At 44.5% G+C, this 72,089-nt stretch overlaps 1 protein-coding gene across 1 annotated transcript; it reads right to left on the bottom strand.

The window, feature by feature from the left end:
• Positions 1–28,899: 28,899 nt before the first annotated feature.
• On the bottom strand, positions 28,900–58,990 carry LOC125514516 (serine/threonine-protein kinase TOR). The gene is made up of 59 exons (XM_048679858.1): positions 58,641–58,990; positions 58,106–58,208; positions 57,920–57,975; positions 56,953–57,291; positions 56,808–56,882; positions 56,436–56,608; positions 55,212–55,310; positions 54,795–54,954; positions 54,489–54,632; positions 54,240–54,412; positions 53,968–54,163; positions 53,701–53,898; positions 51,272–51,424; positions 50,777–50,898; positions 50,571–50,670; positions 50,406–50,501; positions 50,133–50,263; positions 48,407–48,509; positions 48,126–48,326; positions 47,954–48,046; positions 47,820–47,855; positions 45,618–45,719; positions 45,401–45,511; positions 44,199–44,361; positions 43,996–44,117; positions 43,837–43,889; positions 43,497–43,620; positions 43,240–43,422; positions 42,563–42,715; positions 42,344–42,496; positions 42,183–42,254; positions 41,953–42,087; positions 41,817–41,878; positions 41,499–41,605; positions 41,095–41,204; positions 40,836–41,009; positions 40,688–40,753; positions 39,927–39,995; positions 39,746–39,856; positions 39,521–39,661; positions 39,304–39,432; positions 39,051–39,216; positions 38,763–38,977; positions 37,231–37,437; positions 36,244–36,357; positions 35,977–36,168; positions 35,653–35,733; positions 35,500–35,574; positions 35,356–35,422; positions 34,765–34,925; positions 34,020–34,193; positions 33,793–33,921; positions 33,610–33,693; positions 33,469–33,530; positions 33,310–33,382; positions 33,018–33,152; positions 29,726–29,899; positions 29,376–29,641; positions 28,900–29,088 (listed from the first exon to the last, which is right to left on the bottom strand). The coding sequence occupies exons 2-59, from the start codon at positions 58,149–58,151 to the stop codon at positions 29,070–29,072; spliced, it is 7,428 nt and encodes a 2,475-aa protein (XP_048535815.1). The 5' UTR covers positions 58,152–58,208; positions 58,641–58,990; the 3' UTR covers positions 28,900–29,069.
• Between the last annotated feature and the right edge of the window lie 13,099 nt (positions 58,991–72,089).

Here is a 72,089-nt window from a genome sequence, read left to right as displayed (position 1 = left end):
AGGGCTAGTCGCGGATGCGGGGGCCAAAGCAAGGCGGGCCGACATCGTCTTCTTCTTCCAATGCCAGGGATCGCGCCAGGCGGTCGATTCGATGGCGGGCGTCGTTCTCGCCGATTCCTTCGCGGCAGCCCAGCCGGCCGCTGAGAGTCGGGTGCGCCACTGGCGGTGAGGCGGGATATCTCTCTCCACGGGGCGGAGGCGGAGACGGGTCGCCCCGCCACTCCATGGCTCGGGGATGACCGTCCGCGTCCTGCTCGATGGAGATCCGGGTCCGGCTGCGGCTGGTAGCCGGCTCCTTCTCGCGTCGCGTGCGGGTATTGCTCGTAGTCAGCGTCCGGGACGTCGCGCCGTGCTCTCGGCGCGGGGGAAGGCTTTCCGCGCGAGCGTCGGCTTCGTGCCGCTGCGCGGCGGCGTCAATCAACTGCTGGATGCGCCGGGTCATGTGGGGGAGGTCTTCGGCCTCCAGGCCGTCCAGCTCGTCTACGGCCGCCTGGGCGGCATGCAAGTTCTCGAGAGGAGTGGCATAGACCGGGCGGTCGACTCCCAGCGTGTCGGCGATGACGGCGCCGCGTTGCTTGACAAGGCCGGCCCGGCTTGGCCCGCCCGAGGCCGGCGTGCCGAAGGCGGCGCGGTCAGCCTCGCGCCGGTAGGCCTCAGTGAGGCGTCTTACGGAGGCCAGCCTCCGGCCCTCTGCGAGGAGAGCGAGACGGCGTGCTTCCAGTGCTTCATCGTCGGCGTCAGCCGGGAGAGGAGCGGACAAGTCGTGGGCCGCCGCGCGCGGGGCGTCGCGGGCGCTCTCGTCGGCCAGGCCGCCGTGGCCGACAACCATCACTTCGGCGGTGACAGCATCGTGGCCGTCGGCTCGAGGAAGCGGGTCGTTGTAGATCGCGACGTTGGTGGGGAAGGCGTCGTAGGAGGCCGTGTCGGAGTCGACAGGCATCGGGTCGGTGGAGCCAACCGACTCCAGGTCCGTAGCGGGCTCGCTGGAGACGTGGAGCTGGCCGAGAAGGTTGGCGAGGCGGTCAGTGCCCGCATCGAAGGCGAGCTCGTCGGAGGTGAAGGTCTCGTCGGGGAGATCGGCGAGGTCGCTTGCCGCGCAGACGCTGGTGACACCTTGCAGCGCGTCGTGGCAAGCGCCATCGGGCGTGCCGGGCTGGCTACGCTCGCTGGGGAGGAAGAGGGTTCCCGTCCAGAACAGGTCTCCGGACGACGGTGCGCCTGGCCCCACAGTGGGCGCCAAATATCGGGTGGTGGGTGCGACATATGCCAACGGGTGGCTTATCTTTGTGGGAACCAGTAAGACATCGCCGGTGCCTGGAAGCGGGATGAGGCGAAGACATGCGCGCCGGCGGATCTTACCCAGCTTCGGGGCTCTCCGAGGAGATAACACCCCTACTGCTGCTCTGCGGGGTCTCCGCATGCTCTCTAGATGAATCGAGTAGCTACACAACGCTCCTTGAGCTGTTTTGGGGGGAGGAGGAAGAAAGAGCACGGCTAGCCTGCTTCTTCTCCTTGTGTGGAGTCTAAAACTAGCAAGGGGTCCAACCCTTTGCATGGGTGCTCCGGGGGGTTTATATAGGCCTACCCCCCGGGGGTACAATGGTAATCCGGCTAGGCGCGGGGCCCAGCCGCCTGTGACTGCGCTCGCCGGCTTCTGCGCCGGCTGCTGGGGCCCGCCGACTGGTGGGTCCCGCCGGCTGCCAACTCCTTGGTCGACAGGCAGGCCCCACTGTCCGGGGCCAGGTCAGTGGCTGGTCACTGTGGCTTCATCTTGCTGACGTGAGCTTCATCGTGGTAAGCGCGGCTACAGTACCGCCGCCTGTCGGACGATCGCTGTAGCCTTACCGCGTCTTGTCTCCTTAATGGGGCGTCTTCTTCGAGGGAGGTGGCGAGCCGGCTGCGGGGAGCCGGCTCCGTCTCGGGCCGACTGGCTGGAAACGGGGCCGCCTTCGGCCGTCTCTCTGCTCTAAGGGGCCCGCCGCCTGTGGGCCACGCTGGCGGCCCGTCGTGGGTGAGGCCAGGGTCAACATGGCTACAGTGCTGCGCCGGACGGGTCATGCCTACCTCGTACGGCGCACTGTGCCAGGCGTGCCCCGAGATTCGGGGGTGGCAGGCGCTTCTGTAGCCACGCCCCGTCGCACCGCCGTTAGGTGGGTGCAAACTTCGTGGGTACGGTCTTGACTGCTTTACGGGGAGCCGGTTCGAAGGAGTCGGCCTTCTCACAGCCGGCTTCTTGGAGTCGGCCCTCTCATGAGGGTTAAAGTCGGACCGCCTTCCGAAAGCCGGCCTTGATCGCAGCCGGTTAGGGGAAGGCGGCCCCTATTTCTTGGATTCTTGAGAGCCGGGCGGGCTCGTAACTTTTTCAGAAGTGCCAGGGGAAGCCGGCTAGGCTACCCATGGCTACTTACTCCGACAAGATTCAAATATTATTCATAGATAGACTTGATCATAAACCCACAATTCATCGGTCTCAACAAACACACCGCAAAAAGAAGATTACATCGAATAGATCTCCACAAGAGAGGGGGGAACTTTGTATTGAGATTCAAAGAGAGAGAGAGAAGAAGCCATCTAGCTACTAACTATGGACCCGAAGGTCTGAGGTAAACTACTCACACTTCATCAGAGAGGCTATGATGATGTAGAAGCCCTCCGTGATGACGGCCCTCTTCCGGCGGAGCTCCAGAACAGGCCCCAAGATGGGATCTCGTGGATACAGAAAGTTGCGGCGATGGAATTAGGTTTTTGGCTCCTGTTCTAATCGTTTGGGGGTACGTAGGTATATATAGGAGGAAGGAGTACGTCAGAGGAGCACCGAGGGGCCCACGAGGCAGGGGGCGCGCCCTAGGGGGGCACCCTCATGACCACCTCTTTGACTCCTTGGAGTAGGGTCCAAATCTCCTGGATCACGTTCAGTGAGAAAATCACGTTCCCGAAGATTTTATTCCGTTTGGACTCCGTTTGATATTCCGTTTCTTCGAAACACTAAAATAGGCAAAAAACAGCAATTCTAGGCTGGGCCTCCGGTTAATAGGTTAGTCTCAAAAATAATATAAAAGTGGAAAATAAAGCCCAATATAGTCCAAAACAGTAGATAATATAGCATGGAGCAATCAAAAATTATAGATACGTTGGAGACGTATCAGGTATCCCCAAGCTTAATTCCTGCTCGTCCTCGAGTAGGTAAATGATAAAAAGAGAATTTTTGATGCGGAGTGCTACTTGGCATAATTTCAATGCAAATCTTCTTAATTGTGATATGAATATTCAGATTCGAAAGATTCAAGACAAAATTTTATATTGACATAAAAATAATAATACTTCAAGTATACTAACAAAGCAATTATGTCTTCTCAAAATAACATGGCCAAAGAAAGTTATCCCTACAAAATTATATAGTCTGGCTATGCTCTATCTTCACCACACAAAGTATTTAAATCATGCACAACCCTGATGACAAGCCAAGCAATTGTTTCATACTCTAACTTTTTCAAAACTTTTTCAATCTTCACGCAATACATGAGCGTGAGCCATGGATATAGCACTATAGGTGGAATAGAATGGTGGTTGTGAAGAAGACAAAAAGAAGGGGAAGATAGTCTCACATCAACTAGGCGTATCAACGGGCTATGGAGATGCCCATCAATAGATATCAATGTGAGTGAGTAGGGATTGCCATGCAACGGATGCACTAGAGCTATAAATGTATGAAAGCTCAACAAAAGAAACTAGTGGGTGTGCATCCAACTTGCTTGCTCATGAAGACCTAGGGCAATTTGAGGAAGCCCATCATTGGAATATACAAGCCAAGTTCTATAATGTAAAATTCCCACTAGTATATGAAAGTGATAACATGAGAGACTCTCTACTATGAAGATCATGGTGCTACTTTGAAGCACAAGTGTGGTAAAAGGATAGTAGCATTGCCCCTTTTTATTTATTTTCTCCCTCTTTTTTTGGGCCCTTTTTTTTCTTTGGCCTTTCTCTTTTTTTTGGGACAATGCTCTATTAAATGATGATCATCACACTTTTATTTATTTACAACTCAATGATTACAACTCGATTCTAAGACAAAGTATGACTCTATATGGATGCCTCCAGTAGTGTACCGGGATATGCAATGAATCAAGAGTGACAAGTATGAAAAAAAATATGAACGGTGGCTTTGCCACAAATACTATGTCAACTACATGATCATGCTAAGCAATATGACAATGATGAATGTGTCATGATGAACTAGATGGTGGAAAGTTGCATGGCAATATATCTCGGAATGGCTATGGAAATGCCATAATAGGTAGGTATGGTGGCTGTTTTGAGGAAGGTATATGGTAGGTGTATGATACCGGCGAAAGGTGCGCGGTATTAGAGAGGCTAGCAAAGGTGGAAGGGTGAGAGTGCGTATGATCCATGGACTCAACATTAGTCATAAAGAACTCATAAACTTATTGCAAAAATCTAGAAGTTATCAAAGCAAAGTATTACGCGCATGCTCCTAGGGGGATAGATTGGTAGGAAAAGACCAACGCTCATCCCCGACCGCCACTCATAAGGAAGACAATCAATAAATAAATCATGCTCCGACTTCATCACATAACGGTTCACCATACGTGCATGCTACGGGAATCACAAACTTTAACACAAGTATTCTTTAAATTCACAACTACTCAACTAGCATGACTTTAATATTATCACCTCCATATCTCAAAACAATTATCATGCTTCAATTTTTTTCTTAGTATTCAACACACTCAAAAGAAAGTTTCACAAATCTTGAATACCAAGCATATTATTATTAAGCAAATTACCATGCTATTAAGAGACTCTCAAAATAGTTTAAGTGAAGCATGAGAGATCAATAGTTTCTTTAAAACAAATCCACCACCGTGCTCTAAAAGATCTAAGTGAAGCACATAGAGCAAAATTATAACGCTCAAAAGATATAAGTGAAGCACATAGAGCAAAACTACTTAGCTCAAAAGATATAAGTGAAGCACATAGAGCAAAACTACTTAGCTCAAAAGATATAAGTGAAGCACATAGAGTATTCTATCAAATTTTAATTCATGTATAGATCTCTCAAAAGGTGTGTACATCAAGGATTATTGTGGCATACTAAGACACAAAGACACAAATAATACAAGATGCTCCAAGCAAAACACATATCATGTTGGTGAATAAAAATATAGCTCCAAGTAAATTACCGATGGAAGTGGACGAAAGAGGGGATTCCTTCCGGGGCATCCCCAAGCTTTGACTTTTTGGTGTCCTTGGATTATCTTGGGGGTGCCATGGGCATCCCCAAGCTTAGGCTCTTGCCACTCCTTGTTCCATAATCCATCAAAAGAATTCACCCAAAACTTGAAAACTTCACAACACAAAACTCAAAATAGAAAACTCGTGAGCTCCGTTAGTGAAAGAAAACAAAAGACCACTTCAAGGTACTGTAATGAACTCATTATTTATTTATATTGGTGTTAAACCTACTGTATTCCAACTTCTCTATGGATTATAAACTATTTTACTAGCCATAGATTCATCAAAATAAGCAATCAACACACGAAAAACAGAATCTGTCAAAAACAGAACAGTCTGTAGTAATCTGTAGCTAGCGCAAGATCTGGAACCCCAAAAATTCTAAAATAAATTTCTGTAAGTGAGGAATTTATCTATTAATGATCTGCAAAAAGAATTAACTAAATATCACTCTTCAAATAAAAATGATAGCAGTTCTCGTGAGCGCTAAAGTTTCTGTTTTTACAGCAAGTTCAACAAGACTTTCCCCAAGTCTTCCCAACGGTTCTACTTGGCACAAACACTAATTAAAAAAAACACAACCAAAACAGAGGCTAAATAATTTATTTATTACTAAACAGGAGCAAAAATTAAGGAATAAAAATAAAATTGGGTTGCCTCCCAACAAGCGCTATCGTTTAACGCCCCTAGCTAGGCATAAAAGCGAGGATAGATCTAGGTATTGCCATCTTTGGTAGGCAATCCATAAGTGGCTCTCATGATAGTTTCATATGGTAATTTTATTTTCTTTCTTGGAAAGCATTACATGACTTTTTAATGGAAATTGAAATCTAATATTCCCTTCCTTCATATCAATAATCGCACCAACCGTTCTAAGGAAAGGTCTACCAAGAATAATAGGGCAAGAAGGATTGCAATCTATATCAAGAACAATGAAATCTATGGGCAAATTATTCCTATTTGCAACAATAATAACATCATTAATCCTTCCCATAGGTTTCTTAATAGTAGAATCCGCAAGATGCAAGTTTAGAGAGCAATCATCAAAATTACAGAAATCTAGCAAATCACATAAAGTCTTGGGAATAGTGGAGACACTAGCACCCAAATCACACAAAGCATAAAAGTCATGATCTTTAATTTTAATTTTAATAGTTGGTTCCACTCATCATAGAGTTTTCTAGGGATAGAAACTTTCAACTCAAGTTTTTCTTCATAAGATTGCATCAAGGCATCAACAATATGTTCGGTGAAGGCTTTATTTTGACTATAAGCATGTGGATAATTTAGCACGGATTGCAACAAGGAAATACAATCAATTAAAGAGCAACTTTCATAATTAAATTCCTTGAAATCCAATATAGTGGGTTTAGCAACATCTAGATTTTTATTTCTTTCAATCCCACTTTCATCAATTTCATCATTAGGATCTAAATACTCTGAATTTTTAGAACACCTTCTAGGTAAAGGAAGATCATATTCAGTTTCATCAAGATTCATATTGCAAAACAAAGATTTAATAGGGGACACATCAATAACTTTTAGATCTTCATCTTGATTTTCATAGGATTTGGAAGAACACGCTTTAATAAAGGCATCTTTGGAAGCACGCATCCTAGCGGTTCTTTCCTTGCACTCATCAATGGAAATTCTCATGGCTTTTAGAGACACATTGATATCATGCTTAGGAGGAATAGATCTAAGCTTTAAAGAATCAATCTCAAGAGAAATTCTATCAATGTTCCTAGGCAAATCATCAACTTTAAGCAATTTCTCTTCAAGCAAAGCATTAAAATTCTTTTGTGAATTCATAAATTCTTTAACACTATTCTCAAATTCAGAGGGCATCTTATTATAATTTCCATAAGAGTTGTTGTAGGAATTCCCATAACTATTAGAAGGATTACTAGGATATGTCCTAGGATTAAAATTCCCTCTATAAGCGTTATTACCAAAATTATTCCTACCAAAAAAATTCACATCCATAGATTCATTGTTATTCTCAATCAAAGTAGACAAAGGCATATCATTAGGATCAGAAGAAACACTCTTAGTAGCAAATAATTTCATAAGTTCATCCATCTTTCCACTCAACACATTGATTTCTTCTATCGCATGCACTTTTTTACTAGAAGATCTTTCAGTATGCCATTGAGAATAATTAACCATAATATTATCTAGGAGTTTAGTAGCATCTCCTAAAGTGATTTCCATAAAAGTGCCTCCCGCGGCCGAATCTAAAAGATTTCTAGAAGCAAAATTCAATCTGGCATAAAAATTTTGTATAATCATCCACAAATTCAAACCATGAGTAGGGCAATTACGTATCATTAATTTCACTCTCTCCCAAGCTTGTGCAACATGTTCATGATCAAGTTGTTGAAAGTTCATAATATCATTTCTAAGAGAGATGATCTTAGCGGGAGGAAAATACTTAGAGATAAAAGCATCTTTGCACTTGTTCCATGAATCAATACTATTTTTAGGCAAAGACGAAAACCAAGCTTTAGCACGATCTCTAAGCGAAAAAGGAAATAGCTTCAATTTAACGACATCATTATCGACATCTTTTTTCTTTTGCATATCACATAAATCAACGAAGCTATTCAGATGAGTAGCGGCATCTTCACTAGGAAGGCCGGCGAATTGATCTTTCATAACAAGATTCAACAAAGCAGCATTGATTTCACAAGATTCAGTATTGGTAAGAGGAGCAATCGGAGTGCTAAGGAAATCATTATTATTGGTATTGATGAAGTCACACAATTTGGTAGTATCTTGAGCCATCGCGACAAACAAGCAAACTAGCACACAAGCAAACAAGAGCAAACAGGCAAAAGAGGCAAATAGAGAGGGAGGATAGAGAGAGGGGGGACGAATAAAACGACAAGGGTGAAGTGGGGGAGAGGAAAACGAGAGGCAAATGGAAAATAATGTAATGCGAGAGATAGGGATTGTGATGGGTACTTGGTATGTTGACTTTTTGCGTAGACTCCCAACGGCGCCAGAAATCCTTCTTGCTACGTCTTGAGCTTGCATTGGTTTTCCCTGAAGAGGAATGGATGATGTAGTAGAGTAGCGTAAGTATTTCCCTCAGTTTTTGATAACCAAGGTATCAATCTAGTAGGAGGCCACGCTCAAGTCCCTCGTACCTGCACAAAACGATAGCTACTCGCAACCAACGCGATTAGGGGTTGTCAATCCCTTCACGGTCACTTACGAGAGTGAGATCTGATAGATATAATATTTTTGGTATAGAGATGCAAAGTAAAAAGTAAAGGCAAAGTAAACAAGCAAAGCAAGATTAAAGTGATGGAGATTGATATGATGAGAATAGACCCGGGGGCCATAGTGTCACGCCCTCGATGCGGCTATATCTCCCACGTGTCGAAGCATGACTTAGAGGCATAACCGCATTGAAAGCAATGTCGCAAGTGAGGTAATCTTCACACAACCCATGTAATACATAAGGGAAAGAGATACATAGTTGGCTTACACTCGCCACTTCACACAATTACATGAATAAAGCATTACATCAACCAAATACAATCAGGGCCCGACTATGGAGCCAAAATAAAAGAAGACTACCCCAAAAGCTACACAGATCCCCGATCGACCCCAACTGGGCTCCACTACTGATCAACTAGAACGAAACAACACAAAGGACAAGATCTTCATCGAGCTCCTCCTTGAGCTTGGTTGCGTCATCTGCATGGACTCATCGGCACCTGCAAGCTAGTTTTGGAAGTATCTGTGAGTCACGGGGACTCAACAATCTCACACCCTCGCGATCAAGACTATTTAAGCTTATGGGTAAGGTAAAGGTATGAGGTGGAGCTGTAGCAAGCGACTAGCATATATGGTGGCTAACATACGCAAATGAGAGCGAGAAGAGAAGGCGAAGCACGGTCGATAAAAGTATGATCAAGAAGTGATCCTAGAACAACCTACGTCAAGCATAACTCCAACACCGTGTTCACTTCCCGGACTCCGCAGGAAAGAGACCATCACGGTTACACACGCGGTTGATGCATTTTAATTAAGGTCAACTTCAGGTTTTCTACAACCGGACGTTAACAAATTCCCATCTGCCCATAACCGCGGGCATGACTTTCGAAAGTTCAAATCCCTGTAGGGGTGTCCCAACTTAGCCCATCACAAGCTCTCACGGTCAACGAAGGATATTCCTTCTAGCGGGAAGACCCGATCAGACTCGGAATCCCAGTTACAAGACATCCTCGACAATGGTAAAACAAGTCCAGCAAGACCACCCGCTGTGCCGACAAATCCCGATAGGAGCTGCACATATCTTGTTCTCAGGGCACACCGGATAAGCTAAGCATACGGGAGCCAACGTAACCCAAGTTGCCAAGGGACGGCCCGCACGGTGCTCTGGGTTGGACCAACACTTAGACAAGCACTGGCCCGGTGGTTTAAAATAAAGATGACCCTCAGGATGCGCGACTCCCTAGGGAAAAAGGCTAGGTGGCAAATGGTAAAACCAAGGTTGGGCCTTGCTGGAGGAGTTTTATTCAAGGCGAACTGTCAAGGGGTTCCCATTATAACCCAACCGCGTAAGGAACGCAAAATCCGGGAACATAACACCGATATACGGAAACTAGGGTGGCAAGAGTGGAACAAAACACCAGGCATAAGGCCGAGCATTCCACCCTTTACCAAGTATATAGATGCATTAATTAAATAAGAGATATTGTGATATCCCAACAAGTAAACATGTCCCAACAAGGAACAACATCTCCATGTTCCAACAAGGAACAAACTTCAATCTTCACCTGCAACTAACAACGCTATAAGAGGGGCTGAGCAAAGCGGTAACATAGCCAAACAATGGTTTGCTAGGACAAGGTGGGTTAGAGGCTTGGTTCAACAATATGGGAGGCATGATAAGCAAGTGGTAGGTATCGCAGCATAGGCATAGCAAAAGAGCGAGCAACTAGCAAGCAAAGATAGAAGTGATTTCGAGGGTATGGTCATCTTGCCTGAAATCCCTCAAGGAAGAAGAACGAGTCCATGAAGAAGACAAACGGATGTAGACGAACGGGTCCTCACAAATGCGACGTTACCGGAACCAACCCGAAGAAGCAAACACCGGAAAGAAGCACACAACATAGTAAACAAACCACACATGAACATGGTATGATATGCGGGATGCGGTATGCGATGCATATGCATGATTAGCAAGGGAATGAAAGAAACTGGCCTCAACTTGGAAATCCAAGAGTGCCACTGGAAAGGTGAGGTGATTTCGGTTGAAATCGATATAAAGAACACCGAAATCGGATGCACGGTTTGGAAATGGCAAGCAAAACAAATATGGCACCGGTCTGCGATATACAGCAAGTAGCCATCTAAATGCAACAAGATGAACATGCTACAGCACTCAAACATGGCAACAAAATACATGGCAGGGATCCATTCATGATTCTTGGCAAAAGATGAACACTGAGATACGGCCAATTCATCCATTAACAGGTTCAAACAATCATGGCAAAAGTGCAATTGATAAACAGGTTTCAGACTTAGTGAAATTAACACAAGCCTGGAATTTCAGATCAGGTAGCACACTTTGGAGCAAGAAAAACATATGCTACAGGAACTTAACATGGCAAAGCAAGGCATGGCATGGAGCTACTCAAAGAGATTAACAAAAGTCCCTTAGTGACCTTGAGCCAAAAGGTATCAGAAAATACAATTTCAAGCATGTGAACATGGCAAAAACATAATCAGATCTTAGACTTAGTGAAAAACTGGAGCATGCAAATCAGATATCAAGTAGGCATGTTTACGAGCTCGATGCACTCACTACAGAGCAAGGCATGACAACCTAAGCATACACCCATCAAGAATACACATTATATAAGCTATACATAGCAAGAACAACAACATAGCATGCATGGATCAACAACAACATCCTCGGCAAAATTGCTAACAAGTAGACAATCTGCCCAGATTCACGAAATAGCAAAAGTAGAGCTCGATTGACTCAAGCTAGGGTGCTCCATAATTGCAAACAAATACATGGATCGATAGAGCACTACAAAGTTAACAAAACATCCTTACTGATCATCCTCAAAAGAGGCACGGATCATTAGGAAACAACATGAACATATGCATATTGATAAAAACAGATCAAGGACTTAGAGAAATCCTAAGTCCCTGAAATCAGCATTAACGAATGCACTACTTTGCAAGCTTGTTCTAGTCACCACACATATCACAAAAAAAACATGGATAGCACCTCTATAACGATGGAAAAGCATATAACAAAACACATGTAGAGCTCAAGAGCATATCATGCACACATTAATCATGGCAAAAATGACAAATAACTATTTGGTGCAGCAGATCTGACAATTAACTCAAATAGCTCTCTTCCAACAGCATTTCGGGCATCAATATGAGCTCAAATGAAAATGATGCAATGATATGAAATGATGTACTCTCTGAGGCGAACATTTTGATATGCTACACGCAAGAATCGGAGCTATGGATGCAAAGTTACGACATGATGAACATGGGCATTTGAAACAGGAAATCTCGGGGACTTAGTAGAAATATAGACCTCTCCGAGAAAGTCAACGGGACGGAGTGGTGCGGGATGGCTCGGTGCAGATCTGAGGTGGGGTGTTTGGTTCGTGGAGTGGTGGATCTGGTCCACCCTCACCGGATCGGAACTGGCCGGTGCGGAGGAAGATGCCGGCGAGGTGGAAGCTCCGGCGAGGGACGACTCCGGTCGGCCTCCGGCGAGCGCCGGCGAGAGGCGGACGCCGCGAGGACCTCTGACGGCGGGGAACGCGGCCGGGGCGCGGCGCACAGGGTGGCGCGGGGCGGAGCTCCGGCGGGCGCGGGGCCAGCGAGGTCGGCGGTGATGGAAGGACGGCGGCGAGCGGTGGCAGAGGAGGTCCGGCGATGGCCGGCTGCGGCGAGGGCGTTGGGCGGCGGCGCGAGTCGCCGGCCGGTGGGAGGAGCAAGCGTGCGGGGCACGGGGCAGCTCGGGGCCGGAGCGGCTCGGGCGGGCCTCCCGCGGGCTTCGCGGGCCCGGCGGCGCGGTGCGGCGAAGTGGGGTGGCGCTTGCGCTGAGGTGGCGGGCGCCGATTAGCCTGGAGCGGCGGCAGGGATGACGTGTCAGCGTCTGATTCGCCGGAACGAGGTGGCCGGCTGGGGTGGACGCGTCCGGCGCGGACGGACATGTCCGGCGGCGCGGAGGGAGTTGGATCTACGGTTAGACTGCGTGAAAAATTTGGAGGGAGGCACTTATTTGTAGGTAGAGGGAGCTAGGAGAGTCCAAATGAGGTGCGGTTTTCGGCCACGCGATCATGATCGAACGACCGAGATGATGGAGAGGGTTTAGGTGGGTTTTGGGCCAGTTTGGAAGGATGTTGGGCTGCAACACACACGAGGCCTTTTCGGTCCCTCGGTTAACCGTTGGAGTATCAAACGAAGTCCAAATGGCATGAAACTTGACAGGCGGTCTACCGGTAGTAAACCAAGGCCGCTTGGTAAGTCTCGGTCCAATCCGGAAATGTTTAACCCCCACACAAGAAAAGAGGTAGAAAAAGACACCGGGTGACATAGAAGCGCCGGATTGCAAAATGAACAACGGGGAAAATGCTCGGATGCATGAGACGAACATGTATGCAAATTAAATGCACATGATGACATGATATAAGATGCAAGACACGCAAGCAATGACAGGGCAACAACAGCGAATAACTAGAGGACACCTGGCACATCGGTCTCGGGGCGTTACACATAGGTTTCACTAGTGGCTTCTCTCAAGAGCATAAGTATTCTACGGTGGGTGAACAAATTACTGTTGAGCAATGACAGAATTGAGCATAGTAATGAGAATATCTGATGAGGACATCAATACCATTGTTACACCCACAGCCCCTACTGTTACATTTACTGGACCAATTACTAGAGCTCGCGCACGCCAATTAAATTACCAGGTACTTTCGTTTCTTGGTAATGATTCTAATGTCCATGAGATTATGATGCTGCCTAAATTGGATACATTTGTTTTGCTTACAAATGAAGGGCCTAGCTTGGAGAAGGATGAACATTGGAGCAAGAACACGCATGGAGTTGATGGCATGCGCAAGGGGATCAAGAACGGAGTTACAAGTGATGATTTCAGGACTTTGAAGCCGCCATAAGAAGTGCATGAAGCCTTGGACGAAATATACAAGATGTCACTTCATAATATTCGTCCATAGGCTATTCTAGGTGCTGCGTCACCTTATTAATGGGCCAGGCCCATGTAATTTCGAAATACTTAAGTATAGGCTATTTTTAGAGTCCGTATGTGTGGGGAAACAAGAGTTAGGGTTGGTTTCGGACCCCACCCTCAAGGGCCACGAAATTCCCCCCTCTTCCTCCGTATATACAGCCCTTAGGGCGTCGTTTAGACTTTGGATTTTGTTTAGATTAAAAGTTCGCCATAGCTGCAACTTCGCGTACTTCGTTTGTGTCCAACGACCAGACCAAGACGTCACAGAACCCCACCTTGATCAATAAAGCTTTCATCTTATATTCGCAATATCCCGATTGCAATCTCAGTTTCTTGCTTGTTCTTCGTTTGCTCGCAGGAAACAGACCCTCGTGGTCAGGTTGATCGTGCTCCGGCGTGGTCAATAACCCTCGGAAGTTGGTTTAGCGATTGCTAAGGCGCGACGTCTCGCACGTTCGTAGTCGGATCGTCAAGGTTGACTCCCACAGAAAACGATAGCCACCATCTCATCGAAACATCGGGACACCTTAGCCTCTATCAAGTGGTATCAGATTTCCAGGTTGCTCGGTGAGATTTTACAGTTTTTCGTAGATTAGATCGAGTCTGTTCTTCATACCTACAGTCCACGAAAAAGCCACACAAAAAAATTAGGGTTAGTTCATCATATCCGAACCAATCTGAGCCTTTGCATAATCTTTTTAGGGTTTTTGCTTTGTTGAATTTGCGGTTGCATCGTCGTGTCAAGTTGCTGGTCTTAGAGTCTAGTCTTTTAGAGTTTCGAGTTCTTGTCATAAGTTGCCACGCCGCCGCCGCACCATCATCATCGCCCATCTACCACTTTTGCTTATCCGCCACCGCTCTGAATCCATATCCATATACCACCACCAATCCGTATCCATATACCACCACCAATCTGTATCCATATACCACCACCGCTACCATATACCACCACCGCTGCCATATACCACAACCATATATCCACCACCAATCCGAGTTCTTCTCATATTAGGTTTGTTCTTGAGATCAATCTAAATTCCGAGTCGTGTTTCCTTGCCTGCGTAGGTCTCGAAAAAAAAAGTCTGGAGACCCCCGGGCAGTTTTTAGGGCAAAATTTTCACGGCCAAATTTTTTTCCCTATCCTATTTTTAGGCTTTTCTGAGTCTTTTGAGCCACGTGCCATCATAGTGATTTTTTGTCGCACTTTTTCGTCGTCGCTGCCCTGATTTCCGAAAAAAAAGTGAAAAAAAAAATTTCGTGCCCATCCTATCAGTTTGACGAGGGAAGAGTTTTGAGACACTCGCCATTATAGTGATTTTTTTGCAAAAAAAGGGGGAGCGCAAAAAAAAGGAGCGCAAAAAAAAGAGCGAAAAAAAAGAGAGTTCCAGAGTGTGCTTTTCCCTTATTTACGTGCAGCGCCGTGATTTTGTTAGTGTTCTAGGCTCGCGTCTCTAGCACGGTCTAGCCTAGGACCAGCACAGTACCGTCGTTGAGCGTTTATTCAACTTTGCATCTCTGAATTGATTATTGCTGACCCTTTTTGCTACCATACTATAAGCCTTCCCAGCTCCACATACATCTACGTCGTGCGTTTGACTCTCCCTGGCAATCGCTCTATCCAAGCTTTTGAGAGTTTTTGACTACAACGGTTGCCGATCAGCGCCTGCTGCTGGGTAAGAACTGGTAAGAATTTGAGATTTTCTTGACGTATTTGTGACACCCGCCACCACCACCACTTGTTAGTAGTTTGTAGGATCATATTCTTGTGTGTTTCTATTGCTGCTAACCATGCCAGGATCACAAGCCGACGAGACTGACTGGGAGAACTTGACGAACAAGGAGCTTCATGATACGTTTCAGCAAATGATGAATGGACAGGTGCAAGATGTGATAAACAGATTTGAAGAGGCCATGGAGAAGATAGATGGCATGGAGAAGACGTTTGAAACAAAGCTCGATAACAAGTTTGCTGAATTGCTGTCGCGTTTTCCACCACCACCACCGGCTGCTCCTACCGCACCTCTGCAACAACAGCAACAACACCGACTACCTCCACGTCGGGAAACAGCCCTCCGCCAAGCGAGCCGTGTCCCTCTTCAGTCGGGCCAAATTGCTGGTGCTGCTGTTGATACTTCTATGGCTCCTACTGCTGATGTGGAGGAGGATGATTATGTGGGAGATTATGAGGATGAGGTTGATCAAAATCAGAACTACGTGCCACCACCAGCACAGCAACCACCAGGTCGTCCACATGCAAATAATGGCAATGGTAGGGCTCACCCTCAGGTACGAGATCATGACCATCTCCCTAAACTAAAATTGAATATTCCACCATTTGAGGGTAGATATGTTCCTGATATATATATCTTACTTGGGAGTTAGAAACTGAACAACGATTTACATGTTTACAATATCCCGAGGAGAGACGTGTTCCTGCTGCTGTTTGTGCTTTCACTAGTTTTGCATGTGTTTGGTGGTCTGAGCATTGTAGATTATATCCTATTCCGGCTACTTGGGCTGCTTTGAAAACTGCTATGCGTACTCGTTGGGTTCCACCATATTATCAACGTGAATTACTTCAAAAATTGCAGCGCTTAAGACAGGGAAAAAATTCTGTAGAAGAATATTATCAAGAATTACAAACTGGCATGATTAGATGTGGTATTGTTGAGGAGAATGAAGCTATGCTTGCACATTTTATGGGTGGATTAAATAGAGAGATTCAAACGATTCTAGAGTATAAGGAGTATACTAATATCACTCGTTTATTCCATCTTGCTTGTAAAGCTGAACGTGAAGTGCAGGATCGACAGGCATTGGCGCGGACTAACTTTTCTGCAGGTCGACCTTCATCATGGACACCACGTGCATCATCTACTTCCACACGTTCTGCTACACCGGCGCCTCCGTCGGCTGCCACCTCCAACCGTGATACAATAAAGCAGGCACAATCACCACTATCTGCCAAGAGCACACCTTCTGGGCCTGCAAAGAGCTCTTCTTCATCCATGGCATCAACAGGGCAAACACATGATATTATTTGTCGACGTTGCAAGGGTGGAGATCATTATGCGAGAGAATGCCCATCTAAGCGTGTGATGATTGTTACTGAGGATGGTGGGTATGAGTCCGCTAGTGACTATGATGAGGAGACTTTGGCTCTTATTACACGTGAAGAACACGGTGGAGACGATTCTGATCATGAGACGCAATACATGGCTCCTGAAGATGCTGACAGGTATGAATGTTTAGTTGCTCAACGTGTTTTGAGTGTGCAGGTTACACAAGCTGAGCAAAATCAGAGGCATAATTTGTTCCATACAAAGGGAGTTGTGAAGGAACGTTCTGTTCGCGTGATCATAGATGGAGGGAGCTGCAATAACTTGGCTAGCATGGAGATGGTGGAGAAGCTATCTCTCACCACAAGACCACATCCACATCCTTACTACATCCAATGGTTCAACAACAGCGGCAAGGTTAAGGTAACACGTACTGTTCGTGTGCATTTTAGTATCTCTACATATGCTGATTATGTTGATTGTGATGTGGTACCTATGCAAGCATGTTCCTTATTACTTGGTAGACCATGGCAATTTGATAAAAATTCTGTACAGCATGGTAGAAACAATCAGTATACTCTTGTTCATAACGATAAAAATATTACTTTGCTTCCTATGACTCCTGATTCCATTTTGAAAGATGATATTAATAGAGCTAATAAAGCAAAACATGAGACAAATAAGAGTGAAAATCAGATTGTGGCAAAAGAATTTGAGCACCAAATGAAGCCTAATAATAAACCATCTACTGTTGTTTCTAAAATTAAATTGAAAAGTGCATGTTTACTTGCCACCAAATCTGATATTGATGAGCTAGATTTTAGCAAATCTGTTTGCTATGCTTTTGTGTGCAAAGAGGCATTATTTTCATTCGAGGACGTGCCTTCCTCTTTGCCCCCTGCTGTCACTAACATTTTGCAGGAGTTCGCTGACGTCTTTCCACAAGACGTGCCACCGGGATTACCACCTATTCGAGGGATTGAGCATCAAATTGACTTAATTCCCGGTGCTTCGCTACCCAACCGTGCACCATACCGTACCAATCCAGAGGAGACGAAGGAGATTATGCGTCAAGTACAAGAACTGCTCGACAAAGGTTATATACGCGAATCCCTTAGTCCTTGTGCTGTTCCTATCATTTTAGTGCCGAAAAAGGATGGTACGTCGCGTATGTGCGTTGATTGTAGAGGCATTAATAATATTACTATTCGTTATCGTCATCCTATTCCTAGGCTAGATGATATGCTTGATGAATTGAGTGGCTCTACAATATTCTCCAAAGTTGATTTGCGTAGTGGATACCCATCAAATTCGTATGAAATTGGGTGATGAATGGAAAACAGCATTTAAAACTAAGTTTGGATTATATGAGTGGTTAGTCATGCCTTTTGGGTTAACTAATGCACCTAGTACTTTCATGAGGTTAATGAACGAAGTTTTACGTGCTTTCATTGGACGATTTGTGGTAGTTTACTTTGATGACATATTGATTTATAGCAAATCTTTGGAGGAACATTTGGAACATTTACGTGCTGTTTTTATTGCTCTACGTGATGCACGTTTGTTTGGAAACCTTGGAAAGTGCACCTTTTGCACTGACCGAGTATCTTTTCTTGGCTATGTTGTTACTCCACAGGGAATTGAAGTTGATAAAGCCAAGATTGAAGCTATTGAGAGTTGGCCGCAGCCCAAAACAGTCACACAAGTGAGGAGTTTCCTTGGCCTCGCTGGTTTCTATAGGCGTTTTGTGAGAGATTTCAGCACCATTGCTGCACCTCTCAACGAGCTTACAAAGAAGGATGTGCCTTTTGTTTGGGGTACCACACAGGAAGAAGCCTTCACGGTATTGAAAGATAAGTTGACACATGCTCCTTTACTCCAACTTCCTAATTTCAATAAGACTTTTGAGCTTGAATGTGATGCTAGTGGAATTGGATTAGGAGGTGTGTTATTACAAGATGGAAAACCTGTTGCATACTTTTCTGAAAAATTGAGTGGGCCTAGTCTGAACTATTCTACTTATGATAAAGAATTATATGCTCTTGTTCGGACCTTAGAAACATGGCAACATTATTTATGGCCCAAGGAATTTGTTATACATTCTGATCATGAATCTTTGAAACACATTAAAAGTCAAGCAAAACTGAACCGTAGACATGCTAAATGGGTTGAATTCATTGAGAATTTCCCTTATGTCATTAAACACAAGAAGGGTAAAGAAAATGTTATTGCTGATGCCTTGTCTCGTCGTTATACTATGCTTTCACAACTTGACTTTAAAATATTTGGTTTGGAGACCATCAAAGATCAATATGTTCATGATGCTGAATTTAAAGATGTATTGCAGAATTGTAAGGAAGGGAGAACTTGGAACAAGTTCGTTCTTAACGATGGATTTGTGTTTCGTGCTAACAAGCTATGCATTCCAGCTAGCTCCGTTCATCTTTTGTTGTTGCAGGAGGCGCATGGAGGAGGATTAATGGGACACTTTGGCGTCAAGAAGACGGAGGATATACTTCCTACACATTTCTTTTGGCCAAAGATGAGACGGGATGTTGAGCGTTTTGTTGCTCGCTGCACTACATGTCAAAGAGCTAAGTCACGACTCAATCCTCATGGTTTATATATGCCTTTGCCTGTACCTAGTGTTCCTTGGGAGGATATATCTATGGACTTTGTTTTAGGTTTACCTCGAACAAAGAAGGGGAGGGATAGCATATTTGTTGTCGTGGATAGGTTCTCGAAAATGGCACACTTTATACCATGTCATAAAAGCGATGATGCTGTTAATGTTGCTGATTTGTTCTTCCGTGAAATTATTCGCTTACATGGTGTGCCAAATACTATTGTTTCAGATCGTGATACTAAATTTCTTAGCCACTTTTGGAGATGTTTATGGGCTAAGTTGGGGACTAAGCTGCTTTTTAGTACTACTTGTCACCCCCAAACTGATGGACAAACTGAAGTAGTCAATAGAACATTGTCTACTATGCTTAGGGTTGTTTTGAAGAATAACAAGAAAATGTGGGAAGAATGCTTGCCTCATATTGAATTTGCTTATAATCGTTCATTGCATTCTACTACTAAGATGTGCCCTTTTGAAATTGTGTATGGTTTCCTACCTCGTGCACCTATTGATTTGTTGCCTCTTCCATCTTCAGAGAAGGTTAATTTGATGCTAAAGAACGTTCTGAATTGATTTTAAAAATGCATGAGTTAACTAAGGAAAATATTGAGCGTATGAATGCTAAATATAAACTTGCTGGAGATAAGGGTAGAAAACATGTTGTGTTTGCGCCTGGAGATCTTGTTTGGTTACATTTGCGTAAAGATAGATTTCCTAATCTGCGCAAATCAAAGCTAATGCCACGTGCTGATGGTCCTTTTAAGGTGTTAGAGAAAATAAATGATAATGCATATAAACTTGAGCTACCTGTAGATTTTGGGGTTAGTCCCACTTTTAACATTGCAGATTTGAAGCCTTATTTGGGTGAGGAAGATGCGCTTCCGTCGAGGACGACTTCATTTCAAGAAGGGGAGGATGATGAGGACATCAATACCATTGTTACACCCACAGCCCCTACTGTTACATTTACTGGACCAATTACTAGAGCTCGCGCACGCCAATTAAATTACCAGGTACTTTCGTTTGTTGGTAATGATTCTAATGTCCATGAGATTATGATGCTGCCTAAATTGGATACATTTGTTTTGCTTACAAATGAAGGGCCTAGCTTGGAGAAGGATGAACATTGGAGCAAGAACACGCATGGAGTTGATGGCATGCGCAAGGGGATCAAGAACGGAGTTACAAGTGATGATTTCAGGACTTTGAAGCCGCCATAAGGAGTGCATGAAGCCTTGGACGAAATATACAAGATGCCACTTCATAATATTCGTCCATAGGCTATTCTAGGTGCTGCATCATCTTATTAATGGGCCAGGCCCATGTAATTTCGAAATACTTAAGTATAGGCTATTTTTAGAGTCCGTATGTGTGGGGAAACAAGAGTTAGGGTTGGTTTCGGACCCCACCCTCAAGGGCCACGAAATTCCCCCCTCTTCCTCCATATATACAGCCCTTAGGGCGTCGTTTAGACTTTGGGTTTTGTTTAGATTAAAAGTTCGCCATAGCTGCAACTTCGCGTACTTCGTTTGTGTCCAACGACCAGACCAAGACGTCATAGAACCCCACCTTGATCAATAAAGCTTTCATCTTATATTCGCAATATCCCGATTGCAATCTCAGTTTCTTGCTTGTTCTTCGTTTGCTCGCAGGAAACAGACCCTCGTGGTCAGGTTGATCGTGCTCCGGCGTGGTCAATAACCCTCGGAAGTTGGTTTAGCGATTGCTAAGGCGCGACGTCTCGCACGTTCGTAGTCGGATCGTCAAGGTCGACTCCCATAGAAAACGATATCCACCATCTCATCGAAACATCGGGACACCTTAGCCTCTATCAATATCTAGGCATGATCATGTATATAGGCATCACGTCCGTGACAAGTAGATCGAAACGATTCTGCATCTACTACTATTACTCCATTCATCGACCGCTATCCAGCATGCATCTAGAGTATTAAGTTAAAAACAGAGTGACGCCTTAAGCAAGATGATATGATGTAGAGAGATAAATTCATGCAATATGAAATAAACCCCGTCTTATTATCCTCGATGGCAACGATGCAATACATGCCTTGTTGCCCCTTCTGTCACTGGGAAAGGACACCGCAAGATCGAACCCAAAGCTAAGCACTTCTCCCATGGCAAGAACTACCAATCTAGTTGGCCAAACCAAATGGATAATTCGAAGAGACTTGCAAAGATAACCAATCATACATAAAAGAATTCAGAGAAGATTCAAATATTATTCATAGATAGACTTGATCATAAACTCACAATTCATCGGTCTCAACAAACACACCGCAAAAAGAAGATTACATCGAATAGATCTCCACAAGAGAGGGGGAGAACTTTGTATTGGGATTCAAAGAGAGAGAAGAAGCCATCTAGCTACTAACTATGGACCCGAAGGTCTGAGGTAAACTACTCACACTTCATCGAAGAGGCTATGATGATGTAGAAGCCCTCCGTGATGACAGCCCTCTTCCGGCGGAGCTCCGGAACAGGCCCCAAGATGGGATCTCGTGGATATAGAAAGTTGCGGCGGTGGAATTAGGTTTTTGGCTCCTGTTATAATCGTTTGGGGGTACGTAGGTATATATAGGAGGAAGGAGTACGTCGGAGGAGCACCGAGGGGCCCACGAGGCAGGGGGCACGCCCTAGGGGGGACGCCCCCCACCCTCGTGACTGCCTCTTTGACTCCTTGGAGTAGGGTCCAAGTCTCCTGGATCACGTTCCGTGAGAAAATCATGTTCCCGAAGATTTTATTCCATTTGGACTCCGTTTGATATTCTGTTTTATTCGAAACACTGAAATAGGCAAAAAAACAACAATTCTAGGCTGGGCCTCCGGTTAATAGGTTAGTCCCAAAAATAATATAAAAGTGGAAAATAAAGCCCAATATAGTCCAAAATAGTAGATAATATAGCATGGAGCAATCAAAAATTATAGATACGTTGGAGACGTATCAGGCACCTACCGTCCGGCAGACCCGGGCGATTTCGCCCCAGCCCCGGGTCATGAAGACCTTGCCTGGAGCGACGACCGCGACCTCCGCTCCGGTCGCAAGGGTACTGCAGTCGGCGTGCTGCAGCCAGAGCTCCAGAGCCCCGCTCAGCGGCAACTCGAAGGCGACGGAAGGAGGAAGGCGAATCCAAGAGCTTGGAGGCATGGCGGCGTGGAGCACGAACTCGCAAGAGGAGCGCTCGGCGTGGACTCCAGGAGGAATGACACGCACCATCGTGACTCACCGGCGTCGACGGCGGCACCGTCGATGTCGCTCGACGCCTTCTCCCCCAGGACCCATACATGGGCGTATAAGGGTAGCGGAAACCCAGGCGGCGGCCGCTCGTACCAGGGCCTCGATGCCTCCTGCTGAGCACCCTCATCTTGGTGGCAGAGGACCAGCCGCTTCTTCGGCGGAAGTGGGTCAGGACCCTCTCGGGGGGCCTTTCCCTTCTCGTCTGCAGAAAACTGGTGGATTGGTGCCATTGGCATAAGGAGGAGCAAGAACGAGGAAGAAGAAGGAAAGGAGCAGCAGGAAGGGATGGACTGAAGGGGCTCGCGTAGCCCCGTACTTATAGCCGGAGGAAGCCAACCGCCGAGCACCACGATCGCAGGTAATCATGACCGGTTTCTCTGCATGAAGGGACTTGTCAAGTCGTGCGGTCGCCGAGGCGTCGTGGGGAAGCGCAGACGTCCACGACCAATCAGTCGCCACGCGGCGCCCAAGGCCGCAGGCTTTTTGGGCCCGCGACGCTTCGTGCTTGCCTCTTTGCTCCCTGCTAGGCCAAGCCCGGGCGCGCCTTGGGCCCGGGGGCTACTGTCGGCGTTCTGGGAACGGGGGTCCCCAGACTTGCCTGCCTGCGGCCTGCGGCGTGGCTCAAGTGGGGGCCCAGCGCGGCCCATCTTCATCAGCTCAAGCTCAAAGACCCTCGCGAGGGGCCAAGCCTCGCGGGGCGGACGACTGGAAGCTTCCTCAGAGGCAGCCTCATCAGGCAGGCTCGCGAGGAGGCGGAGAGATCGAGGCAGAGGTGAAGGAAATATGCCCTAGAGGCAATAATAAAGTTATTATTTATTTCCTTATAATCATGATAAATGTTTATTATTCATGCTAGAATTGTATTAACCGGAAACATAATACATGTGTGAATACATAGACAAACAAAGTGTCACTAGTATGCCTCTACTTGACTAGCTCGTTAATCAAAGATGGTTATGTTTCCTAACCATGAACAATGAGTTGTTATTTGATTAACGGGATCACATCATTAAGAGAATGATCTGATTGACATGACCCATTCCATTAGCTTAGCACCCGATCGTTTAGTATGTTGCTATTGCTTTCTTCATGACTTATACATGTTCCTATGACTATGAGATTATGCAACTCCCGTTTGCTGGAGGAACACTTTGGGTGCTACCAAACGTCACAACGTAACTGGGTGATTATAAAGGAGCATTACAGGTGTCTCCAAAGGTAGATGTTGGGTTGGCGTATTTCGAGATTAGGATTTGTCACTCCGATTGTCGGAGAGGTATCTCTGGGCCCTCTCGGTAATGCACATCAATTAAAGCCTTGCAAGCATTGCAACTAAATGAGTTAGTTGCGGGATGATGTATTACAGAACGAGTAAAGAGACTTGCCGGTAACGAGATTGAACTAGGTATTGGTATACCGACGATCGAATCTCGGGCAAGTAACATACCGATGACAAAGGGAACAACGTATGTTGTTATGCGGTCCGACCGATAAATATCTTCGTAGAATATGTAGGAGCCAATATGGGCATCCAGGTCCCGCTATTGGTTATTAACCGGAGACGTGTCTCGGTCATGTCTACATTGTTCTCGAACCCATAGGGTCCGCACGCTTAAGGTTACGATGACAGTTATATTATGAGTTTATGCATTTTGATGTACCGAAGGTTGTTCGGAGTCCCGGATGTGATCACGGACATGACGAGGAGTCTCGAAATGGTCGAGACATAAAGATTGATATATTTGAAGCCTATGTTTGGATATCGGAAGTGTTCCGGGTGAAATCGGGATTTTACCGGAGTACCGGGAGGTTACCGGAACCCCCCGGGAACCATATGGGCCTTGATGGGCCTTAGTGGAAAGGAGAAAGGGGCAGCCCAAGGTGGCCGCGCGCCTCCCCCTTCCCCTAGTCCTATTAGGACTAGGATAGGTGGCCGGCCCCCCTCTCTCTCTTTCCCCCCTCAAGGAGTCCTATTCCAACTAGGATTGGGGGGAATCCTACTCCCAGAGGGAGTAGGACTCTCCTGGCGCGCCACACCTTGGCCGGACAGCCTCCCCCCTCTAGTCCTTTATATACTGAGGCAGAGGCACCCTAGAACACACAAGTTGATCCACGTGATCTATTCCTTAGCCGTGTGCGGTGCCCCCTGCCACCATAGTCCTCGATAATACTGTAGCGGAGTTTAGGCGAAGCCCTGCTGCTGTAGTGCATCAAGATCGTCACCACGCCGTTGTGCTGACGGAACTCTTCCTTGACACTTTGCTGGATCGGAGTCCGGGGATCGTCATCGAGCTGAACGTGTGCTTGAACTCGGAGGTGTCGTAGTTTCGATGCTTGATCGGTTGGATCGTGAAGACGTACGACTACTTCCTCTACGTTGTGTCAGCGCTTCCGCAGTCGGTCTGCGTTGGGTACATAGACAACACTCTCCCCTCTCGTTGCTATGCATCACATGATCTTGCGTGTGCGTAGGAAAATTCTTGAAATTACTACGAAACCCAACAAGAGGTACCTCGCGAGGAGCCCGTGACGCAAGCCATGACGATCGAGACCAGGCGGAAGCCAAGCGGGCACCGGCCTGCGCAGTGTCCTTGTTTCCCCTTTGGTGCAAAGGGGGCAAGCACAGGCCAAGGCATCGGGCAAAGGTTACCATTCCGGTGCAACGAGACCAAGACCAGCAGAGCGGCAGGACGGAGGTCACCGTGGAGCCCAAGACGGCGTCATCACCAGTGCTTTTGGCAGCCGAAGACCACCTTTGGTCAGGATAACTTGTACTAGATGTTCCACTTCAAAATGGCCAATTGTTGGCGCCCTTCCCGCTCATTATTTGGGGGAGAGGCCCAGGGCCTTTATAAATAGAGCTAGCCACCACATAGTAGAGAGGGACATCTAGAGATCTGGTAGAGCCCCAGCAGAGAGAGAGAGGCGACTGAACTCACCCAAACAGTTCATCGCACTTGCTCAAGAACACCTCTCACAAGGCTGTTTTCCCCTTGTACTGTTCATCATCAGTCCCTGAGGCAATCCACCACACCACACACTGGAGTAGGGTATTACACCACAACGGTGGCCCGAACCAGTATAAACCTCGTGTCCCTTGTGTTGTTCGTTGTTTCCAGTTTAGATCACGCGAGGAGATTGGACGTAGATCGGTAGGGGAGAGATCTCCGCGCGCACCCCAGTATTCGAACCTCAAGGGTCTGCCGGAACCCGAAATCCGACAGTTATTGACCGGAGAGGAGTCTCGATCATGTCTACATGTTCCGAACTCGTAGGGTCACGCGCTTAATGTTCGGTAGCGCTAGGGTAGTATTGAGCTATTAATAGCGGAAAGTCCGAAGGTTGTTCGAAGTCCCAATCCGGGATATCACGAGGAGCTCCGGAGGTAAAGATTTATATATGAGAAGTCCAGTTTTGGTCGCCGGAAAAGTTCGGGGGCATGCCGACAAGTGTGCGGAGGCACAGAAGGGTTTCGGGGGTCCACGGGAGGGGGTCCACCAGCCCCGGGGACCGACAAGCGTTGTAGGGGGCGTCCTGGCATAGTTGGGTCGGGTGCACCAGCCCCCCCAAGAGGCCCATGCGCCTAGGGCTAAGGGGAAACCCTAGATGGGGGCACCCCCTTGACTTGGGGGGCAAGCCACCCCCTCCCTTGGAGGAGGGTCTAGGGTCGGCGCCCCCTCCCCGTCACCCCTATATATAGTGGGGAGCTAGGAGGGCAGCTGGACGCCTCCACCCTTGCCCTCCGTCGCTCCCAACTTCTCCCACCCTTCCTCTGGTACAGGCTTGGAATTCCGCTGCTGCCGCCACCACCATACCGTCGTGTTGGTTCTGATCTCATCTACCTCCTCTCTCTCACTTGCTGGATCAAGAAGGAGAGGACGCCATCGAGCTGAACATGTGCTAATCTCGTAGGAGTCGTTCGTTCGGCACTAGATCGGATTGGATCGTGAAGAGTATGACTACATCAACCGCGTTACGATGCTAATGCTTTCGGTCTACAAGGGTATGTATACACACTCCCCTCTTGTTGCTATACATCTCCTAGATCAGATCTTGGGTGTTCCCTAGGAAATATTTTGATTTTCATGCAATGTTCCCATAAATTTTTAGCTAACTAGCATTTCAAGCAAGGATTTCCTAGGAAAATTTTAATTCCCTGTGAAATTTTTTAACATACCAGATTTGAGAAAAATCTGGATTTGGAAAAAATCTTGGATGTGACATCCCTCAACCCCTTGCTCACACTATAGAAGGAGGAGGAGAGGAGCTCTCAAACTCACTGAAGTCTCTCCAAGTTTCTCACCACAAGGGCATGCAATGATTTGCCATTCTTTCTCTCACTCCCCGAAATAGTTTCGTACTACCGAAAGGTTGTCTAGTGTCCGGTAAGAATAAGTTCTGGACGGCGAAGCATTGTTGGATAGGTGACACCGATGCAACCCGGTAGAGAGATTGTACGCCAAATTTAGGGAAAAAAACAGAACTATTAACTATGTTATTTGTTATTATTTCAATCTTCGGTTCGAGGGGCTGTCTGGAGGACTACTCGAGGGAGAAAATATTTTTTTTGTTTCTGCTGTGTTACCCTACATCGATCTGTTGACCGATCTGGATCCCTATCAAATCTGTGCGACTCCTTAGCGGGACATGCATGTGCCACCAACAACGAAGTCAAATCCGGCAGGTCTCGGCTAGGGGGTCCCGAACTAAGTATCTTGACACAATGGTAAGAGGGGGCATGGGTTTTTTCCGAGGTTCGGGCCTACGAGATAAAACCACACGTCATGCTTGTGTTTGTATTGATTTAGGATGGAGTACAAAATACAAGCGATCTACTATGAGATCGTTGTGTGTCATCTGCGCGCCCTACCCCTCGATTTATATACACACCAGGGGCTAGAATTACACCCTAATCGGTTATGTACAAGGAGAACATGTTGTGGACGACTTCTAATATCATGGAGTATACATCAAATCTTCGGGAGCCTTCCTTTTATACGCCATGGGCCACCTCGACGTGGCCCTCTGGCGAACCCACATCCTTGGCTCGGCCCACCTGGCCAGGAGATGACGTGGTGAGAGACCCTCTATACAGGACATCGTCAAAAGATCATCATTGCTTGTGAATGCCGGACCTCTTGCCTTTGCTACCTTCTCTTTTTACGCGATATTTGCCCAACATTAAACATAGGAGAATTGGTATCACCCAAGTCGTAATGCATAGGCTCTTGACTATCATTTATCATGTTCATCATGTGTGCATCCTCAAATATGCATCACAATGAAACTACCATCCGTAAATTGATTCAATGGTATGTGCAACTAACTAAGCAAGCAATACAATAGCATATGTGGCAAGAATGTACTGTGCCTTGGTTGGCCATTTCATCAAACTACGTGTGGGCATGCCCGATGCGAGCGTTCCCGATGTTGTTTGTCGCCTTTGGAGTTGCGTGAGTCACACACCATGTCTACGGTGACGTCCTCTTGCGTCCAGCCATACGAGATGACCCATTCGGATGGCGGAGCGAAATCAGGCGCGGCCAACAACTTGTCCTTCTGTAGGCAAGGCAGACGGCACGAAGTCGATAGCTAGACCAGACGTGCGTAAGTCCATGTTGACGGCTCCCTTCTCCGCAACTTCCCAACCACGCTGTTGAGCTCACCGCTCCCTCTAGGTTATGCCCTCCGCCTTGCAAGCTCCCTCTAGGTTATGCCCTCCGCCTTGCAAGCAACGATGGTCTAGAGCCCCACGAACTCCACCAATGCGTCGTCCATGGCTGGGATGGGGTACTCAACGTCGACATCTAGGAGGCAAAATTGAACGGGGAGCAATGCTGGAGGAGGTCAATGGCTCGGACACAGAGAGCATGTCAGTTAATTTGGAGCGGATGTGAAAGCGGGCACGTTCCCAAATCCACCCCATATGTGTTGTGTTGAGGGATGCCGGATAGCAGGAACGTTTGAGTTGGCTGGCTGTGTGGCGATCTTGGCTTTTGGGGAAACTCGAGGGTTCCAGTTGTAGATGCTCTAAGGATTCACATTATCCCCTTTAAGTACAGACGAGAAATGCATTTCAGCTCAAATATTCCATTTTTACAAGGAAATTGAGAACTATAGAGAAATAAAAAGACACTTTAACCAGCTCAACAATTAGAGCCATCAAAGATTCCTTTTGTATGCAACTTCTCCCAATCTTGTGAAGAAACTCCTTTTAGTAAACTTTAGCCAGCTCAACGACTAGAGGTATCACAACATCCTTTCGTATGTATCTGCTCAGGATCTAAGCTCTGGGAGAATAAACTGAGTTTTTCTTGCGCACCAGTGCTTATTTCCCTCTATGAATAAGCACCAGTGCTTCTAAAAAATAGTTTATTTCTCTAAGCACCTCCTCTAAGCATCTTGCATTGTACAAGGCCTAACATTTGCAAAGGACGGTAATTCCATATTGTAACATAAAAAGGCGGATGATAGCTTTCATTACCAAATGTGATTACATAAAATACTGCACACGTTGGGATACAACACGTTCATTGGAAAAGAAAGGGGATACAACAAGCTACCTGCCTATCTATGTACAAGTTATTTACAGTATGTACACGAGATCTGCTTTGCCGGAGTTCACCAAAACGGGCACCACCTGTCAAACAGAATACATACACAGTGAGACGTGGCAAAACTCAAATGGTTAACTAACACAAGTTGCTAAAACTAGATAAAAAATACAAATATACTCTTAGGTTTCTTATGCACCTATTACTTTGTCTTTTTCACATATATGGTGTTACTTTTTCACTTTCTAAAATGCTATACTAGTGCAATACGAAATTTTGGTACTTAGTTTTTTTCGGAAGTGCAATGTCTCATGAATAGGTACATATTATCCCTAAGACCATAAAATCCATGTATAAGAATAACAACGCATACCCGACATAGTTCTGGCACAAATTTTCATGTGAAGTCGCTTGAAGTACAAGCTTCTGAACCTGAACCTTCACGGATAATCCAGGTTCTACCTCCCGAGCATCTACTGAGGCTAAATGTTCACTGCCATGTTGACTTGAGCCGCCGGCGCCTGACAAGGCTGATCCAGAAGAAAAGTCACGCCCTGTTAGCTTGTGACTCATCCGTGCCATGACAGCTACAGCACGCTCGTTTAAAACCTCATTAGCGTCACCGAGTTGATTGACCGCCTGCATGAACGACATAAATGGTCACCACTATAGGGATGTGGTTAGGACAGTACAATACAATCAAGCATGAGAAGAGGACGCAACCTGTAGCAGTTCCTTCTCGCGGGCTCCTCGGGGAGGTTGCATGAGCTCTTCACTAGGAGCAGCTTCTTCACTACTGACCACTGTATGAGTATGAGCATTTCCATAGTTTGAAACTTGAGGAACTTCATTGAAATTGAACAAACGCCAATTGATCAGCGGGTCATGTACAAATGCCTGAAAATAAATATTAAATTAGAATATCACCAAACATACTGGTCTAGGTACAAGAGATGAAGCATGAAGGAGCAGAACAGTTTGAGGAAAAAATGTATAAGTAGCCATGAGCGGAGCCAGCAACTCTGGGCAGCTACCATGGGTTGCCATGACCCGCTGAGCTAGACACGTGCATGTGTAGTTTGCTTTGCCCAGGCAAAGCTTCTTGGACTCATCTATGCGCAAAACATTTTGCGTGAGTTTTGTACCGGCTTTCCTCCCAAGGACCTCCGTCTGACTTCCAATTTTTCCACACCATTAATATGTTCCATTGAGGACGACACAGGAGAACTTGAGTTGTTTTTTACCAGCAGATCCAAGGTTCTCAATCCCGAGGTGGCGGTGGTGATGGTGTCAAGTTTGTTTTGGTCTGAACGGTGCGACAACAAAGCAGTGGTTCAACTGCCTATCTTGCAAGGGGTGTAGCCCTCGCCACAGTGCGTTCAATGATCTAAAAGTTTCACCTATTGTGGCTCTTTCAAACCTTTGAGCTAGTACAGCTTGTGCAAGTTCTGTCTTCTGCAATGTTTTCACCAGAGACACGGAGATGCAAAAGATGAAAAAATTGCTCAAGTCATGGGTGCTATCGGCTCTTTCTACTCCCCGCCACCAGCCTCCTGTAGTCTTGCTGTCCTGCTTCCTCCCAGGCTGCTGCCAAGGCGCGTCCCAACTTGACCTTCCCAACACTGCTGCTTAGCTAACCATGACCACCTCCGCGGAGATCAAGCTTTTTTTCGTTTATGAGATAAAGCAAGCAGCTGTGATGCCATATTCTCCTCTCATTTCTTAATCTTATTTAGTCATTTTGGTCTGTTAACTGAACTTTCGGCTCCCAATAACTCCGAGCTAATTTGGTTGTTGATTTAAATAAAAATAATAATTGTAAACACAAGAAACCAAACCAAAAAAACCGGAGAACCAAATGCTCAACCCTACTTTGAAGTACCTTATGGTCATTGTTGTTCGTGTTTAAGTAAGTGCCCTCTGGCACTTTGTTCGATTAATCAATAAAATCAGATTGTTTGCTAAAATAAATACTATCACATGGGCACCACATAGGATGAAAACCGTTTTAAGGGCATCTCCAACGGCGTACCCCAAATCAGACATGGGCACGGATACTGGAGCTGGCCATCCAACCACACCCAGAAAACATCCGCAACATTACGAACGCAAATTGACAAAACAGACGAAATTTAAGAAAGTTCAATATACTGCAGGCAAACCAGATGAAATTGGATAAGTTCAAATTAAATTTAAAGAAAACAAAACAAACTACACAAGGTACCGGACGGTGGCTGCTTCCTGGCCGCCGCCGCCATTCGTCGTCGTAGTCCTTCTAGCAGCGGAAGGGCGAGTAGGAACGGTGGAAGGGCACATGGGTGGGGGGGGGGGGGGGGGGGGGGGGGGGGGGGGGGGGGGGGGGGGGGGGGGGGGCTGATCATCCACCGGCTGCCGCTCGCGGCACAGCCTATCGCCTTCTTCCGCCGCCCGGCGTGGGGTACCGTCGGTCGCGAACGCCGCCACGGTCTGTCTGCCACTGGTCTTGCCGCCGAGGAGACGGCCGGCGCGCAGGGACCTGACCATCCCGATTATGATCAGCTGGTCACTGAGGCCGCAGCAGGCGGACGGTCAAGACCAACGCGAGGTCTGGGTCCACGAGGACCCAGTCCAACGCAATGTCAGACGTGGCGAACGCCGCCCGGCGAGCTTGCTCAGCAGCCGCCCTGTTGGCCACCAAGGTAGTAGGGGATGCGATCGCGCGTTGGCGACGGCGTTGCCGAGCTCCTCTTCCTTCACCGGGCGCTACCGGGGTGGTGCCACCACCTTGCCACGCCAGAAACGGAACGATGGGGACCCCGGTTGGAAGCTATCGAATGTGCTGCCTGGCGGCGACGATGGCTCCTCCTTCTGCTTGACGTGGCGGCGAGGGTGGCGCCCTCGAGCTGGACCTCCAGCTACGCCTGGAATTCCTCATCCTTCGAGGCGACCTCACGAGGAGAGCAGACCTCCTTCGCTGACGACGCGGTGGAGGAAGACGGCCCTGGAGTGCGCGCGCCGCCGTGATCTGGAGGGAGATCCACGGACCGACGCGGAGAACCAGCCGCTGGCGCCGGACTTGCCCATCGCACGGTCGAGGAGAGGACAAGAGAGGATCGGGGATGCGGCACTGAGTGGAGAGGAGATGAGAGCCGGTGTTGTGTGGAGAGATGGGTTTGGACGCTGCCGCCTGCCTGCTTGAATATCTAGGGCGGGCGGACCGACGTCACTTCAATGCGGCTCAGCGAGCGGCCCGAGTAGGCTTCTCGGTCGCCGTGTGTCCGCATTGAAGCGGCGCCACCTTCCCATCCGGTCATGTCGGTCTGACCAGCAGCGTGGAGTGGCATAAATGTACGGAGAATGTTCATGGGCGAGACACACGGCATGACTTCAGGTAGGACCGCGCAATCGAACGCGTACGTGGGGGATGTCTGGACATCCCCGACGCCCGCAAAGGTCCGCCTAGTTTGGTTCCTGTTTGCGAGAATTCGGACGCGAACGTTTGTAGGATGGCATTGGATGGCAAAAATCATGTGGACAGGCATGTCCGGACATTTAGTGGCGGATTGGGGTAATGCCGTTGGAGATGCCCTAAAATCAGATAAGGGGGTAAAGTGGACTGTTTAAAAGCTCCAGGTCCATTTTAGACGGTTTTGGAGTGTTAGGATGAAATGTGGACTTGAGGCAAATCTTAGGGTCTAAAAAAGCGGATTTTTTTATTTCAATATTAAATACTCACTCCACCTCAGAATATAGTGCGTGTTGGTGTCGTAGAAGTCAAGCTTCACAAACTTTGACTTATTTTATATAAAAAATATATCTATAATACCAAATAGACATCATATGAAAATATATTTCATGAATGAATCCAATGTTATTGATTTGGCATTCTAATATTGCAACATTTTTCTTTATACTTGGTCAAAGTTTACAAAGTTTGGCTTTAAAAAATCTAATAAGCACTATATTATGGTACGGATGGAGTATATAATATTGGCCAGGCAATGGTGCTACAAGCTATAGGATATGTATTACTTACCTCCATCATAGCCATGACGCTGTCCTTGTTTGTTCGAAGGACTTGCATCACATTTTCACAAGTTGTTCTGAAAGTACCCTCAATACCACTAACTTCCATAGCTTTCACAAGCATTCTAGTCAAACGGAATGGTACCTACACCATACATACAAAATGTGTGAGTGCAGTAAAAAAAAGTTAAAATGACACGCATTCAATAACAGTTACAATACAAGACAAGACTCAACAAAACTAGAGCATCAACCTATCAGGTGATTGGCAAGGAATAAATCCCAGAACACGGCCTACTTACTTTTTCAGGGAACTTTTCTCGATTCATTGACGCCTCAAAACAATCTCCAAAGTCAATGTGTAAAATTTTCCCACTGAAGCAAAAAATTATTATTAGACCTCAAGACAACAAAAACAAATTCACAACATTCATGGTTACTTCAAGCTTCGTAGAAATTACCTAAAACGATCTAACATAAGATTGCTTGGATGCCGATCTCCTAACCCAAGCAAATAGCCAGCCTGCAAAATTACATTTTCAACATCTTAAGTCGAAAGGAATATCTCATATGAAAACACATATCATAGCAGTAATTCATACCATGCTCATAACAGCCAGGCTTCTTGTATAATTTGTACGCCGCTCAAGCCATACTTCAGATGTTCGACTTTTCAGCCAGAGAACCTGTCACAATTTTGTTGAGGTAGATTAAATATCGTCAGCAGAAAGCATCAAAATCAGCGAGCTCTTTTCATAGTGCAGTGACAAGAGACAGCATAGTACCTTTGCAAGGTCATTTCCTTCGGTATTCTGCAGAGCATGCTGAAATACTTCCACCTTCGCGATGAGGGGTAAGTGGTCATAATCGGGTGCAAACGCCAACATAAGTCTGTGCTCTTGATTTAAGAAAATCTGAACAAAGAAGAAGAGGGAAATCAATTGACAAATGACATCAAGCAAAACACGTTTATCTTCTTTCAGAAGGAAACAAATTATTGAGGCAGACTAACCTTCCTTGCATCTCTGTATTCACGGATCAGAGCATGAAGCGTGTCACAATTAGGTACCCATCCAATTAATCCACTGTTAGGAGACAGGGGAATAACAGCATATCTTTGGATCGACAAATCTTTCTCTGATGTTTTCCTTGAGTTCTCCAGGAGAGTATTCACCAGACCAAAAAGCTAAGTGAAGAGGAAAGGTATTTAGATACATATTTTTTGTTGGTAACTTGTAATAACTAGAGGCTATTTCAGCTTGCGAGGACACCACCAGATTAACAGATTATGCCCAAGTGTTAATTGCATCAATGCCAGAGAGGGGCTCCAGCTTATCAACAATACATCAGTATTATCAGGACTTCAAAGAACAGTTTGTTAACTAAGCATTCATATAAGTTCAACCTGTGCATCACTATGTAAGATCAGGCTAGTTAACTAAGCATGGGCATGTGAACAGTTTTTGTTTTGGAGTAGTGGTGTTTTTCAAGCTGCCTATTTTAGATCAAGATACGGAAAGAAAAAAACTGGCCTTAGGTAAAACAAATAAAGATATAATGATGAGGAATCAGTTACTGTTCAGATGGTAAACCACAAGGGTGCGGGGAAAACAAAGAACTGGCCTCAGGTAAGGGGACAGTGGAGGACAAAACTATTCATGGGCACAACATATAAAAATATGCTTGCTACTCCATGCTCTATTGCTACTAAAACATCAGAAATCAGCGTGAAAAAGACTTGCAATCTAGATACAAACCTGCATAACGCGTTCATCTTGTCTTAAATCTTCATGACCTTTAAGCAAGAATGCATAATCCTCACCATCACTTCCATGAATTGTCAGTTTCCTCGGTCTTTGTTTGGATGTAATAACAATCAATTGCGGAACAAAATACTCGATAGTCACTAGTGGTGAATCTGGAAGCAAAGTTTAATTCTTAATGTCAGAATTCTAGGTCAATTTAACAATCAATTGCAGAATAAAATACTCAATACTGGTGAATAAGGAAGAAAAGTTTAATTCTTACTGTCAGCATTCTTATACAACCAAATGAAAAGCACGTTTTTCAATCTAAACAAATTGCCTTATTGTTGCCATCACTTTACATTTTATTGCATGGTTCCAGTAGGGATCTATCATAGACAAGGGATGTTGATGACATAACACAAACTAGTGGGTAATTAAAATGTTGGGGTACTTGGTAAAAATAACCCATGTATGCTACAAATAATTCATCTCACAATTGTGAGTTCTGTAGAATTGCTAAGGCAAAAGAAAAGAGTACTAAGGTACCGTAAGAAGTAGAGAACTAAAATTTGAAATATATGGTATAACCCTGTGGAATACCTGCAGAATAAGTTCCTGGTACAGCAAGCTCCAACTTTCGACATTTGAGCAGCTCAGGTGAAACAGACTGAAAGAGACATCAAATGTTCAATCAAGGAGCTAAAGGAAACAAACTGCAGGAAAACAATCATATAACATGCTTACATGCAAATCAAGAGTTGTAAGACTTGGAAGCTGTTTGTCGATTCTTCTGAAAACATGGTAATACAAATCCCATGCCTAAAGAACACAGAAGTCATCCTCAGCAGACTCAAGAAGACACAATACAGAAATTATTGTATTGACACTCTTATATACCTTAGTTAGCTCAGCATCCTCTCCAGTAGCACGATATTTTAAGCAGCATTCGTGGGCTTCAAGTAATTCATGTCCATAGGCCTGGATAAGTTTCAATAGCATAAGCTATTAAACACTTAACAAAACAAACTGAATTTGATGTTCAATGTCAAGTTGATAATTGAATGGGGTGAAGGCACCAAATGATTTACTGTATAAAACAGACCAAGATATAAGGACAAAATGCATTTTCATGAAAAGTAACCCAAACATTAGCAAGAGAAATATATTTGTGTTACGATATACTGTGATGGGGACTGGAGGAAAGTTTGGTGACGGCACTACCTGAATGAAAGTGTTCTCTTTTATTGTCTCAGCCCCTCTCTCAAGCATTGCATGCAATGGCTCAAGTACCGCAAGCATTCCATCGATATTGTGCTCACCAAAATACATCCTGCTAGCTTCCTCAAGAGCTTCATGCCACATCTCATGCCACAAAATGGCAACTCGTATCAGTTCCTTTGAAACAAGCTGCGCCTGGAGCAACCAACATCAACAGAGTCAGGAGCGCTATGTGTCTTCCGTAGAAGCTTAACAGATACTGATGCTAACCTGATCAACAAGGCCTCCACTATGCTTGCGGATCTTATCAACGACCTCCTGTGCTGCACGTTGCCTTAATATACTTATTGATTTGCAAGCAACCAAAAGAGGATACATCAATGCCTGGTAAAAAAATGTCAAGGAATTGGCAAAACTAAATTAGAATAATCCCAACATAGTTAAAAAAGCAAGGTCATCCTTTCAGTTGGATATAATGGCCAGTTATCAGTCAAACTGGTTCCAACAAGTATGGATGGTACACAGCAGTATTCAGGTATATAGGTTATATTTCAAACAAACAAAAGAACTATAAAGCTAAGGAAACTTGAAAAATCTGAAAAGACACAAAAGGAGAATATAGTTATTATCACAGGGAAACACCAGAACCAGTCAGCTCCTGGCAGACAAGACCCAACGAGCAATTCACACACATACACACACATAGCATAATGAATCCTGGACAAAAGTAAGCATGAAACAACAAACGTGAACACTAAAAAACACAAACAGTACTACTAACTTTGCAGCCACCTTATACACAAACAAAAGACAGCAAAACTGGAGGTGAGCATGGATCGAACTAAAAATGAGGAATGCAAAAAGAACCAAGCATTACTCAGTACGTAGGGGTTTGCTGGCACCAGACCGCTCGCCAGGGCTCGACCCTGTGAGGCAAAATTTATCCCGGAGAGTGACCATTTACTTGTGTTTTGATTGTTCTTCTTTAAACAAATGCCACTGGACGCTAATGCCTGGTAGGTCTCCTTATTCTTTACTATTCGACTCCTTTATTCTTTTAGTCGTTTCTTTAGATCATCGGATAGGGAGATAGGTCGTCCTATGTCACTTAGTTATTAAAGCAACAACTGTGATTCTATGACAGTCGCTATAGCAATGCAGAAACCTAGTAAATTTCACAAGAAAGCAGCACAGATACTCTAATTGAACATCCAAATCATAGCCAATGTTTATCAGCCTAAGAAGAAAATTGCGAACCTGCGGATGCCCCTTTCCAATTCGAACTAGCAATTCTTGTATCAGTTCTCTAACTATTCTATTGTTTGAATGAATCCTGGCAATTATCTGGGGTAGCACAACCAACCACATTTCGATCTTGACAAGTGTAAAGCCTTTCTCCAATGCCATTTGAACCTCTGAGGTTGCCCCATGGTTGAACCAAAGAGTCAAGAGACGGAGAATATCCTACAAAAGTAAACATAATCATTTAAATATATTATTGAAAAAACAAGGAATTAGAGAAAACTATTTTTTAGGCAGTCATCTCAAAGTGGCATAATATTTTTTTCCATGCCACCAAGATGTAGCGGAATGATTATTTTAAGATGTAGAGGAGGCCCCCACGGTAAATTTTATTAATATAAAGAAAGATATTTACAAAAGACCCAAAGTGGTCGGACCCTTCACCGGACCCTGTGAGCGGGAGCTGCATGCAACGGGCTGCCCTTTTTAAAGATAGATATTTACAAGAGAGGAGCTGTACAAAGGAGGAAAGAAAGAGGGAGGGCTGTACAAGAAGGGGCAGAAGGCAGGCAAGTACCAGGCCCTGGGGAGAGACTCTAGGTTATCCAAGGGACCTTAGAGGGATGGCAAGCTCATCCTTCATCCGTAAGAAAGAAGGAAGAGGGATCTTTCTTGAAACAAAACAAACAAGTGGCCCTACTAGGGGATGTTGCTAAAGACTTCAAAATTTTCTTTGCTTCCAAATATTTCAAGCTGCAACCGTCGTGATCTGAAAGAAGACCTTGTTGAACTTGAGCTTTACCCTGAAGATAACTTCCTCCATGGGAGATTGAGGCACAAATCAAGAGCATTCCAGCAGGAGGAGTGAAGCTACATAACCAGAAGAGATGATCACGAGTTTCCAGGGTATCCAAGTTGCAACCCATGAGAAAGAGCAGATTTGCTAAAATCTAGCTCATCAATATCAGATTTGGTGGCAAGTAAACATGCACTTTTCAATTTAATTTCAGAAACAACAGTAGATGGTTTATTATTAGGCTTCATTTGGTGCTCAAATTCTTCATTAGGGGAACAATGAAGGTTGGTCAGGAATTGCCTGGACTCACGGAATTCATCAAAGGCCTGGCTGGAGAGCTGAAGATGAAAAAGATCTAAGGGCTCTTGGGTAACAAGTGCATCCTGGACCAAAGAGATGATCAAGGGCAAAGGAGTGAAGCCTGGGAAATCTTCTCCCCAAAGGGCGATCGGACCAATTGTCACTCCAGATATTTCACGTCTGTTCATTACCAGTTATACTTGACCAAGTCAGAGATGCTGGCTAGTCATTTGTTGTATGGCTATGATCCCGCATATATCACATTTCAAGACTTATAAATATAGTAGGAACATGACTAAACAACATAATATTGTAATTTGAGTTTTTGCTCTTCTCAAACATTGGGAAGGGTGTAAAAGCATTTTTGAAGTGCGATGGGATCAGCCACTATATAAAGCCTTTGCTCAAAATCTACTTCGCAGAACAAAAAACAGAAAGAAAAAAAAATTACCTGCAAGCTATCATCGACACCTTTAGTTGTAGATGCACACGCAATAGAGTAGAAATATCCTGTTACTGCTGCAACAACATATTTTCCTGCTATATCTGGACGGCCTCGCAAAGTATATCGGGACATGACTTCAGTGTTGAACAAAGCCCACGAATGCCATGCCTTGCCCCAGTCCTTGGCACTTAATGTGGCATTTTTGTAAGAAACCAATATTTCTGGAGAAAGAGATTCATAATTATTTGAAAAAAAATAAAGGAAAACAGTGGAAAAAACTGAAGTTTTTCAGACCTTGAATGGCATCATCATCCAATCCAGGTGACAGTGCTCTCTTCCAGCTAGCAAGTGTCAAATAGACACGGGCAGTAAGTGGTACTCCAGCACTTGATATAGCACCATGGCTTACTAGCATTCCAGAGTAACTATTTGTGGCTGTTGCAATCTGCACTGACAGATCCTATCTCACCAGAAACAAGGGTATATCAGTATAAACACTTGAAGATATGAGTGCTGCCATGTATTGTCAGAGTATAAGAACAAGCACCTGTAGCCTAGAAAATGCGTCCTTTCGTTTAAGCTCATCTCCAACAGCATACTGGTACTTCAGGTAAGCCAGGACTACTTGAGGATGTCCATGATACAGTGTCAACTCAGGAGAAGATTCAGGATCAAACTGCATGTGGTATAAGAAATTATTTCTTTCATAGAGAGGATTGCAGAGTTAAACAGGCACACTAATTAATAACAACTACTATTTTCACCTGTAAAAGTTTGACTAAAGTAGATTTAGCCTGACTAATACGTCCACTCTTCCAGCAAAGTTTAGCAAATTTTATCCAGGTATCTCTGTCTTCATTAGGAGGAAGAACCAACTCTCTAACAGCAAGTAGGGCTTGCCACACCTGAGTAAATTTTTGAAGTCAATATGGAGAATAAGAACCATACAGGCTACAACACAGCATTCTTAAGCAAATACATCATATAACCTCAACGTTCCGTTTTGTTCCTTTAATGCGCTCGTTCCACATATTACGGATAAGTTCCCTTCGCCCATCAGCAATTGGACTTTCCATCGGAAGAGTGCAGTAATCAATCACCTGAATTACACACCGTTTGTTAGTAAAACAGTAACTAAATTCTTCAGAACATAAACCAAAATTAGAATACCTCTTCGAGTTCTGAAAGCTGCTGAACCCGCACCATGTTGTTATAAGCACGCTCATAACTCTCAAGTACCTAGCAAATTGGTAACGAACAAGTATGGGTATACAGAAGGGCAAAACGGATTTGTGAGCAGTTAATAAACCTTTTTTTGATGGAAACACAGTTATAACAGACTTATGAAAGTGCAGACTGTTCATCACAAGAAGGCCCCCATATAGGGCCAAACAATGAAAAGATCATACTTTTTCTTTCATGTAAAAGAGAACACCAGGTACATGAACCAATTAAATTCTTGAGATATAATTAGAGAAACACCCTCTGAGAACAGATAAGCTCATTGTAAGTGCTAAAAATAATACACTGTAGAAGTATAAAGACTACTTATTGCATCTATACTTTTGCCTTATAGAATGTATCAGTTCCAAAAGTTCCCCTCTAATTTTTACACATATACTGCAAGATATTTTATCAGTACCAAATGCCTCTCCTTCCCCCCCCCCCCCCCCCCCCCCCCCCCCCAAACACACACACACCCAAGATCCAAACACACCGTTTACTATTAGCAATTCAGATATATGAGAGTCAGTTTGTGGTTGCTTTGTTGCATAAAATCACAACGCAATCATCGGTTAGCTTTGGCAAATATGAAAACCACGGTACAAAAAATATTTCCAAAATATGAATAATATAGTAATGAAAATAAATTTAGACAAAACTTGAATCATTGAAATTATACAAAGGAATATATAATGGCTGTGTCATACCAATGGTGCAAGTTCAGTTGCCAAACACCGCCGAGCTCTCTCAACATATACACGAGCTTCTTCATACTGTAACGGAACACAAAAATCCAAACTATGATCAAATTATGGAAAGAATGTAATCAGAGTTCAAAATAGGAACATACTCCACCTTTTTGCAACGAACTGAAAGAACAGCCCTAAAGAAAGCACCATTACTGCTTCCATCACCACTAGCAGTTGTGTTACCCAACGAGCGGAGCTTGTTTTCGTCCCCATCATCCAGACGAGAAACATATTCAGACATCTGGTCCCACTCACCCATATGCCAAGCAGCATTTGCAGCCTATAGGAACAGAAACAAAAAGAAGAAAAATTAAGTTCACCTGTTAAAAGTTATCTATAAATGGACAAGAAGATTTATCCACAACCATTGGAGCCATTTCCAGCCGAGCAGGCGGTTCTGCACCAGTCCATTGCTCCCTGCATAATGTGCTTAAATCTTCCCACCGAGCCAAGGACGCTAGGCACCTCATCCTCCCTAACATAAGCATGATTCTCAGCTGGTTACATTTGCTATGTATACTAAAGAAGATTCATATATGAATTATTAGACATAAATAACTCGCTATGTGGTTTTCTTTATTTTTCTTTTACGCGCACAATCATATTTGAACAGAAAATGACTTCCACAATAAGCCAATAACAAGGGTGCCCTAGTGGAGGATCTGAGAATTTTCAAAATGGTATTCTGGAAACTGTTTCTCAGGATTGGAAAGTGACAAGTCTTTGGGAAGGAGGGTACGGTGCAATAAAGAATAAGTAATGACCATACCCAATGTAGCATCCAAATTTTGGCTGTGTTGTAAAGGGCCAGATGCTTGAGATGACTTCATGGTATATGCCCTTAGGGCCTCATCCCAACGGTGCAATTTCTCATACCTACATTACACAAGATTAAACAGATATTGAAACAAGAAACTTGAATCATTAAAAATGATGGGTCTTATTTTAGCAAGTTTCAACCATATTTATCATTCAAAGCCATTAGTTTAGAAGTACTAATTATAAATGCCAGATAAGGATCATAATAAATGTGAGAAAATGATTCTTTGGCAACGGGGTCATAGGTGCAGTAGTAACTGGCATATACCAGGATTCCTTTAACTGAACTTCTAGATGCTGCTGTGAGTAAGTCAGTATTCCAATAGCTGCCTGTAGAAATTAAAAAAAGGTTTAAAAACTATAAAGATTACTCCTTTATCCTTTCACATGACACAAGGACCAACCTCATGCTGGTGCAGTTGATTGTTAATATGAATAAGGGATTCAACCACTGTAACAGGATTTGCACCCATCTTCTTTGAACATACAGCTTCAAACTCCATTTCTTTATAATGGAGGGCTTTTGCATATGCTCGACACTGAAAAAATAGTTCAGAAGTTTCAATAAAACACACATGCTCATGGAGATCTCAATAGTTTGCCAAAGAACACAAAGAGTAACAATACAGCTAACCTTCTCAGCAAGTGCGCCAAGGAGCCTAGTATCAATTGGAAGAGGCTTCTCATCATGTTCCATAAACTCTGCCTACTTACAGAAGCGGACAATTAATAAAAGAAACAGCATGACAAATGAATTGTAACTTTTGTATACAAAAATCCTACGACCAAACTTACCAAGTTCAACAGCGTTGCAAGAATTTCTGGTGGTATGTTTTGAGATGAGAATGCTGTCTTGAGACTTCTCACTAGTTGCTCCTGGGATGATTCGGTCATTTGGGCCCAGCAACTTGCAAAACCCGCAGCAAACAACTCGCGTCCAACAGAGGGCTGAATATTTCTGTCAGAAAATAATTCACAGCATGATCAACACATTACAAAGAACAACTGCTTTACCTGAAGCTGTGCTAGCCTTGCACAAGTGCGTAGAGCTGGAGATGGTGACTCTTTGAGAAGTGCAATACTAAAGTGCCTCATCCATTCAGCCCAATCTTCTCTAGTACTTCTCTGAGAAGCCTCGCCAGCACTTCTCAACCGAACATCGTTGACCTGCAGCAACCAAAAGTCTAAATTAAGTATAAGAAAAATATAGGGCTACATGAAAGAGCAGATGAACAATACAGGTTGTCAATCATTTTTCTCGAACAGAAGCAAAACCATCAATTACAACAATCTACTACCTAGTGACTACAACAGAGAAAGAAAATAGAAGAACAAGAAACACACACATCAGCCTGGTACAAAGACAAGCAACTATCACATTAAGTGGTTAGCAAGTGGTCATATTGATATGTGTGGCTACCATGAATACTTAAGCGGGTGTGTACACAGTAGCTGCTCAGAAACACTGAACAAGAACGTTAAGATTTAATTCTTTTGAAAAGGAACCAAGGTCCTCCCAGGTGAAATAACAATCTTCCAAAAAGTCAAAGGTTTTATGGGCAAGAGTGAGCTCTGATGTCTTAAAAGCTAGGCAAAGTTGTCAAAAGAACAACGGAAAACAATAATTAGTAAGAAGCAGAATACAAGTGAAGAAATCTATCAAATATAGCTGGAACCACAAAGCATATTACTTGATGACTTCTTGGTTGCCGCTGTGTTTCATCAGCTTCCTCGGAAGGAACACCCTCAAAATCACCAAGGGGGTCACTAATAACATCAGGTGGACACTGTGTGTACTTCTGTACTGACAAGTTATCGGAGATGAACAGTTCTCGCCTTAGTAATCGATTTTCAGTCTCATCCCATTTTTTGTACTGTAAGAAGTAAAACATGAAAAATTAGACAAAAGACATCAAAAGGTACAATGCATAATATTAAAACAGGGTACCCGCAAATGGTGCTTCACAAGAAGTTTGCGTATTGATGGTATGAAAATTGTAAATTCCTCTCCGAGAGCATGTGCGAGCGAGCAGAGCGCCTCAGCAGCTTCTTTCCGTAAATCATCATTGTTTCTACTCACATAAGGGGAAATAACAATCAAAGAAAAGAGATGCACAAGACAAAATGTATTAATTAAACTGATAAAAGTAAAAATAACCAGTTACAAATTAAGTAGAAATAAAAATAATATTGTGATAATAGATATGCTACGAAAACAAGAACGTAAAAAGCACAAGGAAAATCCAATATGCTAGATACATTAAATTATTTGTAACCATAAACCTTACCCATCCAAGACGAGCTTCAGATGATGCACTAACGCCGATACATGAGTACCAACCTGGACAAGATATATCGAAGATGCATGATGAGCAATACAAAAGCACAGAAGCAACCTTTTGCAAAAAAGATATGATACATCAAACTTGATTAGAACATCAACCGACCTGCACCTTAGGTATAAGCTTAGTCAAAGTAATGATAGCACGCCGTCGGATGTCAACTAGCTCCACTTTAAATAAACGAACAAGCACTGGAGCAACCAAGTGCATGTGCTCATCCAAATTTCCTAAAAGGTGCCATAAGTTAACATATGCTAGTTTCAACATAAATTAGGGACATGAAAAAAAAGTAGGAGTTGGATACAAACCGCCAAACACTTCAAGTGTGTGTAATATGTCAGGCACATAGCAATAATCATTGCAGCGTTCAGCATCACCCAAGACTTGAATACAACTTGGCAAAATATGGAGTAAATACACTCTGAACTCATCATTCAATGCTAAGCATAGTTGCTCAACAAGATGAAGAACCTGGAGAAGCAAGACAGTAAAATTAAGAAAATCACAATATGAAACACCAGAATCACAAAATTATTACTCCACAAATTTTCTGTTTGCCATGACATAATTATTAGGAATACATAGAAATTATATCATTTAAACTGGACTTCTCACAAACGACGCTCAGGAAACATAGTCACTCACCCAACCACAGAATCAGTTTGGGTGCACCCAATCTTTCAGCAGGTTAGCAAGACATGCACTAAATACACAGAACTCACTATACGGCATGGTGAATGCTTAACCAAGGCAATAGTGAGTGGTTAACCAAGGATGAATATGCAAGAAAATAGTAATCATATGTTTGTATCTATAAAGAGGGTGCAAATGATGAGCTACGAATAGCACATTCGTGTACACACTACCACTTCTTAATTTTCTAAGGGTTCCCCTCTTGCCTGATTCCAACCAAGTCTCCCACCTCTATTTTCGTATCTATTGAAATAGACAATTATGTTATTATCCAGCAGGTCTATATGTTATCTGCTGGCTTATTACGTAGTACATTGTACTATTCTTTTCTAGTAAACTACAATATTGCTACCCTGCCAATAATGCAGCTATTATATTACTACAGTGAACTATGCGTTGTCGGGAAGTACCCATATTAAATTCCACTGTTATCAGCTGACTTATGATTTTAAAACTGGGGTGGGGCTATCTTGTGTAAGATATATGGCGACAGGGATCTTATTTAGTTAACCTTGTCCTATAGAAGATCAGTTCAGAGTTTGCACTGTAACGAATAAAATAGCCATGCGCACAGAAGCATGTGGTGACAAAAGATGATACCAACCGTTGAATATAGTCATCAACAGAACTAACCTAAAATAAGTGGGATAGTTGAAATTGAGCATCAAGCCTACTGTATGACTGAAGAAAAAAATTGCAGTTTACTGTTTGCCTTTTGTGTTCTTTCCCATGTAAGCATGCCATTATGCCTCATCTAGGGAAATTAGAAAATGTAGGTGTGCAACAGAACATAACAACAGAGGGAAAGTGTTATTACTGGAGAACCCTGTGGGCCCTGTATAGTCCGCTTTGGTGCAGGAAGGCTGAACGAGGAAGTCCATAATTCGGAGACAAGAGACAGTATGTCTTGTAAATACTTCCGAATGTGCTGAAATAAGTAAATCTGATGAGATACGCTGGATACCAATTGCAACAGCAAAAATCTTCGAAGAATGAAATGAAGAGAAAGGGTAACACTAGAAGGGCCATCTTACCTGTCGAACAATAGATATTAATGTCCCGAGTTTCCAGGTTATGAACTCTTTCAAACCACCGTCCTCGCACATACGAACGGCGCGGAATAGCTCAGGGAGAACCTTCCAGTCAAAAGAGGAAGTATTTCAGAAAAAAAAAAAGGTGCAACTCTAACATGTATTCTATCTTTTCACACAAAAACATAGCAGTACCAACCCAATTGCCTTATATCTAACCCTAATACTCCCTCCGTTCCAAATTATTTGAAGTTCTAGCTTTGTCCTAAGTCAAACAAACTTCTATACATTTGACCAAGTCTACAGAAAAAATGTGCTAATAGTTATAACATCATACATATATATAGGTATATATATAGCACCGCTAAAGTGAGCCTGAGCGCAAAGTAAATTATTCTGCGCGCTGGTCCGCCACACGCGAGCCACCGTGCTCTACCCAAACCAACATGGGTCTCCTGATTCATGCACACATAACCACCCCACGTTTGATTAATCGAACGTAATCTGGCAGCCTTCAATAGTAATCAAGCCATACCTCAATAGTAATAAGCCTTGTGGCTACGACTGCTAGGTCGATGCTAGTTGATAGTAAAAGGTTATCTCTATAGAATGAAACCATTGTGGTACATAGAAAACAAACCTCTGCTCTAATTTTTTACTACCATTATATGCCATGTTTACTAGTACAAATATATCAACTGGAAACCTATATGCTAGTAGTATTAGGCCTAGCCGTAAAGAGCTATGCATCATTACCGTAAGATCTTTAACATTTTATGGTAATATTACTTAAGTTTGGAAAGTCACATGTACACATAACTACTGCATGTGAGTTCCAATTTACACCGTCGCTCATGAACGTGCACATGCACTTTTTACTAGAAAATCCTACCTGTTTATTACCGTGTTCATCAGGTTTACCACCAACTTCTTATCCTATGCATCAGTCGTAACTACCTACAGATCATTACAACATTGGGAGAAACCTTTTACCATCAAACCAAAGAATTTGCTGGTTTGGTTGACTTTACCTACCACAGGAGCGCATGATAAGGCTTACGCACGGGACTGGTAATGTTACCATGGAGTGGTGCGTGGCACCTTGTAATGATTTTATTTCCGTTACACGGACCCTGCGCAAGTGGGAGCTATGTGCACCGGGCTGCCGTGCCCTTTTTTTACCATACATGACAGTTTTTTTACCATGGTTAGTAGCAGGAGCCGTGGGGCACTTTCGCGTTGTGCCTTGTGCGGTGCATGGAATCTGGTAAAGAAATTTAATTCCGTAACCATTCATTGCTAGCATTTTTACCGTGATTAGGGAATAGTTCCGCCAGGCAGAGGTTTGGCGTGCTGCAGCAGTAACAAAAATTATATCCGTTACCATATTTACTATTGGTTTTACCTTCATATGCTACAGATAGGTGGTGGTGGGTTGTACTGCGCGAGCGGCACGCCGTGTAATTAGCACCGGAGAATATGATTAGAGGATTTGCGTGGGCGCTTAGTTTAGCGCCACCGAGTATATAGAACAAAAAATTATTTCATGAAATATAACAAAACTAATTTGGTGTTGTAGATGTTGATATTTTTTTTTCTAGAGACTTGGTCAAACTTAAAAGAATTTGATTTAGGACAAATCTGGAACTTCAAATACTTTGGAATGAAGGGGGTATATTGAAAGCTTGGAACTACAAAGGTTGTTTAGCTTTCTGGTTGTGATTCACTCAACCAGATGAAAACTTTATCTGTTCAATAAATGATCTTGGGACCCATCAAGAATTTGGATAACTGGAGAAATGGAGATCACAGGAAATCTTGGGAAAAACAACTGATACTGTTTGAAGAAACTTGCTAGGTACAACTTTCTCATGACATAAAAAAGGTTATCCTGCAATTAAGCTTGAAATTTGACATTGTTGTTAAAACTCCCCAAATCACATAATTCATGATTTGGTTGTGGAAGGACTTCAGTTGATGCAACAAACAGGTTGTTGACCCAAATCAGTTACGGTTCCTTGGAAAGCTAACAACTCAAGGCCATGCATGGCCAAAGTATCAGCTAGAAATAGAATGTCTCATGCATGAGTATTCCAGTCAGCCAGAGATGGTGGATCATATCTGGACAGTATTGTGGTGAAACATGACTACTATAAATGCATAGAACTTGCAGAGTTGCAGTACAGTAGAGAAAATGAGTCTCACCTTTGGTAAATAGGGAACACAGCCAAGGCCCATTGACTAGATCCAAATGTATCACAGAGAACACAAAAAAATTATTAAAGTGATAATGCAGAAACATAGTCTAAAGGACAAATTATTCAAAATAGAAATATTACCTTAAAAACGAAGATAAGAGAGCCGACAACCATTTGATGATAACTTGCAAGGGAAGGATCTCGGAGAATTCGCATGAGAGAACTAATTGCAACCTGGCAATTGAGAATTACGGTTAAAGGGACTAACACAAGGGTCCTTCCTGTTTCCAACATAGGTAACACAAAATCATACCGTTGAATAGTAGTCCTCAGACGCCGAAAAAGATGGCCAGAAATCAGTTGGTGTCTCTTCCATGGAAACGATATGTTGTGCAGTCTCAACTGTTGGACGTAGAACCTCTCTATGTTGACCAGGTAAATTATGTTGACCAGGTAAATTATGTTGATTACGCTTATGTGCATGAGGGTCCAACGCACCCATAATCCCTAAAACCTGTAAAATATATCACCTTATAACACAAGGGCACTATAATTGTTTTTCATGAAACAGCAACGCATCAGCCAAATAAATACCTTCAGAACTTCCAATCTAGTCGACCATTCCAATTCACCATTCAGCAACTTCAAGAGTAAGCCAAGCAACGGAGGATATTCGTTATAGGGAGCAATAACATAGCTGATGACCATCCATGAAAAATCAGAAAATATAAGCGATGACCAAGCCATGGCAATACATACATAGTGAAATTAATTACTCTACAACATATATGAAAACAAGTACTTGGACGTTATAACGCAGCTATCTTCCACATTAGTAACTGGGCGTCCACCAGTTGGCTAGCGCCTCGCACCGGGTGTGTGCGAAGACCACCACCAGCGTGCGAGCCCTCTGCTCCGCAGGGTATGTGCCTTCATTGTTTCTTCTTAATTTAAAAAGGCACATGCCCTGTTGGTGAGTTTTTATTTTTACATATTAGCAAACTATCATCAAGGGTCAAGACTTGAGAGCCATGTGTGCCCGCAAGGCAGGAAGCGGAGCAGGTAGTTGTACCAAACACAAAGGGTAAGATACCACCCAAGAAAGTGAAGTTTTTAAGGGGGGCTCACAATGATTCTATAACTACCGAGTGTTACGAATGTAATGTTTATAGGACGGCTTGGCTCATGGGCCCATCAAACCTAGGATTGGCATGTCTTCTTTCTTTACAAAAAAACTGTAGGGAAGGCCCCGATAGTATATATTTACAAGAGAGAGGGGGGTATATACCGAGATATTTACAAAGAGTTAAAAACAGAGAGCAGTTTATATACAAGCCAGGAGGTTAATATAAAGAGTCAATCCAGCTACCAAGAGGAGCCTAGAGCTCCTCCTTGAATCTAAAGGACAACAAGCTCAAGCTTGGTATCAGGGGAACATGGTAAAAAAAAAAACTTCGAGTTCTACTGTTAGATATGGTGAAATGCTGCTAAAAAACAGTTCAGCCTCGTCGCATCTATTTGACCAAGGTCATCATCGGTGGTCCACTGGATGCTTAATTTTTTATACAGTTAGGCAAGGCTGAAAGGGGCACAACTAAGAGGTGGTTCCGCATTTCTCATGGTCTGTCGCTGCAGAGGCCCATGAATTGTACTCCGTCCGTCTCAGTGCATAGGGCATGTGCATAGTTCTAGGTCATCGATTTGACTAACTAAAATTGTGTTATATGTCATCAAAAGCATATCACTGGATTCATATGTGAATGCAGTTTCTAAATATATATATTTTATTACATATAATACATATTTAGCTAGTTAAATTGATGACCTAGAACTATGTGCATGCCTTATGCACCGAAATGGAGGAAGTATACTACTATGTTTTTAAGGCGACGCCTTACCGCCTTAGGGAGGGGGGGCGCTTTGGCGCCTAGGCGACGCCTAGGCGGGCGCTTTGGACGCCTAGGCGCCCAAAGCGGTCGATTTTCCAAAGCGGAGGGGGAGCGCTTCGACGCCTAGGCGTCGCCTTAGGGACGCTTTAAAAACATAGGTATACTATATTGCTAACAAAATACTGTGAATACTCACATTTTCTTTTTCTCTAAAACTAAGGTCACGATTACTATTTCAAACCTCAAGTTTGGAGTAGGAAACAACGCTAAATATGCTAACACCAATAAGAACAAGCAATAACAAACTTTAACGGACAGGCAGAAAATTTTAACAGCGAAAATCTTGTGATACAGAATTGATGTCATGTTGTGAATTTGAGACATGCAACTCAATATGCACAAAATGCGAGAAGACAAAAAAAGGCATGTACCCTGTGCTTTGAATAACTTGTCCAAGGGTTGCTACTGCGACTTCCCTTTTGCTCACAGAACCTCCATCCAAAAGAGCATCCACAACCAGAGGCATTAGCTCAGGAAGATATTGCCTCATTGCAAAACCACCCTATCACGCAGAACACAAATCATCACAAGTCAGAAGTCCTGGTTGGACCCATTGTTACACGACAAGATTGGACCAATTTGAACTTATGTAAAAGTAGAGGGGCTAAAATGAACCAAACATCACATGATAGAGAAAGACATACCACTTTGGCCAGTTCCCCGACAGTGGCAAGCACTCCCGCAGCAAGCACAATATTGGCCATTGGTCCTGTTCCTTCACAAAGTCTAGCCACCAGCGCCTGATAGAAAACATGGAAGTAGGAAGGCTAGCACAAGAAACAGTGTAAATGATCTCATGTCTTACTAACCTTGTGAATTGGAGCAATATAAGGAAGTATTAGCCGTGGACAGCTCCTAATTAAGCAGCCCAACAATCTAGCACTTTCCTCTCTACACTTGCTATCCATACTGCAGACAGCATAAAGATATTTAGAAGCATGAGCCTGTAGTAACACAATATGAATTGAAACCAGCACTGATCATTATTAGCACAACAATTTTAGATGCCACAAACCTTTGATCAAGATAAGTGAGCAACTGTATAAGATAGCGACGAAGGGCAGGCAGTACATATGCAGGGTTTTTTTCAGACAATCTGCCTGCAACTAAAATTGCCAATTCTCTTACGCCGTACTCCTAAAGCATGGAGCAAGGAAAAAAATTGTCAGCAATAGCAAGGGTCATATAATGTTTAGAAATTACTTGCTACTAACAGATATATGAAGGGAACGTGAACTGGAATAGTGCAAAGAGAACAACAAAATATCCGGATCCTAATGTAGATATTTCTCAGCATGGATATAATAACCAAGGACTATTCTTTTTTGCTTGCAAAGATGTGGTATTTAAACACTACTTTCACAATGTCCCTGCTCCAAAAAATACTTTCATAAAAGAAGAAAAAATAAGAACAAACTAAACAAATGTGCCAAAAGCACCTGGTAACATATCTATAAGTGTCTAATAGCCTACTCTATATGGTAACTGATAAACACGCCATACAGTGTACCTCGTCATTTAAGGCAACAAAAATTGAAGTCAGGATGTCAGCTTGGGCCAAGAAATCATCAAAAGTCGGATTGCGGCACAGAGCCCTGAAGACTGAACTCCTAACACCAACATCAGAATCAGCAACTGCAGCAATAAGAAGTTTTTCCACTATCTGCAGAGGGATATAACAAGAATGACATGATCAATACTATGTCAACCAAAATGCATCAGAGGAATTATCACTATAGTGCCTATGACACAATATAAAGTGTGCAACCCCCATGAACCAAGTCCAAATCTAAAAATAATGTGTAACCGACAGGGATCGATGGCTTAAGCATGAGTGACTATCACACAGCTGGTCAGTCAATAGACAAGCTCCTGATTGCAGGTCCTTTCTGTGTGTAGGCAAAATCATTCTGTATTAACCCAACAAACTAACCCTTGCCTCCACCCGACGCACTCACTCAACACCACCGTCTCCAACAGCCATTGTGCCACCTCCTCCCTCCCATTCTTCCTAGTCGATGCAGCCTCTGAACTCCACTCTACGAACCCACCACCTCCTCCAGTTAGGCCAGTTTCAATCTTCTGCTCCATTTACATTTAGTGATTCCTAATCTGCTCACTTGATGTTGTCTAGTAAGGCAGTAACTAAGTACATCCTATGTTTTTAAGGCGACGCCTTACCGCCTTAGGGAGGAGGGGGCGCCCAAAGCGGTCGATTTTCCAAAGCAGAGGGGGAGCGCTTCGACGCCTGGGCGTCGCCTTAGGGACGCTTTAAAAACATAGAGTACATCTGATGATTTGTTAATAAAGACAGTAATGCAGTTACTAGGTACATAGTGATTTGCTATGGGCAATGGCGAGTAGAGGCTCTCAATGTTCTGATGCCATGGTAGTACCGAGTTTGCTGCTCTTCTGATCCTCATGTATTGTTACCTGATGTATCATGTTGTCTGCCCAACCTTGTTTTGTGGAAATGCATATCGTCGCACCCATAACATGTGTGGGGCAACTTAAACAATCATGAAATATGTTAACAGGTATAAATATCCTAGTTCCCCACTGTGCCATATATGATGCGAACTACTTCCTCTACCCTTTCACGCCTATCCTCTTCTCATACATGGTTTGCTTCATGTCAATGTTTATAAATACTACAGTTCCACATGAGAAACTTTACTCATTCAGTGTAAAAATCATCATTCATGATTAAATTGTAAATTGTATGCAGACATGCATGCATAAATTAACATATTCAGTGCAATGAAAGATGGTAGGAGCCGTCTACCATGTCATATCTTATGAGACGTTAACTCAGTTTCCCGCATTCTACATTACCATGCAAGTTACGTTTCAAACTAAAACATGTACCAATTGATACTAGTCAATTGTCTCTAATATGTTATCTACACCATAAGGCTAATTAGTGTATGGAGTAGCCAGTTAATGCCAGTACTATGTCCAGGTGTGAAATTTGTGTTGAGGGTACCAATGGTTTTTTTATGAGAATGCAATTCCTCCATTTCACAATATAAGTCCGCTTTTTACTTAGAAATAGCCATTTCACAAAGATAAGAGACATGTGTGGTGGGACTATGGGACTATGGGAGAGAGCTGGCCAAGGCTATGATGAGGTTCCACAGTAAGCACACAATAGTTGTTGACATGTTTTTTCTTAAGAGGGCTAAGGCACAGGTGCTCATGTGTTGTAGAGCAAAATAATAAGTTACTTCAAAGTAACATAGATATATGGTCGCCGAAGGCTTGAATCTTTTATATGGTTCTTTAGAACGCTATTACCAGGTCAACTTATGTTTTCAAACTGGAAAATACAAAATCAAGAAATTCATTAATGAACTATGGTTAATTTCAGCTTACCTGTGTTAAAAAATTGTTGCTTCAGTTTTTTCAGCTAATAGTTCAGAGTAAAAAAAATATTATGCCAATTGCAGAATTTTGCATGATGGTTCAACAAATTATTAGCTTCACCCCAAATGCAAGAAGTCATGTATGATGTTACCAGAAGTAGTAAAACAAAGGGTGGTGTAGGCAGTACCGAAGTTTAGATATGGTATTTAATGTGGCAAGCTGAAGCAGTATCGTGTAACGAATTTTCAATAAAAATCCAATCAAGAAAGATATGGTTCACGACATGCTTGACTGTTATATTGAATAACTAAGTCTGATCAAGAAGGGCGTGCTTCAGAACATGCTTGCATAGAAACTGAGATTTTGGATTTTATCTGTGACTATGGCTTCTGTAACGAAACAATTGCACATGCAGTTATTAGTAACTCGTTTCAAAGCATTTATCTCAGCTCTTCCCAAAAATACATGTTATAGCAGGCATGTCTAGTAAGTACTAATAATAAGCATCAAACAGGATAGCTTCAGTATGCATGTCAGATAATTAATGAACACATGATGAAGTTGAAGACAAACCTCTTCTACAAGACGACGGCGCTTAGCTCCTCCCATACGATTTGACCTATTTGAACTGAACTGTGAAGTAGACGAAGCAGAAAGAGAGTGTGCAACTAATCTGCAACAGCATATCGCAGCAGCTTTTCGGGTACTGCTATCCTCATCTTCCAGATAAAGGATGACACTCTCTCTTGCCAATTCCAGGAGCTCATGACCCTGAAACCAGTACATAATTTAAAGCCCGAAGATGATGACAATCACACAGCTCAGTGGAGCATTTCGAACCTTAAAGTTAAAGTTTGCCAGGGTACGCAGAGCAAGTTGGACAAGCACTGGACCACTAGAATCCACAAAGTGCTGCAAACTGTTGGATCTGGTTGCTCGATTAACAGTAGAACCGGACCTCGTAGATGACTTTGGAAGTGCTTGAGCTATACAATCCAATAAACGCTCTTGAATAGTTGGCAGTAGAGACGGGATGCTGTAGGAAATGGGGAGGTAATGTTTTCATGCCAAGGACAGAATAAAGCAAGAGAATTCAAACCAAGAAACAATACCTGGTACTTATAGACTCAAGTGCATCTACAAGTTTATCAGAAAGACCGGCAGAAAACATGGCATCTAGCAGCCCACCACGAATATGGCGTTCCATTGCAAGACCCATGGCTTTTGAAAAGCTTCCAACACAAGTAATAGCCTCAAGAGATGGACGTCCTCTGCGAGGAGCAATCTGCGAACAGAAACGCGCCATTAAGCAGGAAAAAGTTCAAGTAAACACCAAAGTACAAAAGGGTTATGAAGCATACTGCTTCATGCAGAAGTGGGGTAATTAAGGGCAAACTGGGCACAAGTTCTGCACCCAAAGCACCAGCCATCTCTCCCAGAGCAACAAACCCACTAGCACGCTCATCCGGGGTACGTAGAACAAACAAGATATGTTCCATGCATATCTGGGAATGAGAACAACGCATGTCAAGCTTGCATGGTTATCAAACTATTGTGTTTCTGTTATAACTTCAAAATTAAGAAAAAATTGATACAAGAAATGAATCATATAAGGTGCAAAAGAGAAGAAAATGGTTTAGTTCAAGAAATTTAGCAGCGGGGAAAACCTTAAGGTAGTTGGTCACAAATCTGTCTCGCAGGAAGTGAGCAATTCGAGGAAGAAGAGATGTTATACTACGACGAACAAGCTGATCCCGGTGTTTCAAGTACGTGAGGACTATATCAGCCACTTCTCTGTACCTAGACATCATAAATTCCCCAGTATTCCTGCAATATTTCATGCAACAGAATCAGAGTATGCAAAGCTGCGTATTGTTGCCACAAGGGAAAAAGAAAGGGGTTGATGCTGTTTTGCTATATTGATGATCATAAATGCCAGAAGTTAAAACATGTGTTCCATAGTAAAAGAAATACAGGAAAGTATGGTACACTAGCAAACAGCCATAAGAAAAAAAACTTGCGGCACTATGAATATTGTGACAAACTTCCGGGGGGGAATCACTGCAAAATGAACTTTAAGTTACCTCAACAATTCTCCAACAGCCAATAATGAGCCATGGATGCTATGAACAGAAGCATTTTTGCCAAGTCCCACTTGTGCTGCTTCACACATGCGGTAATACCTGGTAACATAACATCATGAAAAAAATAAGATAGACAAAAGGGCAATATTCTTAGCTCATATAGTCGAGTCAAGTCACCAAGGTAGCAGCATGCCACTTAGTTCTGACTAGTCTGGCTACTGTTTTCTACAAAAACTACAGAGAGCAGAGTTACACACACTGAAATCAGTGGTAGTGTGGTACACAAACTGCAAATCAGAGTTGGGTTTGCTGCAATACTAAGAGAAAGGCTCAGCTCATCACTAATCAGAGAAGTTGAATTGTTGGCTGAAGAGACCAATGACCAACATGCAGATTAATCACATTGCAAAATGGTATCCCAGAAGTATATGGTCAGTGCTTTGCAACAAATAAACGACCGCGATGTGCTTTGGACATTGTTCCTAACAAACTAGCATAAATAGTTGCTGAGGGACACAATGTGTAATCTTACAACCAAATGCAATATATAACTTCTTTAGACCCAATGGTAGATTGAACCCCATGCAATCATGCAACATATGTTTAATCCTTAGAAGATGGGATACATCAACCATCAACAAGATGCTTAACAAGTGAATTCGTCAAATTCTGACTAACAGAGTAAGAAAATGGCAGTCTTAACTCTTAAGTGATCCAGTTGAGGCTACAAATGCTAGCTAGTCATAAGAGTAGTTAGTGGGGAGCATGGATGGGATTGAATGTAAGAAGTTACCAAAGGCTTGATATCAGTTTCAATTTGCAATTTTGGCCAAGGAGTTATTCCTAAACTTAGTGGAGTGGATGAGTGATCACTAAAAAAAGGGCAGCCTGGTGCACGTATCTCCCGCTTGCGCAGGGTCCAGGGAAGGGTCCAAACACTTTGGGTCTATAGTACGCAGCCTTTCCCTACATTTCTGTAAGAGGCTGTTTCCAGGACTCGAACCCGTGACCTCATGGTCACAAGGCAACAGCTTTACCACTGCGCCAAGGCTCCCCTTCAAGTAAATAAACATGGGTCCCAGTATTTGGTGCAAATAAGAGCTTAATAGACGAAGCATTGACACCATAACAATCCTCTTAACCACCAGACAGTTTACAGTAAGCTATTTCAAGTGCTGATCTCATACAATACAGCAATAGAGGTGAGGATAAAAGTATGCTTACCACTGTACACGCCACCGTGTCTCCCGCTTTTCTATAACATGAAGACAAGCACGCAAGGCTTCCACTGCTCGTTCGCGCACAGCCTGTTTGGGGTCTCTCAGTGCTACCCATATAGCATCAACAAATTCAGGAACATGAACATTGAAAGTTGTGGAAGCATTCTCAGCCATCTCCTACAAATATATACGAAAAGGACACATTTTAGACAGATCATAAGCTCACTCATATTCACTGTAGTGCTTAACATTAGAAAATACAACTCATTATCAAGTTTAGCGTAATGAAATTTTGCGTAGAATTTGTCTACCATCATGACCTTGATTAAAACTTGTAATAACTATAGATTATGGAAGCTGACAAGTTACAACTTACTTTGAGAATAAGAACAGCTGCAAACCGACGATACTCTACTCGGTCCCCCTCAAGCCACCCTAAAGCAGTTTTAATCTGTAAAAAAAACTGCTTGTTAGCAGATTGAAAGACATATTCAAGAAAATCAGAACCAACTATAACATACCTGTCGCTCAACTTCATCTGCAGTCATTGCTCCCCCAGCTTTTGCTAAATGACCAAGCACAGTACTCGCTGGAACTAGGATTTCAGGGTCACGCTTTACTTCAAACACATTTCTCAAGAAACTGGCGAACTTGGAGACCTTTGAAGCACCTTCTCCGAAGGGCATATCAATCAATGCATCGATAGCACGGAGAGCCAGCAAATTTTCAGAAACATCGTTACTTTGCAATAAACTAGATATCTGCTCATAGAGCTGATCCATAAACCTAAGAAAAGCTTCACCGCTGAGATCTCGAGCTTCCTCCTCGACATGCTTTCGCAGGGCAGCAGCAATAACATCCTATTAGAGAGGAGTACAAAACATATCAATCTAGAAAAGCATATTGTTCGATATACGAAGATAGGTGCCAGTCAACATAAGGAATAAACAGTATCAACAACCAAAGAGTCTTGTGGTTAACTATCCAAGGAGCCAAACCTCAAAAACCCCAAAGGTACCAAATTAGGAATGACATCTATGTTGCATTGCCATAGACGTAAAAACCATATGTGGGAACTACTAATTTCGCGTTATTTCCACCAAAAGACCAACGCCTGTTCCTAGATTTCATGCTACATCTGATAGCCCAGCAGCTCTGAGGACATGAAACAACCACTCAATGAAGTATATATATGGGAAGCTATAGAACCACAGTACTCCACGCCATTGGTCATGCTAATCCGTACAGTACTACTAACACAAGCAAAATAACTCGATCAGGTAAACCCCCATTCCCGTTATCAACATCAATACCTACAAACAGCACCATCGCAAGCAACAAAACGATTGATCCAAGTAGCTTCCGGCAAGAGGATGAGACCTCATGACTGTTCATCCATTCGAGCCCGGAACCCTAGCTCCAGCCTAACCGCGCAAACAGCAACACCGAAATCTCAAAATCAGAACAAAGAGAAGGTAGGGAACGAACCGCTCCAGATGAGATGTAGGCCGCAATGTTGAAACTGTGGTCCTTGGGGATCAAATCTGCACGCCAAACGAAGCTTGGTTTTTAGCCACTCGCAGAAGAGAAAGAAATCGCTCGAAAAAAACGGCACGGAACAATCCGGGAGTGGAAGGGAGACAGTGGAACCATGACTTGGAGAACGGGGAGTACCTTTGGACTTCTTCCCGATCTCCGGGAAGTGCGGCGAGGGCTTCATGTCGACGGCGACTCCAGAGCAGTGGCGGATCTAGGATTTTAAAACAAGGTGGTCCACCTAAAAAAATTGACAACAAATATGGCATGCCAACATTCTAATTAATTTACCAATAGCACATAGAAATAGATCAATATGGTCTTACAGACGTACTAAAATTCTCAATTTTGCATAAGAGAAGCCTACATACTACATACCTTGAGAAGTTCAAAGAAGACGATATGGCATTGTTAATTTGTTACAGTAACTTGTTAGAGTGGCAAACAATCAGACAAATCATTATTATGTCACTGATCAGGTGTTCATGTACTGGGTAGAAAAATTAATGTGTATGCGTTCACAGGACTGTGTGCTCATGTACTGAGTAGCAAGTCTGGTTGTTTTGTTAATGCAGTAGACTTGACTCTTCCAACTGATTGATGCAATAGACAGCAAAGAGCAAACCCTAAATCAGAAATTGGGGAATGAGCAGTGCCACAGTGGACAACTTACCTCAAGTCCTCAGATCGGGCTAAACGCTGGCCGCCGGGCAGGATTGCTGGCTTGCTTCCGCCGAGTGCCGGGGTCGGCAGAGAGCGGACTGGGCGGCAGGCGCCGGCTTGCAGCGGCGCCAGGGGAGCGCGGCAGAGCCGAGCGCCGGGCGGGCAGGGGCGGCCCCTAGGCGTATAGCGACGGCGACGCAGACGGCGACGGGCGTCGGCGTCCTGCGAGGCAGGCCGGCGAGGCAGGCGGCGAGCCGGCGAGGTCGGGTGCGAGCAGGAGCTCGGTGGTGCGTCTGTCCCAGTGTCCCTGCGGGCGTTGTTTGTTGGGCTAGCCAGCTGAGATGGGTCGGGACGAGTATGCCATTGTTTGTTGGGCTCTTTCTTTTATCTGGTCCTGATGTAATTTCCTATGGTATGTATAGACCGGTCTATACTTTTTTCATCAGTATAGATCAGTCTATACATGCCATTTTTTAGTTCTAAAAAAATGGCATATGTAGGCCAGTCTAAAATGTTAGGGTGGCTCACGCATATCATGTCCGTCTTGTAGATATGCCTTTGCTCTCGAGTCGATGCCGCGGCGGAAAGCGAAGAAGAAAGGAATGGTGCAGAAGAAAACAAAAGGAGGAAGGAGGGGTGGAGCTGCGGGCGAGGAGGGAAAGAGACAGCGGGTGTTTTAATCCTCCAGATGAAACAAGAGTCATGGCTTAAAGCGGGAGGGAGAAGCGAGAAAGCGTCACGCTACCGGCCACCGGGGAGCGCGTGTGCATGTAAGGCGATGTCGAGGGGGCGGTGAGGCGGCCTCACGTGGAAGGAGGAAGCAACGGTGAGTAGGACAGTAGGAGGAGTATGGGTCCACGCGGAGCTGGATGCAGCACCGCATGGTATAAGTAAGGGATCCGTGTTTCCTTTTTCTTTTCGTTTTCCTTTTCGAATTTAGTTATGGGATATAGTAAGCTAAACTATTTTTTCGAGCAACAAAATTCTTTCTTAGCAATTATACTTGTTTTTTCCTATAGGTGGATGCAATGTTACTATGTGAATGAACAGTGAGCAAGAATAAAAGTTGGAACGGGTCCCAAAAGAGTTTGGGAAAACCTATAACTTTTTTCAAAACCTTATGGCCTTCACATATTTGGATGCAAGCAATCAAATTTTTTTAAGTTGATACATCGCAATAAGGCCAAAGCGAATTATAATGGATACACAACAGAATTATGACAAAACATGATCTAAACATTTACACAATGATCACCATTCTTCCGCAACAAGGTTTTATGAAAAGGGATAACACATTCGCATCGACGCCACCAATTCCAACATGTGACGGCTAAACACAAGGATTGCATCCTTGTTGTTGAATCAAAAAAAATGCCGCAACAAAAAGTGGCACGAAGACGACGCCTTCAACAATATAATGATGATGGTTATCGCTATAGGTTCCAACCAATAAAGGTAATATCTCGGATTTTCATCCTATACATATAACAATGTTCTAAACACCATCTTGATGACAGATCTTCTAACTGTTGTGTCATTTAATACTTCTCACAAAACTAATATGTGTCATCCGAAGTGATGCAAAAAAGGCCACCACAAGAGCATGCACCAACCTAGCCTAGTCGAGCGAGATGCACGGTCTCCATCGAGGTGCCGCGCAGATAGCGCAGAATCCTCTTGACAAGCGACAGGTGCTGCTCGCGTGGGTCATTCATGCATAGACATGCTTGCTAGACCGCGTAGGCGAGGTCGGGCGCGTGAGAGTGATGTACTGGAGCGCGCCCGCCAGGCTCTTGTACTCCGAGGCGTCGCGGATGGGCGCGCCCGCAGTGGTAGACAACTTGGAGCGCGCATCCATCGGTGTGGACACTCGCTTGCAGGCCGCCATGTTGGCACGATCCAACAGCTCGTCAGCATACTTCTGTCGAGAGAGGAAGAAGTCGGCATGGCTCTGCTTCACACTGATGCCGAGGAAGTAGTGGAGCGGGCCGAGATCCTTCATCAGGAACTCAGCGAACATGCGTCGTTGGAGCTGCTGGATGAGGGCCGTCGACGGAGCTGTGAGGAGTGAGGATGATGTCGTCCACATACATAAGCAGTTACGCTGCCCTAGTGTCGCCGTGGGGCATGAACAACGACGGATCAGAGCGGGCCGCCATGAAGCTGATGGTACGGAGGTAGGCAGTGAACCGCGCGAACCAGACGTGTGGGTATGCTTGATCCCGTATAGTGACTTATCGAGGAGGCAGACATGATCCAGGTGAAGCTTGTCGACGAACCCCGCTGGTTGCTGGCAGTACATGCGCTCGGTGAGCTAACCATGGAGGAACGCATTGTTCACGTCCATTTGGTGCACTGGCTAGTCAAGCGTGGCGGTGACGGCAGATGGTAGCCGCCTTCACCACTGGTGAGAACATCTCATCAAAATCCACTCCAGGCCGTTGCGAGAACCCGTAGACAACCCAGCGCGCCTTGTAGCGATCCAGGCTACCGTCCGACTTGAGCTTGTGCCTGAAGAGCCACTTGCAGATGACAATGTTGGCGTCGTGGGGCCGCGGCACGAGCGTCCATGTCCTTGATACGTCCATTTTGCATCATGTTTTTATGTTGATATTTATTACATTACGGGTTGTTATTACACTTTATGATACAATTCTTATGTCTTTTCTCTCTTATTTTACAAGATTTACATGAAGAGGGAGAATGTCGGCAACTGGAATTTTGGACCAGAAAGGAGAAAATCTGAGATACATATTCTTCACAACTCCAAATGTCCTGAAACTTTACAAAGAATTATTTTGGAATGTATAAAAATATTGGACGAAGAAAGACCAGAAGGGGACCCACCAGGTGGCCACAAAGCCTGGGGGCGCGGCCTACCCCCAGGGCGCGCCCCTAAGCTTGTGGGGCCCCTGGCCAGCCTCGGGTGCCCATCTTCTGCTATATGAGAGGTTTTGACCTAGAAAAAATATGAAGAAGGCTTTTGGGATGAAGCGCCACCGTCTCGAGGTGGAACCTGGGCAAAAGCAATCTAGGGCTCCGGCAGAGCGATTTTGCCAAAAAAAACTTTCCTCCAGGAGGGGGAAATCGAAGCCATTGTCATCACCAACGATCCTCTCATCATAGGAGGACCAATCTTCATCAACACCTTCACCAGCAACATCTCCTCTCAAACCCTAGTTCATCTCTTTTATTCAATCTTTGCCTCGAAATCTCAGATTGGTACCTGTGGGTTGCTAGTAGTGTTGATCACTCATCGTAGTTGATACTAGTTGGTTTATTTGGTGGAAGATCATATGTTCAGATCCTTAATGATATTTATTACCCCTCTGATCATGAACATGAACATGCTTTGTGAGTACTTACTTTTGTTCCCGAGGACATGGCAGAAGTCTTGTTATAAGTAATCATGTGAATTTGGTATTCGTTCGATATTTTTATGAGATGTATGTTGTCTTTTCTCTAGTGATGTTATGGGAACATCGACTACATGACACTTCAACGTGATTTGGGCCTAGGGGAAGGCATTGGGAAGTAGCAAGTAGATGATGGGTTGCTAGAGTGACAGAAGTTTAAACCCTAGTTTATGCGTTGCTTCGTAAGGGGCTGATTTGGATCCATATGTTTCATGATATGGTTAGATTTATCTCAATTCTTCTTTCGTAGTTGCCGATGCTTGCGAGAGGGGTTAATCATAAGTTGGAGGCTTGTCCAAGTAAGGGCAACACCTAAGCGCCGGTCCACCCACATATCAAATTATCAAAGTAGCGAATGTGAATCATATGAGCATGATGAAAACTAACTTGACGATAATTCTCATGTGCCCTCGGGAGTGCTTTGCTTTATATAAGAGTTTGTCCAGGCCTGTCCTTTGCCATAAAAAGGATTGGGCCATCTTACTGCACCTTTATTACACTTGTTACTCGTTACGAATTACCTTGCCACCAAACTATCTGTTACCGATAATTTCAGTGCTTGCAGAGAATACCTTACTGAAAACTGCTTGTCATTTCCTTCTGCTCCTCGTTGCGTTCGACACTCTTACTTATCAAAAGGACTACCATAGATCCCCTACACTTGTGGGTCATCAAGACTCTTTTCTGGCATCGTTGCCAGGGAGTGAAGCGCCTTTGATGAGTGGAATTTGGTAAGGAAACATTTATATTATATGTTGAAATTTACTGCCACTTGTCACTATGGAAAACAAAAAAATTCTACGCACACGCAAGATCTATCCATGGAGATGCATGGCTACGAGAGGGGAGAGTGTGTCTATGTACACTCGTAGACCGTTGAGCGAAAGCATTTATCAACGTGGTTGATGTAGTCGTACACCTTCACGATCCGCCCGATCAAGTATCGAACATATGGCACCTCCGCGTTCAGCACACGTTCAGCTCGATGACATCCTCCCTTCTTGATCCAGCAAGACAGGCGAAGTAGTAGATGAGTTCTGATACGTCTTGAATGTATCTATAATTTTTGATTGTTTCATGTTGTTATATTATCAATCTTGGATGTTTTATAATCATTTTATAGTCATTTTATATCATTTTTTTGTACTAACCTATTGACATAGTGCCAAGTGCCAGTTCCTATTTTTCCGTGTTTTTACATCGCAGAAAATCAATATCAGACGGAGTCCAAATGCTACGGAACTTTACGGAGAATTTTTATGGGCCAAAAGGAACACAACGGGCCCTGGCTGCGCCTGGGGTGCCCCGAGGGGGGCACAACCCACCAGGGAGCGCCAGGAGGCCCAGGCGCGCCTGGTGGGTTGTGCCCACCTCAGGTGCCCCCCAGACCGCCTCTTTGCTTTATAAATACCCCAAAAATCCCAGAACCCTAGGGGAGTCGACGAAATATTCATCCAGCCATCGCAGAGTCCAGAACCACCAGATCCAATCTAGACACCATCTCGGATGGGGTTCACCACCTCCATTGGTGCCTCTTCGATGATGCGTGAGTAGTTCTTTGTAGACCTCCGGGTCCGTAGTTAGTAGCTGGATGGCTCCATCTCTCTCTCTCTTGATTCTCAATACAATGGTCTCTTGGAGATCCATATGATGTAACTCTTTTGCGGTGTGTTTGTTGGGATCGGTGAACTTTGAGTTTATGATCATATCTATCTTTTTATATCCATGAAAGTTATTTGAGTTTTTTTGATCTCTTATATGCATGATTGCTTATAGCCTCGTATTTCTTCTACGATATTTGAGTTTTGTTTGGCCAACTTGATCTATTTATCTTGCAATGGGAAGAGGTGCTTTGTAGTGGGTTCGATCTTACGGTGCTTGATCCCAGTGACAGCAAGGGAAACGACACATATGTATCGTTGCTACTAAGGATAAAACGATGGGGTCTATCTCTACATAGATAGATCTTGTCTACATCATGTCATCATTCTTATTGCATTACTCAGTTTCTCCATGAACTTAATACACTAGATGCATGTTGGATAGCGGTCGATGTGTGGAGTAATAGTAGTAGATGCAGTCAGGAGTCGGTCTACTAATCTTGGACGTGATGCCTATATAATGATCATTGCCTGGATATCGTCATAATTATTTGAGGTTCTATCAATTGCCCAACAGTAAATTGTTTACCCACCGTTTGCTATTTTTCTCGAGAGAAGCCACTAGTGAAACCTACGCCCCCGGGTCTTCTTTCTCTTATATTTGCCTTTGCGATCTACTTTTCTCTTGTTTTTATTTTCATATCTATTAATCCAAAAACCCAAAAATACCTTGCTACAATTTTTCCTTATTTATTTTATTTGGCATCCGATCTATCAATCTACTACAAATTTATCTCACGTCCGTTTGCCTATCTTGAGGCGTCGTACCCCGAAAGGGATTGATAACCCCTTTAACACGTTGGGTTGCGAGGATTTGTTATCTGTGTGCAGGTGCTATTTACGTTGTGTTGCTTGGTTCTCCTACTGGTTCGATAACCTTGGTTTCATATCTGAGGGAAAGACCTACCGCCGTTGTGCTGCATCATCCCGTCCTCTTTGGGGAAATACCGACGTAGCTTCAAGCGACATCAAGTTCCAGCGGCACAACAGTGTGATGATGGTGGTGATGCAACTATCTCCGCAGGGCTTCGCCGAGCACTATGAAAATATGACCGAGGATGAACTAGAGGGAGAGTGGTGCCACACACGGCTGGGGGGTCGTGGTCTATGTTGCCCCTCTCCCTCCACACACATATATATATAGGTGGAGGGGGAGAGGAGGCAACCCTAGGGCGCCCCAAGTGGCTGACGGCTACCCTAGAGGCCTGCCTAGCCGCCCCCTTCCATATTTCAACATGGGAGGAAGGAAAGGGGGTTGGCTGCCTTAATGCGCCCCCTCTTCCTTCCCTCCCTCCCTCCTTGGTGCGTGGGCAGGGAGTGGAGGGGCGCGTCAGCCGCCTTGTGGCCTGGTGTGCTCCCCCCTTTGGCCCATAAGGCCCACCACTTACCGGTGGCCTCCCAGAACCCCTTTCGGCACTCCGATAAATACCCGGTTCTTTTCGAAACCTTTTAGTGACCAAATACTATCGTCCTATATATCAATCTTTACCTCCGGACCATTCCAGATCTCCTCATCATGTTTGTGATATCATCCGGGACACCGAAATACATTCGTTCATCAACTCACATAACTCATATAATACTATATCGTCAACGAATGTTAAGCGTGCGGACCCTACGGGTTTGAGAATGATGTAGACATGACCGAGACACCTCTCCGGTCAATAACCAATGCCGGGACCTGGATGCCCATATTGGTTCCTACATATTCTATGAAGATCTTTATCGGTCGAACCTTATGACAACATACGCAATTCCCTTTGTATGTTGGTATGTTACTTACCCGAGGTTCGATCGTCGGTATCTCCATACCTAGTTCAATCTCATTACCGACAAGTCTCTTTACTCGTTCCGTAATACATCATCTCGTAACTAACTCCTTAGTCACTTTTCTTGCAAGCTTCTTATGATGTGTATTACCGAGAGGGCCCAGAGATACCTCTCTGATACACAGAGTGACAAATCCCAATCTCGATTCACGCCAACTCAACAGACACCTTCGGAGATACCTGTAGAGCATATTTATGATCACCCAGTTACGTTGTGATGTTTGATAGCACATAAGGCATTCCTCCGGTATCCGGGAGTTGCATGATCTCATGGTCGAAGGAACATGTATTTGACATTAAGAAAGCAGTAGCAATAAACTGAACGATCATATGCTAAGCCAACGGATGGGTCTTGTCCATCACATCATTCTCCTAATGATGTGATCCTGTTATCAAATGACAACTCATGTCTATGGTTAGGAAACCTTAACCATCTTTTGATCAACGAGCTAGTCTAGTAGAGGCTTACTAGGGACACAGTATTTTTTATGCATCCACACATGTATTTAAGTTTCCAATCAATACAATTCTAGCATGAATATTAAACCTTTATCATGAATAGGAAATATAATAATAACAACTTTATTATTGCCTCTAGGGCATATTTCCATCAGTCTCCCACTTGCACTAGAGTCAATAATCTAGATTACATAGTAATGAATCTAACACCCATGGAGTCTTGGTGCTGATCATGTTTTGCCCATGGAAGAGGTTTAGTCAATGGGTCTGCTACATTCAGATCCGTATGTATTTTGCAAATTTCTATGTCTACATCCTTGACCTTTTCACGAATGGAGTTGAAGCGCCTCTTGATGTGTTTGGTTCTCTTGTGAAACCTGGATTCCTTCACCAAGGCAATTGCTCCAGTGTTGTCACAAAAGATTTTCATTAGACCTGATGCACTAGGTATTACACCCAGATCGGATATGAACTCCTTCATTCAGACTCCTTCATGCGTTGCTTCCGAAGCAACTATGTACTCCGCTTCACACCTAGATCCCGCCATGACACTCTTCTTGGAACTGCATGAACTTACAGCTCCACCATTCAATATAAATATGTATCCGGTTTGTGACTTAGAGTCATCCAGATCAGTGTCGAAGCTAGCATCGACATAACCTTTTACGGCGAGCTCTTCGTCACCTCCATAAACGAGAAACATATCCCTGGTCCTTTTCATGTACTTCAGGATGTTCTTGACCGTTGTCCAGTGATCCACTCCTGGATTACTTTGTACCTCCCTGCCAAACTTATGGCAAGGCACATATCAGGTCTGGCACACAACATGGCATACATTATAGAACCTATGGCCGAGGCATAGGGAATGGCTTTCATTCTCTCTTTATCTTCTACCATGGTCGGGCTTTGTGTCTGACTCAATTTCACACCTTGCAACACAGGCAAGAACCCTTTCTTTGACTGGTCCATCTTGAACTTCTTCAGAACTTTGTCAAGGTAGTGCTTTGTGAAAGTCCTATTAAGCGTCTTGATCTATCCCTATAGATCTTGATGCCCAATATATAAGCAGCTTCACCGAGGTCTTTCATTGAAAATTCTTATTCAAGTGCCCTTTTATGGTATCCAGAAACTCTATATCATTTCCAGTCAACAATATGTCATCCACATATAATATTAGAAATGCTACAGAGCTCCCACTCACTTTCTTGTAAATACAGGCTTTGTTGGGGATATTACTACTGGACGTAAACCGGCCAGGAGTAGCCGGATTAACTTTATAAAGATTAGAAGCCCATGAAGATGTGAAGATGATGGCGCTTTACGAAGGCCCAAGGACCAGAAGTGAGTTAAGGCCTGTAGATGTAAACCGGCTTAATCATGTAACCTGCTTTGTAAGATAGGAAGTGTAGAGACCGAACCGGAAACGTTTATGATCCAGCTTCGGGACTCTGTAAACCGACGGGCGCCACCCATGTATATAAGGGGACGACCCGGCAGCGGTTCAGGGGACAGACAACAACTCGAGAGCCAGACAAAGCGGATTCGCTCCTTGGCCTTCGAAACCCTAGCAATACCAATCACAACTAGACGCAGGCTTTTACCTTCCTCGAAGGGGTTGAACTAGTATAAAACTCCCCGTGTCCCCTTGTCCGGTTTAACCCCTTTAAGCTAACCCGTTGCGATGGCTCCACGACTAAGTCCTTTCACAAGGACATCTGCCGTGACAAACCCACGACAGTTGGCGCCCACCGTGGGGCTATCGCACGATGGTTTCGAGTTTTTGAAGGGCAGCTTTGATGGACTCAAGGGATACGCTGTGGGCCGGATGACGAAGAGTCGTCGCGGCAAGCTCTACATTGACAACGCAGGATGGGGTCCCGAGGCCGATTCAATTGAATATGGGTACCGGGTCCCCTTTGGTGGGATTTACGTCTTCATCGGCAAGATTGGCAACCGGCCCCTGAGCCGGACACCTGCACCGACATCATCGAAACGGCTCAGCGTACAAGTTCTTCGTCGGTTCATCCTGTGATGAAGCACGTCTTCGTAGGTGCTATCCATGGAGCAGAATACGAGGACGGACCGGCGTCCGATGGAGAAACCGTTGTCTGTTCTGACGACGAGTCTTCTGGAGAGACGGAATCGCTCTATCAGTTACAAGATGGCCGGATTGGTGGGGGATCTGAGGGCAACAGTATTCCGGACCCCCTGATCTGCCAAACCGGGCCGCTATCTTCATGGCTGGTACACAGTCGGCGCCTCACTCATCAACTGCTGCAGCAATGCTCTCTGGTTCAACAACAGCCACGCCGGCGGGGGCAGGAGGCTTTGCGCCGCCTCCGGCTCAGGTCCTGTCTGACCTGTTCGATGCTTTGGCAACGTTAATGGCTGCAGAGGTGGATGCAGCAGCCAAGGATCAGCACAACGCGGAGATTGCAAAGGTAAAGGATTAGATAGCCCAGGCTAAAGCGGACCTAGCGGCGGAGAACGCTAGGATGGCTACAGAACGGGCTGAATTGGAAGCACAGGCCTACCGGATTAGGCTGGATCAGAACGCTTCCGAAGAGGTCCTGATAAGAAGGTACCGATTGCATCTCCCGTCGGGTTATGAACCGTGAAATCTCTTTAACACACTAGGAGCAGGAGCTAGTCACCAGCCAGTACTGAACCGGGCAGAGGCACCAGGAACAGGAGCGCCGGTTCAACCGCGCACGATGGACCCACCTTGTCAGAACAACATTGTGCCACAGTATGTACCAACACCTCTCGGGCACTATTCCAACCCGTTGGACAATATTGTGGTCACCGCTTCACACCTGGCAGCTCTCCCAACCGACGGCGAATCACCAGTCGCGATTGAGGCACGTCGAGCCAGAGATCTCCTTCAAACAGCGCTAAATCAGCAGCAGGCATATTCACACAGTCGCGAGAGGATTCATTCCACTCCCTGTCCGAGCAGGAGCTATAGCAGACATGTTGAGGATGAACCAGCCGTGTCAAGCCGGGCACGCCACCGTAATTCGCCGCGAGGACACAACCCGGCAGGGGGAGGTGCTAATGTGCAAGATGTTGTGGATCATGGCCGCGCGCGTCGGGAGGCCGAGTTAGCAACTCGACACGGAGCGCGTCAACATACTTCGGTTCACCCTACCACTTCAGTAGAACCATGGGTGGTATTCAGTTCCTTAGGGGTGCCATGTCTCACCCCCACTTTGCGTAATGTGAGACTGCCCAAGGATTTCAAAGGACCTCGTAAGGTGCCCAATTACACCGCCGATTTGCAACCAGAGGCATGGGTTGAAAGTTACGAGATGGCAATGGAGATGCTGGATATGGACGAAGCGGTATGTGCCAAATACTTCACCATGATGTTGGAGGGAACAACTCGTACTTGGTTAAAGAGCTTACCTGTTAATTCTGTCGGATCATGGGACGATTTGAAGCACCGGTTTATCCAGAACTTCAAGGATACTTGTAAGCAGCCGATGTCAATTGTGGATCTGGCCGCTTGTGTCCAAGAGGAAGGGGAGTCCACGACCCATTGGGTCAAGCGGGTCTCAGCAATTTTGCACTCATCGTATCATATCAATGCAGATACCGCAGTACTAACATTGGAGGGCAATTGCCGTTTTCTGCCGCTCAAACAGAAGTTAGGGAGGCTCAAACGTCACTGCAATGATATGTCAACACTCATGGCCGCTTTGGTTAAATACGCCGATTCAGATAGTACCAAGGACCCGGACTCAGAGGAGGACAAACCGGGGAAAGGGAAGAAGAACGGCAACGCCAAGGGTCAGCAGCATAATCCGGCAGGCCATGGGAACAGTGGTAAGCGCAAGGCCGACAGCAGCTTGGGCTTTGTTGCTAACACCAATGCTCAGGAGAATGGCCAGCGCCGTAAGGGCAAGCAGCCCCAGAGGGGCGGAGGTTCAGGCCCCAATTTGGAGCGCCTGTTAAATCAACCCTGTCCAAAGCATGGATCAAAGGAGAAGCCAACATCGCATCTTTGGAAGGACTTTTATATCATGCGGGATTTCAAGAACTCCAATATGTTCCAGTATGATAATGGCCCGCCCGGCGGTTCAGGAGGTGGTTTCCACTGGCCGGGTTACGGAGGTGGCGGTTCCGGTTTAGGGTTTCAAGGCAACCAAACCGGACACATCAATCAAGGGCACCAAGGCAACCAGGGAGGTTACAACCATCAGGGGAACCAGCAGCAGCAGTCGGGTTACTAGAGCAATCCCAAGCAGTTAAATAGCGGGTAATATCATATCTTCACTACTAGTTTGTGTAAGCGTGATCAGAAGCTTCACAAGAGGCCAGTAAACTCTATTGAACCGGCAGTGCCTCAGTATTTGCGCTGGTCTGAGCAACCCATTTTGTGGAGTAGAGAGGATCACCCACCCCGGGTTGACAATCTGGGTCACTTGGCCCTGGTGGTGGTCCCTCAAGTTGGGGGGTACAAGTTCACCAAAGTGCTCATGGATGGGGGAAGTAGTATCAATATCCTATATTATGATACATTCCGCCGTATGGGGTTGACAGATAAGAATCTTAAACCGTCAAATACCGTTTTTCATGGTGTGGTGCCTGGTAAATCTGCATATCCAGTGGGCAAGATAGCCTTAGATGTGGCTTTTGGAGATGACTATGATTCGAGGTTAGAAACATTGACTTTTGAGGTGGTAAAAATCAAAAGCCCGTATCACGCCCTGTTTGGGCGGCCGGCTTATGCTAAGTTCATGGCGAGGCCGTGTTATGTTTATCTACAGCTTAAAATGCCAGGTCATAAGGGGACTATCACAGTACATGGAAGCAGAAAGATCGCTTTGGAGTGTGAGGAAGGTGATGCGGCTTATGCTGAGTCAGTTTGTGCCACGGAGGAGTTGAAATTCTATAAGGAGCAAGTTGATCCGGCAGATATGACCTCTTTAAAAAAGCCGACTACGGAACATGATCCGGCGTTGAAGTTCAAATCAGCTACAAACACTAAGATGATTGATTTTGTTCCTGGCGACTCATCCAAGCAATCAAGCATCAACGCTAACCTGGATCCCAAATAGGAAAGCGCGCTCGTCGAGTTCATCTGTGAGAACCGAGACATCTTTGCATGGAAACCTTCTAACATGCCAGGTGTACCTAGGGAACTCGCTGAGCACACACTTAACATTGATCCTAAGTTTAAACCGGTCTGGCAGTTTCTCCGCCGCTTTAATGAAGAAAGGAGTAAGGCTATTGGTGAAGAGGTAGCTCGGTTTTTGGCCGCAGGGTTTATCGTGGAGGTCTTTCATCCAGAGTGGTTGGCTAATCCGATGTTGGTCTTAAGAAAAACGGCACTTGGCGTATGTGTGTGGATTACACAGATCTAAACAAGGCTTGCCCTGCAGACCCCTTTACTCTCCCTCGCATTGATCAGATAATTGATGCTACGGCAGGTTGTGACCGTTTGTGTTTTCTGGATGCTTATTCTGGTTATCATCAGATCAAAATGGCGGTTAAGGACCAGGAGAAGACAACTTTCATAACTCCCTTTGGAGCCTTCTGCTATGTCTCCATGCCCCTCGGACTCAAGAGTGCCCAGGCAACTTATCAGCGCTGTGTTCAGAATTTGCCTTCATAAGTAGATTGGGCGCAATGTTCATGCATATGTGGATGATATTGTGATAAAGTCCAGAAAGGAGGAAACATTAATAGATGATTTGAGAGAAACCTTTGACAACCTCCGGGTTTACAAGATGATGCTCAATCCGAAGAAGTGTGTCTTTGGTGTCCCGGCAGGCAAGCTCTTGGGTTTTCTGGTGTCAAACAGAGGCATTGAGGCTAATCCGGAAAAAATTCAGCGATCACATCTTTGGCTAAACCGGCGTGTATCAATGACGTTCAACGTCTGGCCGGCCGGATTACAGCTTTGAGCCGTTTTATCAGTCGTCTCGGGGAGAAGGCCATCCCTTTATATCAGATGCTCAAGAAAACAGATAACTTTGTCTGGAGCAAGACAGCTGATAAAGCGTTCGAGGATCTGAAGAGGCAGTTAGCTGAACCGCCCGTGCTTGTAGCACCGATCGATAATGACTCGTTATTGCTATATGTGGCT

This window comes from Triticum urartu, chromosome 1 (genome assembly GCF_003073215.2).
Source record: "Triticum urartu cultivar G1812 chromosome 1, Tu2.1, whole genome shotgun sequence".
Classification (NCBI taxonomy): Eukaryota; Viridiplantae; Streptophyta; class Magnoliopsida; order Poales; family Poaceae; genus Triticum; species Triticum urartu.
The sequence above is the reverse complement of the archived record's forward strand: the minus strand, read 5'-3'. Positions and strand labels throughout refer to the sequence as shown.

Coding starts and splice junctions, on each gene's coding strand:
- LOC125514516 (XM_048679858.1), bottom strand. CDS start 58,151: ATGAAGCCCTCGCCGCACTTCCCGGAGATCGGGAAGAAGTCCAAAG. Junction 38,978..39,050: donor GGATGATGATGCCATTCAAG/GTCTGAAAAACT, acceptor CTCTTTCTCCAG/AAATATTGGTTTCTTACAAA. Junction 33,531..33,609: donor GCCTGGCTGTTATGAGCATG/GTATGAATTACT, acceptor GTAATTTTGCAG/GCTGGCTATTTGCTTGGGTT.